At 40.8% G+C, this 71402-nt stretch overlaps 6 protein-coding genes across 7 annotated transcripts; 2 read left to right on the plus strand and 4 right to left on the minus strand.

Annotated features, from left to right (window-relative positions):
• Positions 1-14256: 14256 nt before the first annotated feature.
• LOC148900725 (protein phosphatase 1 regulatory subunit 3E) lies at positions 14257-17717 on the minus strand. Its single transcript, XM_088992640.1, has one exon. The coding sequence runs from the start codon at positions 17327-17329 to the stop codon at positions 16406-16408; it is 924 nt and encodes a 307-aa protein (XP_088848766.1). The 5' UTR covers positions 17330-17717; the 3' UTR covers positions 14257-16405.
• A 197-nt stretch (positions 17718-17914) lies between these two features.
• Positions 17915-25874, plus strand: lg03h16orf46 (linkage group 03 C16orf46 homolog). 2 transcript variants are annotated; one of them, XM_088992641.1, is made up of 4 exons: positions 17915-18123; positions 20588-20671; positions 24264-24443; positions 24531-25874. In XM_088992641.1, exons 2-4 carry the CDS (start codon positions 20600-20602, stop codon positions 24966-24968), a joined length of 690 nt encoding a protein of 229 aa, XP_088848767.1. In that variant the 5' UTR covers positions 17915-18123; positions 20588-20599; the 3' UTR covers positions 24969-25874. The 2 variants fall into 2 exon arrangements, with proteins under 2 accessions (XP_088848767.1, XP_088848768.1); XM_088992642.1 differs by lacking the exon at positions 17915-18123 and having other exon boundaries at positions 20395-20671.
• A 123-nt stretch (positions 25875-25997) lies between these two features.
• On the minus strand, positions 25998-36422 carry atmin (ATM interactor). The gene is made up of 4 exons (XM_088992643.1): positions 36176-36422; positions 30879-31004; positions 30422-30621; positions 25998-30342 (listed from the first exon to the last, which is right to left on the minus strand). Exons 1-4 carry the CDS (start codon positions 36407-36409, stop codon positions 28563-28565), a joined length of 2340 nt encoding a protein of 779 aa, XP_088848769.1. The 5' UTR covers positions 36410-36422; the 3' UTR covers positions 25998-28562.
• Positions 36423-36809: 387 nt separating this feature from the next.
• Positions 36810-40335, minus strand: cenpn (centromere protein N). Its single transcript, XM_088991322.1, has 10 exons — positions 40053-40335; positions 39718-39763; positions 39583-39642; positions 39339-39412; positions 39066-39239; positions 38897-38998; positions 38698-38752; positions 38470-38579; positions 37718-37841; positions 36810-37146 (listed from the first exon to the last, which is right to left on the minus strand). Exons 1-10 carry the CDS (start codon positions 40221-40223, stop codon positions 37061-37063), a joined length of 1002 nt encoding a protein of 333 aa, XP_088847448.1. The 5' UTR covers positions 40224-40335; the 3' UTR covers positions 36810-37060.
• A 596-nt stretch (positions 40336-40931) lies between these two features.
• cmc2 (C-X9-C motif containing 2) lies at positions 40932-42845 on the plus strand. The gene is made up of 4 exons (XM_088992645.1): positions 40932-41018; positions 41484-41592; positions 41672-41743; positions 41827-42845. Exons 2-4 carry the CDS (start codon positions 41512-41514, stop codon positions 41908-41910), a joined length of 237 nt encoding a protein of 78 aa, XP_088848771.1. The 5' UTR covers positions 40932-41018; positions 41484-41511; the 3' UTR covers positions 41911-42845.
• Positions 42846-44409: 1564 nt separating this feature from the next.
• On the minus strand, positions 44410-57991 carry LOC148900730 (chromodomain Y-like protein 2). Its single transcript, XM_088992644.1, has 8 exons — positions 57904-57991; positions 57593-57792; positions 50474-51047; positions 47332-47549; positions 46990-47162; positions 45827-46037; positions 45598-45741; positions 44410-45516 (listed from the first exon to the last, which is right to left on the minus strand). Exons 2-8 carry the CDS (start codon positions 57614-57616, stop codon positions 45358-45360), a joined length of 1503 nt encoding a protein of 500 aa, XP_088848770.1. The 5' UTR covers positions 57617-57792; positions 57904-57991; the 3' UTR covers positions 44410-45357.
• Positions 57992-71402: the final 13411 nt, after the last annotated feature.

The following is a 71402-nucleotide window of genomic DNA, read 5'->3' on the forward strand; positions in this document are numbered from 1 at the left end:
TAGATGGACGGATGGCTGGATGGATGGATGATAGGAATGGGTGAGATGGATGGATGCATATGGATGGCTGGATTTGGGTGGTGGAAGAATGGATGGATTGATTTGAGTGGATGGATGGATGGATGGATGGATGGATGGATGGATGGATGGATGGATGGATGGATGGATGGATGGATGGATGGATGGATGGATGGATGGATGGATGGCTGCATAAGAATGAGTGGATTTGGGTGGTGGATGGATGGATGGAAATGGGTGGGATGGATGGATGGACGAATGGATGACTTCCCTTAAAATATGTAAGATGTATTTACTCTATGCGTTCCTTCCCAGATGCATGGAACGAAAAACCACATGAGCTGCATTTTAAGAGGCCAGTAGCAGGTCAAACACACAGTACATCACATTTGCATGCGGGAGATTGTATATGTGTACGGTAAAGCGCATGTTTATCATGATGCTTCACCTCAGGTCTCCCACAGCTTCCCAGCAGCTTCCCGAGGATGAAAGCGAGTGAAACTCCAGACTAGTGGGGCTCCACAGCCAATTAGGATTGTTTATTTAGCCAGCCGCTGCCGCTGAGCATAACAGGAGCACAAAGCCAACCACACTAGCCTGCAGGGGCAACCTCTTCTCTTTTTCCACTCTTTTCAACTCGTTTTGGCGCAACCCCTTCACTTCCTTCTTTCCAGCCCTTCTTCCTCTTTGCCCAACTGTGACTACCTTCCAGTTTATATAACAATTGTGCCCATGATAAGCCACAGTCAAAGTGCTGAGGTTGGGCTCATGCACTGTTTTTCCTCTGGACAAATGTCTTGGTTGTGGTCAGGCCACACAGTCGACCGGCTACTATTATCCAATCCTCCATTGTTGGACTGATAATATGAAAGCCCTGTGGTTTTGGTGACTCATTTCTGACCAGTAAAAGCCATCAAGTCTTTTTTGGTGTTGATTTAAGCGAGTTACTTCCATGCATCTTGGCCCATAATCGCAAAAACCAAAATGTGAAAATAAACAAACAGGTGGTTGCAAGTTCTTGTTGTCTGTTATTGACATATCTGTTATTGACATAAAACAAAAGGCTTAGTCAAACATGGCCACCCTGCACCACTTTGCCAGTGTCCGAGTTTACTTTTTTTCTTGTGGGTGTCTTGGCAGCCATTCATCAACATCCTCGCCTTCATCCATCACCACGAAAGTGGCCTTGCATCTCTTATTCCCTTCTTTTCACTGCATTTCCCTCCTCCTCTCTCACCGTGTTCTTATCATATTTTCTCCTCCTTCTTCAAGGCAGCCCAGTCATGACGGATTGGCTTGATAACTGATGTTTGAGCACGGCTTAATTGACATGCACACACTTGGGTGTAATTACGATGGAGCTGGAGCGTTAGGATCATCATTGGCATGGTCACATAGGTGAAGACTTTTTTTTAATAAGTCAAGTCTCAAATCTTCCATGACAGTTGATTTGAACATAAGGCTTCTGTATGAAAGTGGTGAGACAAAATTAGAGACAAAAAGGACCACAAATCTCATGTCCCACGTAAATCCACTTCAATTCCAAGCCGTGGCAGTTCCACATACGCATCGACGCTCTTTTCTTCTCATCATGGGCTGATATCTTTCCCCTGAATAAAGTGGGGCTGTGAAAATGCTGCCCATTACAGGCGCAAAAGAATTACAATCACTCCAGAGCTTTTGTGACACAGTTAAGGACCTAAGGGAAATAAAAACAAAAACGAAAACAATTATGTGAACTTGTGAAAGTACAAACATGAGAATCAGCAACTTTTGGAAACATTTGGTGATTGGAATGTGCAAGGCATATATGAATGGATAAGTCAAAGAAAGCGACATTTGCGAGGGTTCAAATGAGGCACACACTCAGAACAACTCAGTTGGACAATAAAGGTCTGTTTCACAGACTCGTTTGACAAGTGCCTGTGGTTTGGCCTCCGCGGTGACTACGGTCAATGTGTGTGTCTCAGTCGTCCCGAATCATTCAGCAGCCATAGGAGAACTTGAGCAAGGCATGCAGAGGCAACATCGTACTTTTGCTACTGACATTTCGATGGTGATTCAACATGGAGGCTTCTATGAACAAAAGCATTGTAATGGAACTACTTGACTATGTCATCTGTTTAAAAACTTCTATGAAACTCAAACATTTCCTACGTGATTATTACTTCCTGCGAGTTGTAGTGCATTCACACAGAGCCACGGTTCTGTAAATGACGACAAAGGGAGACCAAGCAAACCACAGAGTACTTCCACAGTCCAGCCGATTCCAGAGGAAAAACCCTCATTGTAATGAAAATAAATATCTGATTGCATGCATTCAGTTGGAATTCAATGTCTCAAAAATTATTTCAACAGCTTGATGAGGCCCATTTAGCGGCTCTTAAGAGACAGTCGCACCACATGTAAAAACTCATCAAATTTGCCTCCGGGCTGGTGCCAGAAGCAGATCATTGGGATACATTTGGATGACGATCTTAAGGAGAAGTGCAATGAACAATGAATGGGAGGAACTAAGTCAGACATGTCAGGAGGTGAGGGCAAGCTGACAAACACTCCTCATGTGGTAACTTTTTTTTTGCAAAGTCTTTCCAACCACAAGGATGGCCATCAACTTCTTGTTTTTCACCAAAAGACACGGGAACGCTTCCATGAGCAACTACAGTCCAACAAAGTAATGCATTACAGCTGCTGGGAAAATTGACTTATTTGTCCTAATATATGATGGAGAGGTCTTATTTTTTTTTGGTGAATGATAAAGTGTATACAGTCTGTTGAGGTCACACACATTTGCACATATTTAGAAAAATCTACCATGAAGTTTTGATCTATTGTTTGCGGTCGTTTAAGCATCGTGCATACAGTAGATGTGGATTTTGATTGACAGGTCACATAACCTGCGGATTTAACGTGTTTCAAATTATCGACTGTTCTTTTTGCGGGAAAATAGTACGTGTAGCAAAGAGACATATTTGGAGAATGAGAGCAGATTCTTCAAGGATGAAAATGTACATATTGGGATGAGCTCAGAATTAAAAATGTGACATTGAATGATGGTAAGGGAGTTTTAATCTGACAGCATTTGATATTCATCACGCATCATGGATTTGGTAATGGAGCGGTCAAGATCAGTCTTGATCAGTCTGGAGCACTTTGTGGGGAAATAGGGTGGACTTAGGCACTCATCTCTTAACTGTCTTATCCCTGGAAGATATAAAACAGATTTATTGTCAAGACAAGTCAATACCAAGATATTGTAAGCTTCCAGGACACCATTGTAAATGTCATGTTATTTCTTTTTAATTATTCAAAAGAAACAAATAATTTCATTCTACTCAGATATGTAGCTCGGAAAAAAACTGTGTATTCATCACACCTTATTTAGAGTTATCCAAACATTGTCAGTCTGAACATGGTCATTCTAAGCGACTATAGCTTTTTTCAACAATAATTTAGATAATATCAACACATGCTTCGTGATCTGGACTATTGAAACGCATGCTAGCGACCACAAGTTCTGTCATAAAAAATGGCTGGTCTACCCTATATCAAATAAAAATTTAGCCTTGTCGAGTGGGTCCTAAAATTTGTGAAGCTCTTCCCAGTGAAATGTTTTCTTACATCAAACAGAGGCAGGCACTAAGGATATTTGGGGGCCTCTTTTCCACATAAGGCTTCATTTCTGTGTTCTGGGTTGGTTGATAGACAAAAGCGTCACGGACGATCAATCATCCTCGTCTTGTTCACTCAGTGTTGAAAAACTGGACTCTGGACTGTATCTGGCATCATGTGGTCTAGTCTCAGTCTGTCTCTCTGACTTACTGTCAGGTTGGCAGAGCTGTTGGTCGACTCGGGGCTGACAGGGCTATTGTTTTCATTTCCCTTCCATTCAACATAGCCTTGGGAGTAAAGAGAAAAAGTTAGGAAGGAGAGGCAAGATGAGGGGTGAGGTGTACACCCACTTGGTGGCGTTGTGGGGTGCCTAGCGCTACTAGACAAACTGTGTGTTTATCATAACAAGCACTGATTGCCTGAGGAAACTTGGCAGAATACATAGCAGAGTCATCTGTAGACCCTTTTACACTTTAACAGTCACAACCAACACCGGAAGTCATGTTTGTGTCAAAGGTGCAAAATGTACTCTGAGAAGTCTAATGGAGACAGTGACGTCCCAACATTTGCAAACGGAAAATAAGTCTTGTTGTTGTAATTGTTGTGGATTCTGTGTGAATTGATTAAAATACCATTTCAGTGGCGCCTTTTCACTACAATACCCGCACATTCTTCAGGTTGAAATAAAGGTTGGCCTTAGTCCAACACATACAGTAGGCCCTCATTAGCCGTGCACACAATGTCCCTCGCCAAAAGTAAGTGGGGAAGGGTTAGAGATTATAACGAGGGTCCCCCCCAGTAATTTAGAGACCTGATGTAGTTGCTTTCACTTTAGCAGCAATACATTCTTGCCACTCTGCTGCCATCAAGTGCACGAAAATATGAATTACATAACAATGTGTCAGGTTTATATTGTACCTACAGGAGTTTGTTTGTTGTTGACTTAGACCTGTCAACTTGTTCGTTTTGCCCCTATACGTTTGTTTTTTCATCATTTCAAATGATGTACAGCGTTCTACAACTCTTATACAGGATAAAAAAATAATTGTGAACTTATTTTACAAAGACATTTTTGGCTAAAATCTAGTTCGCCTCAACTGCTGGTAGCCAACGACAATGCTGCTGCCGATCGCTACTATTGTCACGGCAAACCAGCAAAAGTCATCCATCGTAAATATATTTTTTATCGCTGTGTACGGTTGGATTGATAAAAGCATAATGCGCGCATGCGCGCTAAACTCTTCATTTCCGCTTGTATGAGCGTTTTTTATAATGTACGGGGAATTGTGATCATTTATAAGGGCAACAATTAGGCAGGGTTGACAGGTATGTTATTGTGTTCTAAACCAAGCAAGGGCCACTTAAAAAGAAAAATGCTTGTCTCTCCACAAAACTGTACCACCATCATGGCTGGGGTCAGGTTTAGGGTTGGAGTCCCAATTGTCACATAGGAGGCCCAATTGTTCATCAAAAACTATGGGAGCGGTTTTATTCTTCACATCATTGAGAACTATGGGTAACATGCAGTTTGAAAATCGTCACTTCACTGAAACTTTTAAAAATAAATGTAAGTTATTAATTAAATAGAATTTATCAATATTGAACAAATAGATGACTAATTCAAATGGGCAGTCCCTCAAAACATCTACCTTGGGAATATTTTTTTCTCTCCAATAAATGACATATCAAAACGTCACTCGCATTCAATAGAGAAACAAATGAGTTGAGGTTTCTGTCTGAAGGGAAAATGTTGACGACATTCACCACGACATATCCTCAGGCATACTTGGCTGAACAAGAGACCAGATGGGCCGTTAGAGTGCGAAAGGAGAAGTCTGACAGATGGTGGCACTGATGACATCCCTGATGACAGGACCCAAGAGGCAGGGGCCCAAATGGCCATGTCTTTCTGGCAGCATGCACATATTTGGGCTTTTGATTTGCTTGGTCTCCTAACCTGTGGAGCATCTGCCCAGATGGGAATTTAGATCGTAAGGGGGAAAAACAATTGAAAACGATGGATGGATGAATTTAGGTGGATGGATGGGTTGGTAGATGTTTTTAGATAAAGGCACTAAAATGTGGCATTTGCTGCGTAATGGTGGATACATTTCCATGATTGTCAGATGAATAATGAATTAAACCGTAATTGTGTTCAATGTAAAATAGAATTGAATAGGCACAGTGGACAAGTGGTTAGTATGCTGTCCTCACAGTGCAAAGATTTCAGGTTTAATTCTGTCTCTGATTTCCATTTTTCATGGGCCATATGCAATGAAAATATCAGGTGTCAATTGTAGACAAATTGTGAATTGTCTTCCGGAGATGTGTGATTCGTCCACAAAGCCGTCATTTATATACTTATGATAGATCGGAAGCAGTAAAGTAAAAACATGCTGTAGTATTTTAAGTCGCACGGGGGCAGCAAAGTCAGTTTTAAATATGTTGGAAGCAGAGAGATGGAATCAGGTGCCATATCATTCTACATTGAACTCAATGAGGTAGCACTTTCTTCCACCCAATGCAGTCCTGGCGCACATATGTATCAATGACTTACTAATCAAAATAGGGGTGGTTTCTCTTTGCACCTGCGTACACTATACTGTACTGATATAGATCAATACGGAAGTGGAAGAAAATAAACAGCACATTTGTGTTGGTGATCCGTCATCCCAAAGAAATGGAACAAAATACTTGATGAGGGTACTATCCAGAAAATGAGTCGCACAGCACATCCAATCACACTCCATGTTACCAACCACTGTCAATAGGAGAATCTTTGAGAGGCATGAGAGTGCTTTGGGATGTAGTCCAGATGCACAGAGGTGTGTGAGAGTGCAGCAGCATCATTATTTGATGAGACCTGTTGTGAGATGTCTGCTCTCGGATGCAACAAGCCTTCTGGAGACAAAGCCCCCAGACTGATGAATTGAGTCAAGATATCATAACGCAGAAAACGAGGAGGGTGGAGGGGGTAGCCGCAATCTTGCATGAAAAATCACGTGCGTGCAAACTCTCATCATCAGCGCATGAGTGCTGTCGTGCCTGACTCATTTCACACTTCACTTGGCGGAGGACACAGACATTAAACAACCTGACAAATGTGGTCGACGGTCACGTTTTGCTGAATCATTCACATGCACGGCCTGGCTTTTGAACAGCAGACTGTTTTTTTTTTCGCAGAGGAGGGAGGGGGTGGTATATAATGACATCACTGCCTATGAAAAAAGACCAATGGTGGCCCTTGGAGGGTCTGCGATGAAGAGGAAGGGGTGATAGGGCGCCTCAGATGGAGCTGACTTGGAGCCACAGCAGGAGTCAGGAGAACGAAATCAGACATATTGGGGAGAAACTGAAAAACGGAATCTTCTTTCTTTGCATCATAGTGTGGAGACGTTCTCAACAGCACTTGCTTGAAGTTGCTTCTCTCTAATCCACCCAAAAAAATATGTTTTTCATATAGCTTGTTAAAAGACTTACCCTATTTCCCGGTGTATGAGGCTCACCGGAGTATAAGGCGTACCCCCAATTAATTGTGTATTTTCAAACATTTTCTACATATAAGGTGCACCTTCAATGAATGAAAAATAGGTTCCAAATATTATATTAAGATATAAATGTTTCCCAAAAACAGTATAAGGCACACACATTACAGTAGTGACTGGAGTTACACAATACTTCTACGGAGGAAATGGAGTCGGTGGGTGCTGACAGTAGTTGTGAGACCTGTTGTGCATGGCTCAATACAACTTCACATATAAGCCGCACCTGTGTATAAGGCGCAGGGTCATCTTTTGAAAAAGAATAAGGCTGTTGGGTGTGCCTTATACACCAGAAAATACGATACTCGGGAAATTGTATGTCCAGTTATGGGAATTTGCATTTTTCAAAAAAAAAAATGTGAAGACTGTCAGTATAATGTGGTAGTAGTCTATGAACAAAACGATCCATGAAGAAAAACAACAATCCACGCTTTGTGGGCACATTTTGTGGTTCTAAATTGATTTGCAAGAAACCAATACAACCAATCATAGAAAGAAGTTGTAACTGGAGAGGTGTCAAACATGCGGGTAATTAACCAAGCTATGGTGACAACCTTTCACAATGAGGCAAATCTCATTGAAGTTATAATTTTCCAAGTATGATTGACTTTATTCTTGAAGTGACCACACCACATTGTAACACAAAGCATTGTGAATATAAAAGTACGATGAAGAGGATCAAAGCGTCCTTTTCACCAGTGGATCAGGGACATCATGGTGGAATGTGGACGCCTGCTACAAGCTAAATGTTGAAAGCAAAGACGAAGTTGTAGCATCCATTGGCAAAAAGAGATATTCTCACTTCTCCTGTCCCACATAAATCCTCTTCAATTCTAAGGTGCGACAGTTCCACATACGCATCGGCGCTCTTAGCTGACGCTCTTTTCTTCTCATGGCGAGCTCCTCAAGTCATGCATCCATCCAGCCGCAGACTATTGAGGGTAATATAAAAGCATTTCCATTAGTATTATTGAGAAATACCAACCAAACTGGAGGTTTTGTAAAAACTGCAGAGGTTCAACTGTATTTAAATCATTTAATGGGTCCAAGGTGACCGCATGCGGATCCTCCGTCCATTAAGAGCTTTCACCTGAGAGAAACTCATCACAACAGCTCAATATATTGTGACATCTAATATTTTAAAAGGCTTAAAAGAAAGGTTCAGTCAATATTATATCATCCTCTGGGACATAGCCCTTGGCTCTGGTCCCGTCATATATTTTCCGATGTGCAGTTGTTTGCTTCTGCGTCTTTTTTCTAAGTCCTGATAGGTCTAATGGAAACAGTGCTGTCATGCTGATATTTTGGGTTTTGGTACAATTCAAAATTTGAAGTAGTCCTCCTACTCTCACTGGGATAAAGCAAGTTTGCTGTGACTACACTTTGCTGGGCTTGTTTTCAACCCCCCTGCACTCAATCATTTATTCGAACAAAATATCATCACTGACATTTTACATCTACTTTTCAATAGCTATGTGACCAAGACAAAATAAACACCACTAAAGACGTTCCAGCATTACTGGTGAATTGTCAGACAAATATTCACAGTTCAGAGCAATGCAATTGTCAACTTTGAAAACCTTTTTAAATCTCCATTTGAATAACTAGTCCGAGCAATTTCATGTTCTTTTGTTGTTCATTCAAGGTCAATGAACCAGTATGGTTGAATGGTCCATTCTATAATTTGGTTCACATACTGAGGGACAACCAAACTGAAGGGCACCTAGGGATCAAGAGAAGGCTTGTTTCACTTCATATGCCGGAGTATGATGAAGAGGATACCAGCCCAAATAGAGAGAAAACAAACCATGTGTATTGGCTGTGTTACTTAAGTGTAAAATTCTTGTTGACTGTTCCAACCTTTTCCCCCCATTTGATATAAGGGTATACCGGGTACTTTGATTCGACAGTATTTAAAAATAGCCAAAGATAAGTACAGGCAAACTGCAAGAACTCAATTGTCCTTAATACAAAGGAATCAGAAGTAAATTTCTGCCATTAGCACAAAAATGGAAAGCAGAGGTCGATAGTCGGTTTCCAAGTTGATTTACATAATTGGAACAAAAGTAGAAAAGTAGAAGTACAGCAAAACAAGCCAAACTGCCAGTGTCACATCCTGATTGGCTTCAGGTGTGCGCCCCTCCCCTACCTGCTCCTCCAGGCTCACGCACCTGATCCCAATCCACTGATTGTGCCTTCTGGCGATAAAAGTTAGGCTCGGTATTCGCCGGTGTATTTCCGCATTCCATGCCCTTGTCGCCTCACAGTACGCAGGTTGGTCCCCCTCTGCAGTCGTTGCCTCGCTTTTCCTTTTCGCCACTTTATTTTTGTTCCCTGCGTGTCTCAGTAAAGCCTCTTTTGAACCTATTCCTGTCTCCATTGAGTATTTTGGATTCAGCTCTCCTTTTTGTCCGACGAGATCTGTTGCCACACCTTGTTCGGACGTGACAGCCAGTAAAGTAATTTGGGAATCTGCATACTGTAACAACATACACACTTAAAATAATCAAAATGCTTTGATAAATAGCATCATCCTTTTTTTATAATTGCAGGGGAAAAAGCGGAATGGAAGTCGTATAGAATCAAATTGTAGTTTCTCATTTCTCTGTACACCATTTATGACAAATGCAATGAAACACCTCATGTAGACAGATTTTAACATTTTTGGAAAACACCAAGAAAAGACAAGACGATATTGCTCAAATCCTTTCAATATGACCAAACTCTAAAATAGTCCTAAACTTTAGTTTATTTTTGTGAGAACTGAGGACACACTGCGCAAAATGCTTACATACGCCGCATCTCTCAAAATCGTATTCATGTCACCATTGCTGTAGAAGCAAAGGTCCAGTTTCACACTCATTCTCAAGGCTACAGTATTCGAGTCAGGGCTGTATAAAAACAGTATAATGACTTATCATATTTGAACCTATCAATGGACGCGGGGCCAGAAAAAAAAAATATACAAAGGGGCTAATAAGATGAGCCAGAATGCCGATCGCATTAAGTGGAGAACTCATGATCTCTCACCACATGGTCACTGTGTGTACACACTCGGATACGACCTCTTGCATAACATTTTTTTTTGCACCTGTTTCTAAGTTATGAGGCTCCTGCTGTCTATGTTTCGCCATTTAAGGCAAAAAACAGAGGGGTATTAAAAGACAGGGTGAAGGAAATTGCGATCGGATTAGAGCACCTCTTGCGATGGTGGAAATGCTCCGAATGTGTTCTGCAATAAAGCCTTCATTGCAGTGTCGGAATGCCATTTAGCCTGAAAGGAAAATGGCTGCACAAAGAGTGAGAGAGGTAGGCTTGTAAACAACAACAATGAATGAGAAGGAAAATTGGGTGCAAGTAAATAACGGGAGAAAGTAACATCTAATTTATTCCGGACCATTAGAGGCCATGATGGGGTGAGAAAGTCAGGGAAAGGATATACATAATTTATGAATGGGGAAAGAATGTGTAATATTGCACCTTTTGTTTAATTCATAAGTTTTTGGAGTGCAACAACTCCCTCTGTGCTTATATGAAACAGAACCTTGGGGTTTTATTACATTTGGGCAGTCAAAGCATCCCAACAGCATACAAAACAAGTGTGGCAAAGGTTATAATTTCCGGCGCTACACAAAACCATTGAAAGTCCAGCTTGATTTCTAGCTAATTGTATTTGTCTGTTGATTTGAGTTCACGGATCACAGAAAATACAAACAAAGAAATGTTAATCTATTCCTGGGAAGGTCATCAAGGCTCTCCAAGCAAATCTTCCAAAACAAGTCCTGAAGTCACACGAAGCCTCTATTCATAAATTGTCTGACTTACTGCACATTGTTTTTGGATATTACAAGGATGTTCATAGATCGCTAAATATTGACAGAAGCTTCACTTACATTTCCTTCTCACTTGTAGGGGACAGAAGCAGTGATCTGAACAATAACCTGCTCCTGTTTTTTTATGCAACGGTCATTCTTTTAAGGTAAATACACAAACTCAATCACGCCATTCACGAATTTATTCGGGAATTGAAAATTTGACATCGAGCACCATTCCCAAATTTGTTCGGGTTTTGTAAAAAAAAAAATCATGCTTGGGTGCCGATAAAGCGCTGGCCATGGCCTCTGACAATGTTTTTCCCTTCCACAAGGGGCAATATTTCCCCTTTTTCCATGTTAGCGCTTTATTCCAGCTTCAGCTGTTGTTAAAGCATTCTCTCTACCAATATGTATGCATTGCATTGTATTTTGGACAGCCGCCTCCATTTCAATCTCAGATAATTCCAGATCCATATAAATTAGAAATTAACCCTTTTTCTGATGAAAGAAGATAATTATTTTTAATACTAATTTAATTAAGATTTGGTATGCAGCACTGAATGTTTATTGTCCTTTAACTCAAAATTCTGTGGGTCCGGCAATTTGAATGACAATGACAAAAACCCTGGCAGTGGAGTGGACACATTTTTGCACATCTGGCAGTGAATGAGTGAAATGGACATCCTTTATCATATCTTGGAAAGCAATATTTCATTGCCCGGAATGAGTATTTTCTTACCAGAAAAAAAATGTTATACAAATTGGATCATCTGGATATTTTCCAAAAGAAATAGTGAAGATGTTTGCTTAAAGACAGGAGAGTCAAGTCCAGCTGATCCATCGGGCTGATCCCGATTGCTCATGATAATTAGAAAAGAAAAAATACAATAGGGTAGGATGGACTTATTTGAGGATGGGTTTGAAATAAACATGGCACCAGTAAAGTGTACTTACCTGAGTTAACAAGTACTGCAGTGCTAAAAACACCATCATCCATCTGGCCAATGCACAACTACCGTCTTGAAGGATTGAGGCTAAAGTGAGTTATATCATGCAAATAAAGAATGTGTATTATTTTTGCAGCTAAAGATATAAAAAGGAGGAAAATTCAGATTCATGCAAGACTTCATTTTTTTGGTAGATCTCTCTCATGGGAATTTGGCATAAGAGAAATGTAAAAAAGAAAATCTCTCTTCTCAGGTTATAAAAGATTCATTTACAACATAATCATTGAGGTTCAGTGCTCATAGCGGCAACGAAGAGGCTGCCGCTGCCGAAGCAAGGCACAGATTCACAGGATGCCTCATGAATCATTTTGAGTGAAATTGCCTGCTCATGTGCGCATCAACTTGGAGAACGACATTAAAATTGAAGGAAATATCCAAGAACAGAAAGGCTGTGGAGGTTTGGACGTCACACAGCTTTGCACTTGCAGGCATATAATGGCGGATCCCTCAGGGAGAGAACGGCCCAGGAACCACAAATAGAGGTTATGTATGCAGATGTTACCCAGCTGCATCGTGACATTGCTTTCCACGATATGCTTTTATATCCGACAACATACTGAGAGCTGTTTCGGTGTCTGACTGGCCATGCAGCAAAGATATTGGATGTGTTTTCGGAAATGGATGAATATGGTGTTATTCTCCAAAACAAATGTAGAACAAATGCCAGGAAAAAAACATTGTTTTTGTTTTCATGACAAGTTAGCCCAGAATAATGGTACAGTATGTGTCCCCCCCTGAAAACAGTTCCGTGAAAATATATCATTACACAAATATTCATACTTTACAAAATTCAAAATGTTTGACATTTTCAAAAAGAAATCTGAAAGAGATATTGGTGTATTCCGTCAGTGTTGCATTTGAAATACACAGTTGGACTCAACTTCAATCTTGACAAATACGTATTCAGTGATGGTGCAGAAACATGTACGTTTTTGATAAACATCCCCTTGAGACCTTATCCAAATATTTGCTTTTAAGCCCCAGAGCACAATTGCATAAACATTTGGATTCGTTTCCAAAAGATGCGGTCGGTATGTTGATGAATGGGTGCCTCGATTAAGGAGATTTTTTTTCCCAGATACAAGCCATCACTTTTTTTTTTTACTATTTGAACGACGCAGTCAAGTCATCGCGCATAAAAATGCTTTTTGGTTCAGATGCTTTCCAGCATCACATGATGACAGAATAATCACGGTAACGTTTTGCTATCTATTCCAAGTTCCAAGTTTTGTTATCTATTCCAAGATGATACCAAGGTGATCATCTATTCCTTTTTCAGATGTCTAAGTGCCACAATATGATTGACTGCTAAAATGTACTCCTGCATCTTAGTCCAACAACCTCAAATAAAAATAGGAAGGAAGCATCAGTCCTCCTTCAATCCCAACGACATGTCTGCAGCCATGTTGCCAATTCCAGAGCCGATGCGTATGTGGAACTATCACGGCTTGGAATTGAAGCGGATTTATGTGGAACAATCTCTTTTTGTCAATGGATTGGATTTACCTTTATTAGTCTCGCAGTTGAGAAATTTACATTTCACAGCAGAAAAGTTATGAAAGGTAGATGAAAGGAATGAAAAAAGTAGAAAAACAAAATGGATGCTATAGCTTTGTTTGCTTTCAAAACTTAGCTTGTATCAGACGTGCACATTCTTCTTTTCCTTTCTAGAGGTCGCCACCGCAAATCAGTGTCCTCCATCTTCAGAGGTTTGATTCGCATGTTTGTTTTGCCAAGCTTTTACATCGGATGCCGTTCCTGACACAACCCTCTGTATTTATCCGGGCTTGGGACCGGCACAATAAGACACTGGATTGTGACCACTTGTGGCTACAGAACAAGCAACGCTATGAACTCTCTGATCCACTGGTGAAAAGGAGGCTTTCATCCTCAACTGCTTCATGTCATAGTGTTTGCCTTGTACTCAAACATCATAACGTAAATGGGGAAAGTCGTTAAGATAGCACAATTGTCCATATTTTATGTTCCTGTTGTTTATTATTTTGCTTTGTGTTGACCATTATGTGAAGCGCTTTGTTACAGCTGCATTTGTTGTGAAACCGCTATATAAATTAGGATGCACTGTATCGTATTATTCCGAGTCGATAAGGGACCAGCACGAGGTTTTGAAAAACAAGGAGCTCAAAAGACCAGATAGCATCCTATTTATGTTCACAGCTCTGCAGTTCGCAAATCACAAAATATATCAGCGCACAACAATTATGACAATACAGAACAGAGTGACTATCAAAAGGATTTGTTTCAACAGTTTATTTAGCATTTAATAAAATAGTGGTCCTATGGTTAAACTCACAGAAAAATAAAGTTTTTTTATTTTTTATTTTGTATGCATGCGAACATTATTAACATTCAGAGGGTACAAGTTAAGACAAAACAGATGTCAGAACATTGAAATGGAAAATAATCACTGACATAAAGTTCTATATTTGACCCAAAACATGAAGGCATTTACTCAAGGAGAGAACGCAGCAATGAATCAGGAAGAAGACCATATTGCAAAAGGTATTTTCACAAGAAAAGCTATTTTCAGCTGTATACGTAGTCAAACTCCGTCTCTTTCCTCATTCCTCCCTCAAAGTGCAATAAAGTGAACTCGCCCAGAAACAACTACAATCACAAGTCGTTCATATTCATCTCCATTGACCAAAGTGCTTTCTTGCGCTCATCACGAGATACGTTTCCAACCATTGACAATCACACTTTCTTCAAACAACCACTTACAAGCTACCATCTCTTTCATATTGTGAAACTATTGAAACAGTAAGGCAGTGTACACTTGCGAAAGGTGAAACTGGTCCAACTGAGATCTAGTACAATGTTAATTTCATTTTCCCTAATAAGTTTTCCTTTTAATTATTTCAATATTTGGTGTGCTTTCATGTTGTGTTTGTATGTTGGAACATCACAGGACAAAACTGAACCAGTTGCATCTTTTAAAATAATAATTTGTTTTTGTGATGTTTTATACACACATAACCAGTAATATGAACACATCCAATGAGACATTTGACGACACAGTACATTTATAGATACAGACCTATCACTAGCAGTTAGCTCCGATGAGAAGCCCGATATAAACAGCTAAATGCAAATCTGAATCTGACACAATAGCCCTTCATTAAGGATGCATGAATCACAGCTGGCAAGCAGTTTATCACCAATTTGAATCAAATATAAACAGAAGAAATCTTTTTTTTTTTTTTTCATTTTATTTGCACTACTAAAAGTATGTTAGTGCTCGTGCTGCTATCCAGACATTCCTTTTCTAAACTCAACCTGCTTTCCTGTTCAGACCAAACAATGCCCAAATCTAGTTATCCAACTAATTAACCAGCAGCTGAGCTTAGACGCTACATATGGGCAAATGTCAACTCAGGACAACAAACAATATTGTTTTTTTGTTTGTTTCCAATACAGAGTAGGTGTGTCACGGACTAAACATTGCAAAAGCTAAGTGCTTACTGGAAAACTTTTTTTAAAGTGCACATTAGCCAGATTGCATCATTAAATGCATAGATCCCTTTTGAGACTTCTGTAATGTAAACAAAGCGATGTTCATATTGCAGCCAGAGAGAGAAATCAGAAGTGCTTTCACTTATACTGACAACTATGATAGCTTCACAGACCAAATATGAGCAACACCAAAACCAATACAGTAAGAGTTCAATTTGGAATACAACTAATACAAGTGAATACGCTTGTTTGAGAACATTCAAGGAATGCCAAATTTCTCACTGGCACAAAACGAGTCCGGTTTTGGGGGTAATTGAACTGCTACAACATGAATCTCTGAAAATATGATGAGTGAGCAAAATTAGAACTATCAATGTCCTGCTTCTCATACCATCCTTTACAAAGGCATTTCATGGCATCACATAATAGACGGGTGAGCAAGCTAGAATATTTCAACTTTGGAAGATACTGTGACTTATATAAACCCTCATTAACCCCAAGGGACACTTCCAAGGCAGCGAAATCACATTGTCGTTCAGCCTGCCACTGTTGCAATTAAAAAAAAAAGAAGCAATACACAAACCGACACCTCACCAGCCCAATTAACGTTGCTGCATCTCCTGCAAAGAGCAACGATGCCCGATGTTGGAATGGCCCTGCACGATTTTCCCCTCATCACGTGTTTCTACGTTACATAATGTGGACGTGCCCTCCCAAAGGGCACCGAGCTGTTCAGAGCCCTGACATCAAGGCAAATTACCACTCACCGGGCACCTCATATGCTCCTTCAAACTGTATTTGATAGTGCCCCTCCCCCTTTCACACTTAGCCTAATAACAATAGAAATAAACGCCCATTTATACACGTTAGTCATTTTAAAAAGGTGCCCGGGGTTGAACGTACGCTCAATTAACGCACGTTGTATGGCTGAATGATCTTATATAAAGTGAATCCATCCGTTCTCCCATTCCTTTGGCGGAGACAATTTGAACCGATGACGGCGTACTTTGTAGTTTTCCCCGTCGTTATTATCCCAAAATTCCTCGCCGTCGACCTTGTATTTGATGGCGAACTGCAGCGTCCCCCCGTTCTCCATATAAGTGGGCATGACCACCTTGAATGAGAACTGATCGGTGTCCCCGTCGCTCGAGTGGGGCACGTAGGACGCCAAACTGTCCATGAAGGTGATCCAGTTGTTGAGGGAGTAGCGTAAGGAGACGCTCTTCTCGAAGGCCACGTTCAAGACGCGCACAAAGCCGGACAGGCTGAAGTCGTCCGTCTCCACGCTTTCCAGCAGCACTTTCACCTCCCGCACTTTCTGTTCGAAACCGGGCAGGGTGCCCGGGGTGGTGAACTGCAGCTCCATGAATACAGACTGGGTGAGGGCTCGGGGGAATTTCGTACTTGCCATGTAATTTAAGTCCGTGGTTTTGGGCAACTTGGCCAAAATCCGCTCCGGGACGTCCGGCTCGTCCGAATCGTCGAAGTGTTTCACAGAGATGAGCTCCAGACCCAAGGAGTCCGCGAAGCGCACCTTTTTCTGACTTGTCGGACTTCTGCTGCGGGAGATTTCCAACTTGGCCCTCTCCGTCGGAGTAGGAAGGGACTTGCACCTCCGGCGCAAGCTGGGACTCTGCGGAGGCTTCAGGAAAGTCTCCCTGCCGCGCGGCCTCTCGTCCACGACAGGGCTCTCGACGGGCTCGCAGGTGCCGTTCATGATGTCAAAATCGTCCCCATCGTCGAGACGAGGGTTCGCCGCAGCCAGGCTGCCAAAGAGTCCGGCGATGCAGCTGTAGTTTCTGGGCAGGCAAGTCTTCGGGGGCAGCATGTCCAAAGTTGGTCGCGCGCGCTCCGCTTCCATACAACGCTGCAGCCCCTGCACTGCAGAGCCGAACACGGTGGTCGTGTGGAAGGAAACCAGCGACTGGGGAAACCGAACCGTCAGGTGGTAGTATCCCACTCGCGGATTGGCGCCGTGGTCGCGTCACTTGGACTTGTGAATTCGGGACCAATTGACGTTGGTGTTGCTGAGCGCCGTTTGCTTCATCAGTTCGACCGCTTTCAATTCGTGAAGAGACGAATGATAAGAAAACGCTTCAGACTTGATATTCCCGAAATTCTAAGCTTAATTCCATTGGGTAAAGACCGCCCACTCGCGTGACATTGTTTTTTATGACGTCAAAACATTCCGCGACTTCACTGTGAGGCGTACGTGCAGATAGGAACGTTGCCTCGCTTGGCACAAGATGGTTCCCACTTGGAGGATAGAATAACAATACACATTGAACCTGATATGGGGTACATTTATCGTGAGCCCCATAAAAGCTTTCGGTTGTGCGACTCTGCTCCTAAAATATAAAACAAATGTCATTGAATCGGCTCTGCAAGGCAGTGCTGCAGGAGGGGACCCTCCCACCCGCCCATTTCTTTGCGTCACAGTCTGCAAACGAGGTGTTGCCATGGTGACAACTGAGCGCACCGTCAAGGATTCACACTTCGCCGCGCAGTGGCCTCAAAGTAAAACAACTTGCTCTGGAAATACCGTTTTTTTTTTGTAAATTAAGACATTCCTACGAGAGCATTGGGAATAGAAGCCTTTTTTGACAACGTAACTCCAACCCACAAGGTTTTTGAACTAGTGCAGGCCTTCGGAAGGTGAAGTTACTATGTTTTTTATTGTTTCCTATGATGTAAAGTATTGGATTGGATTGGTTTGGATTTGCCTTTATTAGTCTCGCAGTGGAGAAATTTACATTTCACAGCAGCAAAGTTATGAAAGAAATGAAAGTAGAAAAGCAAAATACAGTATGATAATGTCCACGAATTTGTAAAATTATTAACCCAACCAAGACTGAAGTTCAGTCCACGATAAAAGTAGCAATGCTTAAAATACACTATTATTCAAAAATCAACAGTCATGGTTGGTATTGATAAAAAAAAATAGCTTGAGCAGTGCCGAGCCGTGCATGTCACTCCTAGGCCTTCAGTAGTGCTACATCTAAATCACTCCACAGCTGCGAGGTGATTTACTACACGTCCACTAGAGGATGTCATTGGCCACAAAATAACTTTTGACTTGAAGAAACTTAAAAAATACTGTCATTAAACTGTTAAAAATTTTACTATGAATGTGTGGATTCATAAAATGCAATATTATTTGCCATTTTTGCCAGCTTCAGAGCTGTCCAACCTTTCTTAATGATGTCCATCTATTCTTGAAAATGGCTTTAACAGTATATATGCACCCAAACCGATTTTTTTCTCCTTCAGCCATTGTGGGCTGACAAAACCGTGATTAAATAAACATAAAAAATGCTCGCAGATAGTGTGCAAGCTCTGGCCTGTATGCACTTATTATCATTGGCTAGTGATTAGCCAATCCTGCGGCTAGCCAATTAGAATTTGTGAATAAGAATTAATGGACAATATAATTCACATTAGTCTGTGATTAGATATTTTGAGGGCAGCAGAGAAAGCCTTGCAGGCGCTGATAGCCCGCCACTGGCTTTCAGGATATTTACTATTGACACCATTTAATCTGATTTTGTGCATAGAATACTTACCCTCCCCACCCCTTTCAATTGTGCTGCTGTAATTGCAAATTTCCCTGATTCTTCTTGAATAAGCAACATAGAACAGCATGTCATGTCATCCATGGCCTAAACATATCCACCATGTCATATCTGTTGCAAATGTCTTTAATTTTCCAGAAAATACGTTGTGTCCTCTTATCTTCACGTAAACATTCAAGTGAAATCATCCCCACACCTGGGGATGGAAACATTAATATCTATCCATTTATTAATCTGCTGATCCTCAAAAGGGTCACTGGTGTGCTGAAGCCCATTCCAGCTGTCTTGGGACAGCAGATCGGATCCACCTTAAACAAGCTGCCAGCCAACTGCATGGCACATATAAACAAACAACCATTCTTGCTCACCATCACACTTATTGACTATTCAGAGCATTCAGTCAACCTATTATGCATGTTTTTGGGATGTTGGAGGAAACCAGATAAAATGCACAGGCACGGGATAACATACACTCCACAAATGAAGGCCTGGGCCAGATTCAAACACGATGACCTTTACGATATGAAGCAGAGATGATCACCAGCCAACTACCGTGTTGTCTTTGTTGTGTGGTATACATTGTCCTCTAAAATAAAATAAAACATTTTAAGCAGAGGCTAGTATTCATTGTGACTTCATGTCACAGCATACAATCTGCTATTGACTCCTTATTTTTCACCTGAAAACCATTTAAGCTCGTTGTCTTTGGCTTGCTAAGTAGCTTTCTATCTATTTGTTTTACTAATTTATCAGTTACTTCAGGGTTGCGTGAACGCTGGCGCGTGTGGCTGCCGCTACTCACCCACAGAAAAACCTATCCTCCCCCCAACCTGAGAGCAGGGACCTATCATCGCAGAGTCCGGCCCCGCCATGTCTGGACAGTAGGGAAATGTATTATTTATTAGGGATACACACACACACACACACACACACACACACACACACACACACACACACACACATACATACTTATATATATATATATATATATATACACATGACTGAGATATATATATACACACACACATACATATATATGTATATACATATATATACACACACACACATACATATATATGTATATACATATATATACACACACACACATATATATATATATATATATATATATATACACACACACACATGACTGATATATATATATATATATATACATATATATATATATATATATATATATATATATATATATATATATATATATATATATATATATATATATACACGGCCTAAACTAACAGTAAGACTTTAGTTTGCTGACGTTTCTTGGATAAGAAGCGAAACGTCCGACACCTTCAAAGAAGTACAGATGACGGCTGAAGAAACCTTTTCATCGATGGACCACTCCTGTACGACAGAGCTTACACAGACGTTTTGAATATAAAACTTATTTTTTTCCATAAAAAAGGCACAATGATCATTGATGTGTATGTAAGCTTTAGCACATAGATATAGGATACAGTATATAGGTCTGGGATTGAAATAGCAAAATGATGTGATGTAACTAATTTTAACTTATTTCACAGTGGGACAAATTCATGGACCTACCGAGCCACGGGGGATCAACAAGAACCCCAAGGGGTTGCAGAAGAAAGTTATCGAGACACTTGGTAGGTTAATTTATAAATATTAAAATACAGTAAAGTCTCGTTATATCGATATTCAAGGGAGCCCGAAAAAATATCGATATATCCGACCCTGTTTGCATGTCATTTTCTCAGTGCGTGCATAGAAATAGTATCGATATAACCGGGACTATCGATATATCCGATATCGATATAACGAGACTTTACTGTATATAACATAAATACGTCTGAGTAGGCTTTCAGTCATACAGGAGTAGTTCATTGATGAAAAGGTTTCTTCAGCAGTCATCTGTACTTCTGTGACAGTGTCGGATGTTTCGATCCTCATCCGAAGGGCTCCGTCAGCACACTAAAGTTGTGCTGGTAACTGGCCAGAAGTACAGATGACGGTTGAAGAAACCTTTTCATCAACAGAAAATATATTTTTGATGTATCGAACATGTTTCTGTAACGACAGTATTGGTTGCTTCGTCACGTCTTGTGATGCTCCTGTGGCATGTATTCTTCAGTTGTTTTACGCCATCAGACACATAATAGTTGTTAAAACATGCAAAGAAAACAAAACCTCTTTCAGACAATATACAATGAACAAGAACCTTAAAAACAGTTTTAATTTCAGTCACAGTATGAATCTTGTCACACTTGGTGGGTGTGGCATTTCAGTGACAAAGCATCAAATTGTGATGTAGGTATCTTCAAGTCAGATCAACCTTGTATCATCCCACTTTGAAAAAGGGTTCCAGCTGTATCGTGACCATTCCTGTTACACTTATAAGGCTGTCAAAACCACATCAAGCATTCCAGCTCCATGTGTATTGCAATGATGGGTTAAAAGAGACGTCGCTATGGTAGCAGTTAAAGGAGTGGAAAAGTTCCACAACATGAAACATTCAACAGACCGCTAAGGCGCTGGCCCGGAAGGAAGATAAATGCCTAGGAAGAAAAGGAGTCAATAAAAACCATTTGGAGAAGGGTGAGCTTCTTTGACAGTGTGAGGCCTCAGTTAGAATACAGCTCTCAGTTAGAATATTCCTTTAAATGGGATGAATGTGGACTCCATGTGTCACTTGCCCTTGACTGCGTTATCTTTCAAGACACTAATCCACTTTTCTCAAGTGTTGAGTGCACACCTAAGATCTTGTTTCGCACACAACCATTCTGAAACAACTGACATTCCATTCGTTGTCGTTTTGATTTTTATATCTTCTCTGTCTGCTCTCTCATTTGTTCCGCTTACCTCTTGAGCTTCCAACTTTACTCGCGCTCATCTACCTCAACTTCAGCTGCTGCTATGCAGCTTCTGCCAGGTTTGAATATTCCCTCTCAGCTGTGATCACTCCTGTGTTTGAGAATGAGGAACACATTATCAGTCAAACAAAATGGATTTTTTTTTTATGAACAATGACTAGCGATAGTTTGGTCACTTAGAAAAATAAATACAACCCCTTTTAATAATAAACTCCTTTTACAACCAATCATGGCACCCACATGTTTTCAATTTGTTCATCAGTAGAATGTTCCAAACAGGTGTTTCATTAGCATTCTTCACCTTTCTCAGTATTGTTTGCCACTTGTCCTAATCTTTTTGGACGGCCATAATATACACAAATAATATATGGTACTGGTAGAACAATTGCATGATCTTTGGGTTGAATTGTAGAAGGTGCAATTAAACTACATATGCACCTGTTGCACTTTATACAAAGAGGCAACACAGTCAGCTTGTTACACAAGCCCAGATTTCACACTGATTATGTCAATTTGCGAGTAAAACTGAGAGATCTTCATTTTTTTCTAGTCATGCTTGGTGTGATTTTTTTAGTTTGGTAGTATAATTTGCAATGAGGGTTTTTGTAATGTCAAAAAGAGGTGATCTGGCTCAATAAATGTTAGAGAACATAGTTACACTTCTCCAAATGACAATGATAAAATTCAAATGTATTTTGTGCTGTAAGTACTATGAATTAAAATTGGGAACGTTATGTTGGAATGTAATAAATTCAGTTCAAATGTTGAGAAATTGTGCTGTTAATCAAAAATGCAGGAGAGAAACCAATTGTTCGGAGTGAGACAAGCTTTCGAAACAAGTCGATGCATTTTTTAAATGCAACCTTATTAGCATTATTCGTGTTGATTGGGATGAAAAAAATCATTAATCATTCAAAGCATTAAATACTTCTTTCAAATATAAACTTGTCCACTCACCTGCGTGTGAACGAAAAAATGCACATCCAAACGACATGATCATGGTGTCACTTCTACACAGTACAGATATTCTATCGAAAACACTTATGGCCAAAATAAATATCCTTCGCGATGGGAAACATTTCCAAAGGTTTTGGAACTGATTTAACAAACAGCAGCAAACGTTTAAAGCCATTCACAAGAGTTTTGTCATGCGGCTTTATCTTCCGGCCACGCCATATTTGGCGACGAGAGCCCGACAGTTTGCCAATTTTACGTAACGTTGAAAGCAGGTCCACGTCATCACGGCTGTTGTCACCCATGAACGATTGCTTGTACGTATACATCGGCGGCATTCACTTCTTCGCAACATGAAGTGGAGATGCTAAATAACGACTGCAACAGTTTTATTAAATAATGTTCAAGGTGTATGTGTCTATGAATGGTAACCGCACAGACTCGGGCGTGCTTATCATCTGAATGTTCACGTGAGCTGCAAATTAAAAACGTCACGTGTTTTGTTGTAATATTAAAATGAGTGAATTTTAATGCATTGAATACGCAGTGGCGATAACTGGAAAATAACAAATCTGCATTAAAGTTTCATTCAATGGTAATGTCATTATTAGAGGAAATGCTTGGGACAACCTCTTAGAAAAAAATAGACATATTTTGTCTTCTTCAGAAAAATGGGGAACAAACCCATCTAATTTTATTCAGCTCAAACACCAATGGTGCGCGGTTTATGTACAGTAATTCTAATCTATTTTGCCGTTTGTTACAATTGTTTTAAACACTGCAGCACCCGCAAAAAAACACTTAAATATTGATGAGTAGGTATACCTTAAATACTAATCAAAATGTATTCTTTTGAAAGGTGCTTATAAATGAAATGTATTATTATATTCTAACAGAACTAGCTAGCTGCTATGCTAACTGGTACAGAACAAACTTACATATACGTTCACATGCAATTTAAAAAAGACTAAACATGTTTTACAACAGTAATGACTTAAAGGGCACAATTGCTACCAATTATGATGTGGATCAAACTTTTACATAGGAGACAACAAATACAAAAAAGTGTTTTTAGAAAGCATGTTTACTAAATCTACATACTTTATCTTACACAGCTACAATTTATACTAATAGTAACATGTACCTGCATTTCTACATGGATTATTTAAAATTTTACGGGGCTACTTAAACTGAAACAATCGTCATGTGTTATGTGCAATTATGTATTAGCAATGTGTAGTCTTGACAATGACAGTTGAAGGATTTAAAGATAGCATGAAATAATGCCAAATGATGCCAACCTTCAAGTTGTTTGAGTAGGTTTTATCCATGCATGTTTGACATTTTATTGAAAATCGGATGTATTTATATGATAAATGACCACTGTATTTTTATTCTCCCCAACGAAAAAAAGAATCCCACAGCAATGGATGGATCAGACGAAGAAAATCCTGATCAGGAAGATGCTGTTGAGGAGCAGCTATACAAAGCACAAAGGATGCATGTCGATGTCCTGCTTGAGATGAGTGAGGAGGCCTTCTTAAAAGAAATGGATCCACACGAGTATCATTGCTACTGTGGTTGGGAAGAAGCTGTAAGTGCATTTCTATGATTAAGCGATTGCTCCAGACCAGATAACTTTGATGACGGTCATAGAAAATGTTTTTTTGTTTTATGGCAGGTGCGAGGCTGGGACAGAGTTGCTCCAGTGAGTTGCATTCTACTTCCTCAAAAGAAAGACAAGAAACCAAAGCCGCGTAAGGACACAATAGACAATCCACCATCCACACATGCAGAGACAATTCATGGAGACACATTAACCATGAGTGGAGAGCAATGTAATGAGCCCCAGTCAAGCCCTCATTACTCGAAAAAATCCACAAGCCAGAAGGCCATAACAGAGCCAGATTGCCCAGAATGGCATGCGCTGGATGGCGCAGAGGAAGAATTGTCACATCTGCTTCATGAAGAGAGGTTGCATGTCGGTGGGATTCCTTTGCACCTACAACATTTAACCACAAACATTACAAAGGGTAGGGCACCCAAACCCATGAAACGCCAAACTAAAAGCAAAGTTGTTCCCATTACAAACTTCACATTTTTGCCTCCAATAAAATGATGGGCCAGCCACAGTTCAGCTTTATATGCCATGAAAGAAAAACAGGATTATGAAAACTGTTGCAGTTTTTTATAAAGAATCGTGGACCTCCAAATCAAACCAAAGATGAAGTCAGCAACTTTTTCCCCCAAAAGGGTTCATGTGCCAATGTTTCTGAGCTTTCTACTTTCCAAAATGCATGTGATAAAATGTCGAGACAGATTTGGAATGACAATTTTCAGTACCAATGTGTCCTGTCGATACCGCCCATGCAATTAAAATATGGAGACTGATTTGGGATTGTTGTTAACAGTTTCTTAACTAACAGATGTCGAATTGAATGGATGGTCTTGTCAAAAGCTTAATGCAATGGCTTCTTTTTCTTCAAAGATTTAGCCTGTTGACACAAAAATTTCAAATGTACAGATATATTCTTAACATGAGTAGATCACTCAAGATCTACATCATCATCATGATCATGGCTTGGGTAACCCGTGATAAGAAGAAAGGAGCGTCAGCGCGCCGATGCGTATGTGGAACTGTTGCGGCTTGGAATTGAAGCAGATTTATGTGGAACAGGAGATGTGAGACAATCTCTTTTCGTCAATGGATGCTACAGCTGCGTGTTTGCTTTCAACATTAAGCTTATAGTCGACGTGCACATTCCACCATGATGTCCCTGATCCACTGGTGGAAAGACGCTTTGATCCTCTCCTCTTTCATCTAGAACTGCTTCATGTCATCACAAAGAGGGTACAGCAAGTCCTGAAGAATGAATGTCTTTCTGTGTCTTTGTTTTGTCATATTGTCTCTATGCTGTCATATTGTTTGTTATTTAGTTTTTTTTTTGTTATTTTGACTTCAAGACGGCGCCGCGAGAGTGGCTGCCTTTCCAACAGCACATGTATTTTGTTTTTCTACTTTCATTCCTTTCATCACTTTGCTGCTGTGAAATGTAAATTTCTCCACTGTGAGACTAATAAAGGCGGATCCAATCCAATCCCCTCAAGTTTACTCGCATGAGAAAATTAACACAAATAAGGTTCCAGCAGTTTATTGGGAACATCTGTCATCAATCTGCAACATTTAAACCAAGGCAACGTATAATTTTGGTTACACTAAACAGAAAGCATTTTATGCGTTGAAAAGGCATGCGATCTAAGGAAGGAAATGCTTTGTAATTGAGAAAAAGGCATCTACATGAAGCAAAAGATCACAACAAATATTCTTGCAATTCTCAAAGAAACAAACTGAGCACTGAGACAATGTTGACTTGAATCTGTCCAGAATGATGAACACAGTACACCTTCGTCAAAATGTTTAAATGTTTAAATGTGAAGAAAATGGACCATGTTGTACGTATCAGCCTCTGCCACCATGTAAATAAGGACAGCATCAAAAATTGTTTTCAGGACAGGAAAGCGCAATATCATATTTTCAAGTGACACGAGTCTTTCAACAGAAACGACGACGAACATGTGACCATAATAAAAAAATATAACCATGCATGTCATGATCTTTCCAAAAAGCTTATTTACGCTAAGTAACAGAACAGAAAAATATTTTAGGTTAAGGCATCAAAAGGTCAAATCAATTAAATGTAACCTCTCTGTTTCCCCATGTAGGGCTTTAGCTGCTTGGTGTGCCAATTTGAGGTAACTTAATTGGTGGTCACTCAGTGCCAACCCCCCGCCCCCCCCCAAAAAAAAAAAAAAAAAAAAAAATACACATTTTTAAGAACTCAGTAACTCAACTTAAAAAACCCTCAGTAATTCAGGATTATAGGAACAGAATGGAGAATTCTCTTCAAAAAAGACATGCATTAACTTTGTGCCGAAATAGCAGCCAATGTTAATCAACTGTGCTTCTGTGCAGTCATCTAATGTGGTGGATCCAAAGTGATATGTCAGCGTGCACAAATGAACAAGTCAAGAGAAAAGACAGGCTCATATGACAATTTCCATAAAATAGATCACATCCTTTCGATCAAAAGATGTGTTACAAATGCTGACTTTTTTTAGTGCAACTGATGTCTCACAACACTTGTTCAATTATGTGCTAACCATTCTATTGATGAACCAGTGGCAATTAGCAGAATATGTGAAGCTTTACTGCTTATTAACACATTTGATACAGCTGATAAACTCTAGTGGCATCGTGGACAAACTAGGGCCTGTATGCAGCCCATTGGTGTTTTTAATCCGGTCTGCCAAGATTGGTACACAATTAGTTTGATGTAAATGATTGCATTGTTTTGGACTTGTAATGACAGGCATTTCAACGGCAGAGGGTCAAGTCACTTGATGTTGCAGAGCACAGGAAGGGAAGAGGGAGAAAGAGGTGGCGAGGGAGAGATCTTAGAGATCTACCACCTACACAAGGATGCATTAAACTTTCTATGGCTATATTACATTAACGATTGATTCATAAAAACGAAAGTTCCTAGGATCCAGAAGCCAGACGGAAGACCGCCGTAGCACAAACTCAAGCAAGCCACGTGAGATTCTCAAATAACTGTGTCCGCACCGCTATTTTCTATCACAAGATACAACATTGCGAACTGAAAATGACTATTGTAGTGAGTTTTACTAGAATTGCGACCGTTTTGTTATATTTACGTCCTGTAGATTACGGGATCCAAACAAAGGGGAAGGTAATGACCGCAGAAGATAAAGTGAGGTTACAAAGTACTAAACATTGAAGGAGGCGATTCTTGCTCAGTTCAATCCAGGCAATGTCCATGCTCAGAGGGAATTGCTTGCGACTCAACTGAGAGTTGAGAATGAACATTTCTTGGAGCGATTGGACCGTTTTCGTGCTGAAAACCTTGCGCAAACTACAAAAAGTCTTTTGCTGGTAGCAAATAGTCCTGTTTTATACTATATTTTGATCATATACCTGTATTGTATACTGCATTTTTTGTGTTATAAACACGTTTTGGGCGATATATTACTGCACTTTTTTGCATGTGTTGTCACATGTGTATGTTGGATGTCCATACAGGACAAATATGGTAGTTGTTTCACTGTTCTCATTAAAAAAGTATGGAAAGACTTGAATGCTTTTGTTCTATGGATGTTTGGTATGGACTGTCGACATATGCAGTCTTGTTATGGCCCAGCGGTCAAATTATAGAAGTCAATGTGGACCCCAAGCTAAAAGGTTTGCCCACCCCTGCTCATTTTGTTTCATTTTTGTAGTTTGTTTGTTACCCAGTTACTGGTGCGAATTCAGCTATTTGGAACATTTGCGGATGTAAAAACTTTGTAACAGGTATTACTCTACGGTATTCAGGACAAACACCCAAAAATATTACACTGGCTAACAGTAAAGTAAGAAACAATCTTTCAGACAAGACGCATTGTTACATATACGTATGTGCAAATAAATATTTGTCAGAAGCTGACACATCCTGCCTTTTAAGCTAATAAAGTGCACAGAGCAGTCAAATATTGACCTGGAAACGCTCTTGACTCTTAGCGGAATGATTCAAAGACATTTCCAGACGTCATCCACCTTCATTGCTGCGCCCACTTGAGCACGCCATTTTTCCAACGATAGCGGCAAACGCGGGAAGCGTATCAGAAAGATCAGGCTGCGTCAGACAGAATAACTTCAACTGTTTGGTTTCTCGGGCTGTTGAAAAAGAGTGCAAAGCTCCTGGCATGTCTGCGTCTCCACAGAGTTGAAATGGGAATCCACGTTCCACAGTAAGTCGGCCGACAAGAAATCGCCCACGACTGTTTGCGTTTCGATACTTGTGAGGAAGAGGTTTCGGAAGGCTTCTGCCTGGCTGGTCTGCGTCTCAGTGCTGTTCGAGAGCCTCCCGTGCTCCCCCTGACCGGCAAGGGTTTGAACGGGGAGGCAGGGAGTCAACGAATGCAGGTCAGTCTGTGTTTCTGTGTCGGAGGACTCGGTGCTCATTGAAAAGCTTGGATTGCGCAGAATGCTACTCAGTGGCATGTTGCTTCCAGCGCTCAGAAGGAAGTTGAGGTCAGTTTGAGTCTGAGTATCAAAGAGCTCCAAGTCACTGGCTTGGCTTCGACCCGGTCCTTCGCTTTCGTCCAGTTCATCCATCAGAAAGAAATCGGTCTGGGTTTGGCTGTCTAAGGACTCCAAGGGTGTGGAACTGTTCAGGCCCCCCAGATCGCTTTCCTCCGTCTGTGTCTGAATATGTACAGAGCTGAGAAACTCTTCAAAATCAAAGTCAATGGCACCCTGTTGCTCCTGAATGGGAGCCAGATTAGACACGCAGCCAGGTGCAGAGGCGGTGGTGGTCAGTGCCTGATGATGGCCTGACATGCTGTAAGAGAGAATCTGTTCCAGGTCATTTAGTAAGGTCATGGTTTGGGTTTGGTTGTCTGCAACGCTGTTTGAGGTCAGCAAATCTGTTTGAGCCCCGAAACACAGACAGTCTGCTGCCTTTGCAGACTCGTACATGTTGCTTCCTACAGCTGCTAGATTCTCATCAGCGTTCAACACAGTCTGGGTGGAAACACTGAGTGCATCACTGCTGAAAAGATCAGGGCACATGATGACCTGATCCCGAGTATTGTCGTTGGATCGCGGAATCGTGAAGCAGGTCTGCGTCTGTCTAGTTTGACTTAAAGCCGCAGTTGAGGAAAAAGATGGATAAATACTTTGGTTTGATGATTGGCTGTCAGTCTGAGCACCTATTGAGGAAGTGGGTCGAACCCGGCTGTTGAACGTCTGGGTTTGAACACTGACTGGCAGGAGAATCTGGGCACTCACGCTGATGTCAGTCTGGGAGCAGGATGACATAGAGGAGTCCCCCACAGAACACAATCCGATCCCCTCCATGACCCCCATAGGTAGTTTAGATAAGTAGGACTTGTCGGTTTGAATGTTGGTCGAGGTGCTCCTCCCTCGCTGTGCTCTCAGGATGCCACCCGAGTCATGCGTAACCAGACTGTCAAATCCGACCTGCACCCCTGTGCTGATGGGCCCCAGGCAGGAGCGAGAAGTAGGCATACTATCCTGGAAACCTAAGCTCTCAGCATCCAGCTGAGGTACCACGGCTCCGGAGGACTGTGGCAGAAGGTGAAGGGTGCTCACGGAGCCCTGGTTGTTAACCGCCAGCACCACGGACCGAAGTGTGCCGCTTTCTGTAGATGGAAGGAGGACTGGAAGATGGGCCAGTTGCATTACAGGCACACTGACCAATGCCATGTTGGGTTTGGGTAGAAGCTGCTTGTGGAAGCTCTTGTGTCCACCAGATATCTGACCGGCAGAGTCTGGACTTTGGACGACGTCCGAAGATGAAGAATCCTCGATTAACTCATGAGTAGAAGGAATAATCATAGAGTCGGTGATCTTAACCTTTTCAGAACGAGTGGAGAGTTTCTCCATCTTGCGCTTTTTTACGGGTGGAATTCTGGAATTAAAACAGAATTAACTACAGAAGAACTTTCATTCAAATTAGCGACAGTTACAATGGCAGAATGAATGCATACCTGTGCTCAGTAGGAATCTCGTGTCCTGTCCTGAAGATGTGCGACAAAAGTGCAGCACGGCTGGCATAGGGGCAGCCACACGTACACTGGTAAGTCTTTCCACAGTCCTCTGCGTGTCTCTTGAGGTCCCATTCGGTACTGTAGCCGTTGTTGCATTTGGAGCACTTGTGTTTCTTCTCTGCGTGCATCTTCATAAAGTGCTGGGAAACCATGAACCAATATGTTTACAAAACAACTGAGATGACATATTAAGGCCCACTGAATGCATGAAAATTTATTGATGGAATAATTTCAAGAGGGATGCGACTTGCACATGATATATTTGCGTTGGCTGGCCTGCGTAAGATATCTATTTTCTTGGCGTGTCCACTACATTCAATGAAAAGCAGTACTTTTGGTGTTTCAATCAAGTAAAAATATGCTTTCATTGGCAGCTGTAGACTTTGTGACGTCTTACTTGTTTCACCAGGGAAAATTGGGAGAAGGGTCTTCCAGGCCCCCTGGGACAACCTTCAATGGGACAGCAGTAAAGCTTTTTGGATGCCTTCATGTCCTTTCTCACGGTTGGGTTGACAATACCATCCTGGGGGAGACAGAGAACACACACATTTTTACTTCTCTTACTGGTCACTTACTGGTGTCAAAGTCAAGGCCTGGGGGCAAAATATGGTCCGCCACATCACTTCGTTCGGCCCACGAAAGCAAATCAAGCATGTCAAGTGCCATGATGCTTGCTAAAGACTGAACCGAAATTTCAAATTGTCCCATGTAAACCACAATAACAGTCATTATTTTTTTGCTTCACATTTGAAAACTAGTTTTTCATTAATTCGTTGTGCGCTTTGCATACAATATGTTGAGAAGATTAAACATTCTAATGGCTTCAACAAATTCATAACGGCCCCCGAGAGGAAACCGTAACTACAATGTGGCCCACAGCAATAAATGAGTTGACACCCTTGTCTTACATGGATAGCGATTCCCTAAGAAGCTTGCAGCAAGCGTGCCCTGTGATTATTTACTGCTTTAAAGACATTGTGCGACCAAGCGTATAACGCTTTCAAATTAACCGATGGCGGCAGATTGTCAATGTGACTTGAATTCGTTTGGGGGTGGGAGCTTTGGGGGATCATCGCATTAATTCACATGAAAGAGACTATAGACCAAGAATGTAATTCAACCAAGCCAGAATCTTCACCAAAGCTTCACAAACCAAATTTGAATCGGCATCACATCGTACAATATCCCACGTTTAAGCTTCAGATCGCATTCGTATAAATAAATGATATATACAATAAATGTGTCTTTAACTTTTGCCTGAAAATATAGCCGTAACAGGAAATAACATTCTTGTTTGAGTTTCAACAATCATCTCAGTAATCTACTGTTATGATTGTTCTTGTGACATTTCACAGAGTGGATATTGTGCATATCTGAAAACAACACTTTCTTAATATCTATTCATCCAATATCGAACGACTTTAACCCCATCAGGGACGCGGGTATACTTGAACATATCCCAGTTGTCTTTGGGCAGTAGGCGGGGTACACCCTAAACTGGTGGCCAGCCAATCACAGGCTACACAGACAACAACCATTCACACTCACAATTAGACGAGGGATAATTTAGAGCAGAGGTTCTTAACCTGAGTTCGATCGAACCCCAGGGGTTCGGTGAGTCAGTCTCAGGGGTTCGGTGGATCTTCCGCCGCAGAAGTCCACCCTTCAGTCTAGTCTGCAGTTAGTAGGCACAGTCATTGGAAGAAGGATTCGGTGAATGAGCATGTGAAACTGGTGGGGTTTGGTGCCTCCAACAAGATTAAGAACCACTGGCTTAACCCCAGTCCACACTGTAGCACCTTATAATGTGGTTTGCCTTATATTTTGAAAACTTTTATATATTTAAATATTATACTTGGAACTTTTTTCATTCATTGAAGGTGTGCCTTATAGCCCGGTACGCCTTATGCACAGGGAAATAGTGTGAAATCAGCCTACTGTGTATGCTTTTGGATGTGCGAGGAAAACTGGAAAAAGACGCTGTGGTATCACCTCATGGAGACGCTGATTAAAAAGGATAACTTTACAGAGGAAGGCCAGAACCCATTTTCAAACCGTGACCTCTGTACTATGAGGTGAACATGCTAACCAATCAAGACACCCATTCACTACTGCTCCATCATGATTTAAATTCTATTTTTTTACTTTTAAGTCACATACAACTGAACAATTGTAGTGAAAAAGTTTGTGCAACTCAAGCCATAGTATTATGATGCACGGGTTAAACAATTAATTAAATGATTCTTGTGCAATATTTATTCCCTTATAGCTAGTTACAACAGAATGGATTTTGTTCTCAAGGTGTACAATAAACTATTAAGCGTTTTTTCTAACCCCTCTCTTGAAAATAATTTTGAAAAAGTGTGATTTTCACATGATGCTGCAAACAAAATAGGATAATTTCTTAACTTGCCTGCAGAATTTCTTGAGTTCAGCGATGGTATGCTATGAATACATACGATTAATTTGAGCTGAAGCAAACCAATGGAAAATAAGGTAATGTTGCAGTGCAGAAATAAGTGGCAACGTGACTAAATCTAACCTGGCTGGGACACCAAGATTATCGAGCAGTTGCAGTGAGAAAAGGGCTGGCGAGATGAATTCACAAAAGCTGCAATGAGAAATAATATAATTTAATACAATGTATCAGAAAATGTTTGAATCTTGATAAATATACATCAGCATTTATCTTTCTAAGCCAGCTCAGAATAGTAATAAGCAGAACAATGAAGTACTATTTCATGAAATGGCATAACATATAACAATCCATAATCAGAAATCATGGCTGCCCGCGAGGAGCTTTCTGCTCAATTGAACAGGCACACATTGGACACTAACTACATTTGTGGATTCATAAAGATGAGATTGTTATTTTAAAAAAAATGGGTACCCTGGCTCAATAAAGGCTGCATATATCACTAAAGTAGATGGAAGAGGTGACCAACATGGTGACCCTGAAGGATGACATCAAGTCAAATTTAACTCATTCACTGCCAGACATACAAAAATGTGTTCACTCCTGTGCCAGGGTTTTTCTCATTGTCACTCGAATTCCATCACCCAAAGAATATTGAGTTTTAGCACTACATAAACATTTAATGCAGTGCAAGAAACCTTAGACTATCTTCTTTCATCAGAAAAAAGCGTTTATTCCTTAATTATATAGTTCTGGGATTATACGAACTTGAAATGGAGGTGGCTATCCAAATTACAATGCAATCCATCCATATTGGTTTACACATTGCTTTAACAACAGCTGAAGCTGGAACAAAGCACTAACATGGAAAACAGAAAAATGTGGCCCCTTGTGGAAGGGAAAAACATGGTCAGAGGCCATGGCCAACGCTTTATCGGCACCGAATCACGAGAAAACAAAACCCAAACAAATTCGGGAATGGCACTCTGTCATATTTTAAATTCCCGAATTAATATGTGAATGAATGAATAGCCATTATTCACGTAAACGTTCAAGGGCGTCACATTCCCAAAACCAACAAACATTAAAGACATCCCCTGGCAGCACTTGAGGGGAAAGACAGCATTATATTATACCTAACCTCCCTGTTAAATCATTGTTGAGAAAAAGTGCTGGAAATTATCAACATTTTCAGCGTCTTCACTCAACACTTAACTGTATTTATAAAGCACCTTCAAAACAACCACAGCTGCAGACCAAGTGCATAAAATAAACATCAAACGACTGGCCTGATTGCCCTATTTGCTCTGGTATCACCTCATCAGCATAACTAAGGCTTAAGTATGATGATAACTAAGGCTTAGTGTCTCATCAGCATAACTAAGGCTTAGTGACGCTGATAACTAAGGCTTAGTGTCTCCATGAGGTGATACCATAGCAAATAGGGCAATCAGGCCAGCCGTCAATCAGGACAATAGAGGTAATCAGTGGAGCCGCAGGGAGTAGTCCTCAGCTCTCCCCAACCTGAGAGCAGGGAGCAATCATAGCAGAGTCCAGCACCGCCACGTCTGGACAGTAGGGATATATATATATATATATATATATATATATATATATATATATATATATATATATATATATATATATATATATATAGGGCCGAAACTACCAGCAAGACTTTAGTTCGCTGAAGAAGCATCTTGGATAAGAAGCGAAACGTCCGACACCTTCAAAGTACATATGACGGTTGAAGAAACCTTTTCATCGATGGACGACTCCTGTACGACTGAGAGCCTACACAGACATCACACATCAATCTTCTTTTCCTTTCGGCTTTTCCCTTCAGGGGTCGCCACAGCGAATCAGTGTCCTCCATCTATAACCCAGTTTTGTGCATCTTCTTCTCTCACGCCAGCTACCTTCATGTCCTCTTTGACAACATCCATAAACCTCCTCTTTGGTATTCCTCTCAGTCTCCTGTCTGGCAGTTCAAGGCTCAGCATCCTTCTCCCGATATAGTCACTCTCTCTCCTCGGAACATGTCCAAACCACGTCAGTCTGGCCTCTCTGACTTTGTCTCCAAAGCCTCTAATATGAGTTGTCCCTCCGATATACTCATTCCTGATCCTATCCAACCTGGTCACTCCCAAAGAAAACCTCAATATCTTCATCTCTGCTACTTCCAGCTGAAGATGGACGTCACACATCACACATCAATAACAGACAAAAAAACCACAAGTATAAATAATAAAAACATAATTAAAGGTCATTTGGGCAATCTATATGAATGAATGGTCAACCCACTAGGATGTAACTTCTTTGTATGTTGTATGTCGATGTAACATTTCATATTAAATGAGTACCTACGAAATAATGTTCAGTTTAAAAAGATTAGTGACAGTAAGATCAGAGCATTGTCATCAAATGGTGAGTATAGTTTTTGCTTTTTTTAACGTTGCTGTGCCGATTACCATTTTGTGTTTGGGAGCCTTTTACTGAGCGAGTTGCTTGTCCTGTAGCCACAAAGGGACATAAGTCTTCTTGTGCCGGTCCCAAGCCCGGATAAATACAGAGGGTTGTGTCAGGAAGGGCATCCAACGTAAAAGCTTGGCCAAAACAAACATGCGGATCAAACCTCTAAAGATGGAGGACACTGATTTGCTGTGGCGACCCCTTGAAGGGAAAAGCCGAAAGGAAAATAAGAAGTGAACCCCAATGATCACAATTGCAAAACGGCATACACTCGAAATATTTATTGACTATAATCTCAATGCCTCCTTGATGTTGAGAAGGGCAAAGCACCCATATCCAGCGAGTCAGTTTAAATAAAGAGCTTTGGCATGTTGCAGAACAAGTCATCCTTCGCATGCTCAAATCTCATTCATGGTGGACTCTGACTCACTACCTCCTACGAAAGAGCCTCGACGCGTGGGTCGCCACTTTGACCGCCTGCACATTGGTTGACAATGAAAAACGCCTTTGAATGACGAAGAAAGGACTCGAGAAATCATCAAGGGATTACAAAGCAGGGACCAAGCCCACGTGAAGCACATCGTCACTTGATGAGAGAAAGCAACATAAGCATCAGCGAGCTTGAGTTTTGCATGTCCGAACTGAATCACGCCATCACTTAAGGATCACTACATTACAGTTATACGGCGAAGTTAAGGAGGGGTGACTTGCGTTTTTGATTGCACCGTTTTCAGGGTTGCAATCTAAGTTAGCCTGGTTCGCATGCTACCCCTGAGAACGTTTCGGTGGTTTCTTAGCCATTTTACCTTCACTCTGTGCGACTTTACAAGATGCATGTTCAATGCAGGTGTGTTGGGAAGGATCTTGCCACATCCTTCAACGGTGCACAGGATATTGGTCCTCACTTCTTTGGTCAGCTCCAGTATAGAAGGTTTTATTATCTCTCGAGACTGCGACACGAGTTCCTCATGAGAACCCAGGGTGTCTTTGACGTTGCTATCCTCGTTCCTTGCCTTGTGGCTCGCCGAAAAGGCAGCCATGTTTCTGTGTTGACAGGAACTCCAGAGTCAACGTAACGATTGAATGGGCTGTGACTTAACGTCCCTAAGTTTTGACTGACAACCCGCTCAACCAATGTGTGACGAGAACGAGACACGCGATGCAACATCTTTTTGGCTACCACCGGCAACATGATTTTCACAATAAAAGCATTCACTGAATGAAGTACAGTACGTACTCAATTGTGTAATGGAACATACGGACTTAAAAAAGAATGCTACCAGGACAAATACAGAATAAAGTAAAAATAATTAAATACCTGGAAAATATACCTACTGACTCAGCAGGGGCCACCAACCTTTTTGAAAATGAGTTAAATACATAAAACACAAAAATGTCATACAATATAACATTTTGAGTTATAGTGCAAGGAGAGTGGTTCAGTTTTGAAGTTTATTGAGTTCAATCTAGGCAACATACTGTCATTTAAAAAACATCAACAAAATAAAACAGCATTTTATATTTGTCAATATAAAATAAATGAAATTAAATTGAAATTAAAAACATTAAGGTGTAATCATTGAAACCATGACACACTGAAAGATAACTAGCCAAAAGCCAATTTCTGTGAATGTGGATTAACAGAAACAAAAATGTCAATTAACATTTTGATTCATTTGTGAGGAAGGTGCTCAGACTTTGTCTGTGATGACAAAATAATTTCTTCCTCTTCGAGGGATGGATGAAAGCAGGGGGGTTACAGGAGTGGAAGCAATTCCTGTAAGTATATCAACACATTATATGCATTACCAAATATAAAACCATACTGTAAAAACTAAAATAAAACCAACATTTAAGATCTCAAATCAAGGGAAACTATTTGGAATCCTTATCTGCAAACACATTTGTATTCTAAGGCAGTTTTTGTCTTTCGGGGTTGGTTGGGTTCTCATTTCAAATTTCCCCCCTGTTCATTAAAGCCTAGTTTTTGCAGTCCTACAGACTACACCTGTGACACTAACATGAGGCATTTTTCTATCATTAACTGGTTCAACACACAACAAATGTCAATGTCTGTTGCATAAGTATAATGCAATGTACATGTAAAATGTGTCAATGTTTGTGATATCAACAAGAATATTGTTTCAGTCAAACTCAATCATCCTGTACACAATGAGTTGAATGACAATTAGATAAATCAATTACAAAAAATAAAGTGCCCTAAAATGTTGGGTCTCATTTCATTACATAACAAAACCCTTGCATTTAAAAGGAGTGTGTATACTTTTTGTATCTCCTGTAAATGTATTCCTAAATATTTTGATATGTGACCAACAAAGTGCTGTTACCTGAAGAAGCGCAGTGTCGCAATGACTCCAACAGATTCGTGCTTGCAAATGTGATGACACAATTGAATGGTTTGTCTCGTTCTGCAATGATCTGGTTTGGTGGGTCTTTAAACTTGGTCTCCAGCTGCCAACAAGTGAATACCTCACAATTTATATTCACTGAAGGATCTATCTATGCGATACTTAAGAATTGACAAAACAAACTTGGTTATTAACAGTTGAGGTGTGACATTTCAGAGGATGATCAAAGTCTGGAATCATTTCACGCTTCAAAAAAGAAGCGCAGTGTACGTTTTGTGAGAATGAATTGTAATCCCTCCGCACAAAGACCCAAAATAGCTGCCGTGTTTTCAATCACCGTATTGAACAAATATAACACAAGAACATATTTGCACACAGCCGGCCATTTTTCACAAGTGACACAATCAACACACAGTCGAGAATGGTTAGCCAGTTAACAGAAGAGACACAGAGCCCGGTTTTCACTGAACATACTAGGCCTGGCCTTTTAAAGTCACAATCACAGACACATTCATGTAGAATTTGACAATTGCAGCACCGAGTGGACAAAAATAACACTTACACCTAATATCCATGCAGTATTGGTAGAGTATTATGAATAAAGCTCACATATAAACAATAACAAAAACACAAGGTTTCATCTTAACAAATTTTGTCTGTTGTTGGGCTGGTCTAAAATAGGAAATGAGTGACTGAACAGTATTTCAAAATACAAGGAACATTTTGATTACCTTGTAAACTACAGACTGGAGCTGGGGTAACTTGCCGCCACCAAACGCTTCACAAGCCATCTGAAGGCGGTTTGCTTTAGCCTCAGCTTGTTCTCGCTCTAAGTTGGGGACTGTGGAATGAAAGATAGTATAGTACATTGTGAATACTCAATTTAATTAAACAAAAAAACAACAACTAAACATCATTATGATGTGAGAAAATGGTTAATATGACATGATTGTACATACGTGTGGCTACTTGATTCCTTTCTACAAGAGGGCTGTAATACTTTGCAGGGAACACCTGCACAACAAAGCAGAGTATTAGGAATTACATTTCAGTAAAGTACTTTTATTTTCTTACTTGATTCCTGTCAGCAAAGTGCAAGAGTCACAAATGGATGACGGTGCTTTTTAGTGTTTGCACTCGATAATGGACTTACAGTACCTGTTCATACTGCTGCATCAGCAGATCCCGAATTGATGAAAAATTTCGTCCACTGAGGTGAGCATCTTTAATAGCCTGATGTCGGGTGGCTATAATCATTGCCTAAAAGTTAAAGTTGTATTTTTAGACAAAAGCAAGTCACCATGTCATTGTCGCTCCTTATTCCTACCTGGGACAACTGTGGCTTCTGCTTGGATGTCAATCTAGTCACAAACACAAAAGGAGTTTGAAGATAGTGAACAACATAAGTTGGTCTCATGTTGTTTGGCGGAGAGCAGCTGTTGCCCCATGCAATGCGGATCCAGACCGCCTCATCTGTATTCTTCTTCATCTTGACAGACACCTTAGAAGCCAAATATAAAGATAATGTGAAACACTGAAATTATTCAGTGTAAAGGAACCTCAAAATAACAAAAGTCTTCAACGGTATTGTATGACTTACATGTCTTACGAGCTCGTTGAGGTGTGATTTGAATTGTTCCTTGAACTGCATCAACTCAACAGACGGAGCATCGGCTTGACAGAGTGAAAAGAGAGATGACGAAATATGGATCAGCACCAAAACTAATGTATCGTGTTGTATGGCTTCATGTGTCCTTATGTATTGCCATATGTATTGAATGTGAATATGAGTTATATAGTGCACGATGAAAACCTAACAAATTATTTTCAGACAAAACATTTACATTCAGGGTCCACGAGTTGGAATGTTTGCCATATCCCCTGGTTTGGATGGTCAATTACATCTGTAAATTGAACAAAACAGATCACAAAGGGCAAAGAAATTAAGTGTGATGAACGTGAATGTAAAAATGAATTACATAGCATCTCTAACTCCGTTATATGACGAACAGTCAATCCGTTTTCCTGCAAGAGAGGGAGCAAAATTGCAGTCAGTGACTCACAACACGTTATAAATTAGCTGCAGTACGTTTAACTGACCATTCATTTTTCCCACAAGAAAATTAAATGAAACTTTATTGCAAGTTAAATTTGTATTATACAAATACAAGATGAAAAGTTTCAACACAAGATACGTTTCAAACCTAAATATTTAGTGACACCAGATCAGTAACTTTTGACATTGCTAATATAAATTATTTGAGTAAATCGTGAGTAGATACGTTACTATAAAGGCATGTGAAGCAGCGTGTACCTCACTATAGGCGATCAGTTCGTCCGCCAACGCCCATTTCGTTTGCGTAAAATCGATGTTTTGCCGCTGAGCCGCAGTCAAACGGCCCCACTTCTCCACCGTCACTTTTAGAATTTGAGTCGGTATCCGTCGAACAAGCTGACGCAACAATGACTTCATCTGGTCTGCCATTAGTGTTTAATAAACAGTGTTCGACTGATGAATATATAAAAAACAATCCGATGGAAACGTAGATTCGCACTGATAGAAGTAACCCGTCTAGTCTGAAACAAAACACCCGCCTTGGTGAAGTCAACAAACGGACCAATCGAATAACTGCAAAAATGCTTCAGAGGATTGGTATATACCATATAGCGCCTCCTGTTGAATTGGAGTAGTTCAAGAAAAAAAAACATGGCGGGACTGTAAAATGAAACAATTTAAAATGTTAACTAGTTAATCATATATGGCAGCTCTCGTTGTGAATTGGTTTGCAGTCAAGAAACGATACATAGCACTTGACTTCTGCGGTTAACTCCTTTAAATTCTGAACTTGGTAGCACATTGCGCGTGACAAGGGCGATTGGTGAAGAGGTGGGTGGAAGTCAAGTTACTTTTCGAAAGCTACTGTCTTGATGGGCGAAGTTTACGACCGGCAGTAACGTTTTGAGCACTCCTAAAGATCATAAACGCAAGATAATTTCAATTTCTCTTTCTCGGGGCCGGTGCCACTTTTTCGGAATCGAAAACGTATTAGACGGAATTCTCTTGGAAGCCCTGCAGAGCTTCGACACCAAATGCCCCGCCTTTTGAAAAAAAAATACACAACAACATCGCACCCCATTGGTCAGTGGATGAAACATTGCTTTCCTATTGGTTGTTACTGATTGTCATTCAAGAGTTCGTCCTTTAGTTGCGTAAACTGTCATGTCTCCTCGCCGTTTAACGATTTACGTCCAAGTTAATACAGTATAACGGCGTAACAAGGTAATGTATGGATTTGTCGTCGCCCGTGTTGCTAATAAAAAGAAAAAACGCAAAGGGACAATACAAGCAATACGTTTGTCAAGTGTGCAATTTAAGTGTGCTTATGCTGCCGCGGAGTTCTTAGCTTAGCGGCCTTAGCCACACCACTTGTGGTAAACTGACAGTCCCCCACCGGAAAGGGTTCGTTGTAGTATTCTAGGTTCTTATTATACTTTGATGTGATTGAAGATGAATATAAACATATTTTATCTTACTCTTGACTATGTACAGGTAAGTGTCGAAATGATCCGCCATCTCAATGACATCACAGGAGGGAGAGGGATGGGGAGGCATGAGTATCCTTCATGTCACATTAGACAGAGTATTTGATGTCTATTCCCACATTTAACGTAGTTATACCATCGTAATTGATTGCTCTAATCAAATAATTTAACTGGGCGTGGTTGTTGTGGCTTCTCTGCACAGTGTTTACACAGTACGACCTTAATTCAGCATGCATTCTGACCTGTCGCCCCACCTGCACACAGATGAGTGTAATGATCTCATAAAGCGTCTGAAGCAGTGCCATTCTGAGGTATGTCCGACCCCCACAAATGACCGACCCCTTGCTGTTCCGTATAACACATCTAGAAACTGATTTTGTCTGCCCCCAGCATAATGTCCTTAAATTCTTTGGGACGTGTAACGATATTGATCGTGCCATGCGTCACTGCCTTAAGAATGAGGTGAAGGTCACATTTACGTGTGTAAAATGAGAAGAATTTTGGCGTGGCCCACTCACAGCTTTTTTTCCATTGTCATTTGGCAGAGACTGGAAAAGCGCGAGCGCAGCAAACAGCATGCACAAGCCATGAAAAAGAGGTTGAAAGAAGGACCCAGGGAGCAGCTTTGAAAGACAGTTATAGTTATACTCCCAAATTTGTGTCCATTTGAGACACCGAACTAAGCCTGTATTGCTGTTTTGCTGCATCTTCCGTGGATTGAAATCATCAACCCTCCTCTGTTCAAATGCCGCGTTTTTATTATGTACAAAAATGAGACCAAGGAAAAAAAATGAAATATTTTCCACCCTTAATGGTGTCTATAAACAGGAAAACTTGACATCTTTTCAAACATAAAAATCAAGCACTGACATATTTTGGTGTAACAAGTGTGCACTCTTGTAGAGATCTTGTATTTATGAAGGACAGAAGTAATTTAATTCTGAAACAGCCGACGCCCAATTAGGTTTATTCTTTAACTTTAACTTGTTCTATTTCACAAAAACCTGGCAAGTATATACTTTATATATGCAATGAGGGTGCTGAAATCATAACTTTGATGGAGGTTGGCGTGTGACTTACCGTTTGCCATTATATGCCAAGCAGTGACAAATCCCAAGATTGTAGACAGTGATGTACAGGCGTACGAGGAACATTCTCGTTCCAACAAGCACAACAAGCATTAAGTGCATTATTACATGCGAAATGGTAGATAAATAAGGCACTAATCACGCATATCTTTATCTTTATTCCATGGAAGTACAGTTTTATTTATTTTTTGGGGGGGCTGGGGCATGTCTTCATATCGTTCATTTGCAATGATCTTGTATAAATTTGCTCAAAAATCTCAATAAAGACAACTTGAAATCTGAAATAATTGACACACCTTCACAAATGAGTGTTCATCTCAACGGTAAACGTGATATAAGTGGAGTTGTACATTCCAGTCAGATCGAAAATGAATAATATCCTGACTCCTAAGTCGTCTAGGCAATTTTCAAACATCTGTTTACTTTATTCACTGCCATTCACAAATTTATTCCGGAATTAAAAATATGATGTAGAGCACCATTTTGGAATTTGTGTTTTTTTTTTCATGTTTGGGTGCAGATAAAGCACTGGCCATGGCCTCTGACAATGTTTTTTCCTTTCCGCAAGGGGCAGCATTGTCCTTTGTTCCATGTTAGCGCTTTGTTCCAGCTTCAGCTGTTGTTAAAGCCCTATATAAACCAATATGTATGTATTGCATTGTATTTTGGACAGCTGCTCTCATTTCAAGCCCATTAAACTCCAGACCCATATAATTTAGGAATTAACTTTTTTTCTGATGAAAGAATAGAGTCTAAGGTTTCTTACGCTGCATTGAATGTTTATGTAGTTCTAAAACTCTATACTGTGGATCCTGGAATTCGAGTGAGAATGACAAAAACCCTGGCACTGGAGTAGATACATTTTTGCACATCTGGCAGTGAATGAGTGAATATATTTCATTTGAAAGAATCGATGGTTACTTCAAGTCTGGGGGACTCAAGCAAAGCGCACCTTTTCTTGAATAAATAGAAAAATAAACATCCATACATACAACTCATACATTGAAAATGCTACTATGTAGGTATAAAATATACCCAGAAAAAAACAGGCCAAACTTTAAAAGTATTTACAGTATCTCACATGCAACATGGCAGTCTACATGTTCTAGAACTATATTACTGCATTTTATTTTATTGTTCCACAAAATAGTTACCTTACATATTTTTGGTAAAACAAAATAAATCCGAAACATGACAAATATCAAAATAGATCTTTTCAGTCAACACTTGCCCATACACAAATCTAAAGCAGCAACATTGATCGCTGACCATTAGTCATAGCGCAATTTGATCACAAAAAAAGTCAATAAATATGACTAGTGATAAATACGACAATTGTACTTTCATCATCTGTTTCATTCCTCCATTTACACCTGGAAGCCAGAAGATGTGGATGTGTTTCCTTCCCAGAAAGAAATGGTATCCAACGCAAATCCTTCAAATGTTGAATTTACACTTCAGGTTGTGTATTCATTCTAACTCATTTCATTTAAAGACACTCTTCAACACAATAATTCACTAGACTTACAGTGTTTTCGACGTCCATCTCATGAACAGAACAAGAACGAAAAATAAACAGAAGAACATGAAAATTGGAGAGCAGGTCGAGGTTGAAAATATCTTTGGTTTATGGCGCCTACAGTTTCGAGAGGGATGTACATGCACACGGTTTTTACCTTTTGGGGCGAAAGTTGTCACTGGAGGTGCTCACGTGTAGGATACTCATGTTTATGTTGCACATTTGGCACCCGAAACGAGTAGTTGGTGTTTTTATATTAAAAAAGCTGAACAAATTGCTTGTTTTGGAGGAACATTGACAGTACAACCTTGACTATTATTTTTTAAACTTTTTTTTCCCCTTAAATGCTAATGGTTCCGGGTTACAACTCATCCTATATATGTGGAAAAAGCACCGTACTTGAGTGATCCGAGCTGATTGATGTGAGCCGTCGTTGTTGTTTTGACTCGCGACAATTTGAGGTACGAGCACAATGGTGGCAGTGAATACTCATTTCACAACCATCGGTTATTCAAAAAAAAGAGGCTTTAAGTTATTTAATGCTTCTCCCAGTTGAAGTTTAACTAAACATAAAACAGAAGATGGTGCATTGAATTGGGAAAGAGATTCACGGTATTTCACGGTAAAATCAAAGCATTGTCATCAAATGGTGAGTATAGTTTTTGCTGTGCCGATGACCATTTTGTGTTAGGGAGCCTTTTACTTAGCGAGTTGCATGTTCTGTAGCCACAAAGGGACATACGTCTTCTTGTGCCGGTCCCAAGCCCGGATAAATACAGAGGGTTGTGTCAGGAAGGGCATCCAACCTAAAAGCTTTGCCAAAACAAACATGCGGATCAAACCCCTAAAGATGGAGGACACTGATTTGCTGTGGCGACCCCTTGAAGGGAAAAGCCGAAAGGAAAAGAGGAAGTCATAACAAAATGGCCCTCTTAGGAAAACCATAATTACGAGGTGGCCAGGTCCAAAAATGGTTTTGGCACCTTTGTTTTGCTGGAACCAATTACTTGACAATAAGAATGTCTCCTGTAAGTCGCCTCAGTGTAATGTATAAGCTGCGTTTAAATAAACAGTGTCTACATGCCAACTTTGGTTTTTACTTGAAAACATTTGGCAACTCCAATAAAGTTGTTATCCCCATAATTTCACTTTGCATTAAAATAAATGTTTACATATGCATTCATATATATAATCACTTTGTTATTTGCAATCAAATACACCCCACTCCCCCCAAATCCGCATTCATTCTCACGTCGTTTCAGAAACACGCTGTACTTCCTTTGAGTACCCTGTTCATATGAAACTAAAGAATTTACGAACGGAGACTAAACCTCTGGACGGTCCATTTTCAAAATGTCTTTTTAAAATCCAGATCGAGATGTACTTGGTGGAAGCAAACCCAATGCCTCACTTATTTTTCTGCTTTTGCGTGGAAACAAATGTCGCTAAGTTGCTTATTTAGATTGAGGTTATTTCTCACACGTTTTGTTGTGTAGGTCGCTGAAAAGCGCCTCCAGTCCTTTGGTGGAACACCACAGCTGCTTTAGCATCTGACACTCCTTCTCATTTACTTCCTCCAGAACATGTAGTAGGATGCTCCTCACCAAGCATTTGGATTCTTCTAGAACCTATTGTGCAAAAAACTGGAGGTTTGTTTGTCAGGTTATTTTCCCAAGAGGACAAATACCTTGTGACCATGTGTCACACACCACAGCATTGCACGACGCCATCTCCTTCACACGGAGCATCACTTCCTGATTAAATGTGGTTGGCCAGAACACCTGTGACACCAGACCTCGATTGCACGCTTCTTGCGCTGTCAGCTTTCGACCACAGAACAGCATCTCATTGGCCTGCCATTTGGACAAGAAAATAAGTCATATTTGAGGGAGTAAACATGAATGAGACTCGGACTATTGGCATTTGCTTGGGACTCACCAAAGCCACACCAAGGATTTGGGGGAAAGTATAAGAAGAACAGCCAGATGGGGTGAGGTGGAGGGCCGCACAAGGTGTCTGGAACCAGGCTCTCTCACTGACCCACACCACGTCACAAAGAGGCAAGATAGAAGCCCCCAAGCCCAGGGCGGGCCCATTGATTGCCACCACAATAGGCTTTTTAAAGCGTATGAATGCCAATACAAAGTCCCTGGATGAGATGAAGAGTGGTAAACCTTGAGGACATATTTACACAACAATGTGAATCTTAATTGAGCCATCTACATTCCACCCCCTTGCCAACTGCGACAACTTTTGAGAAATTGACTGACTGAAAAATACAATGAACAAGAACTAGTTTCTTCCGCGGGGTGTCTCGTGGTCATCCCCAAATAGAGGGTGAAGAGCAGTCATTCGGGAGAGACTCGTAGTGGATCTGGTGGTACTCTTATCAAGAGGAGCTAGCTGAGGTGGCTCTGGCAGCCATTGAGGCTGCCTTTCTTTTGCCTCCCTAGAGACAGTACTCTGCCTCACTGAAGGGGAGTACGAGAGAACACAAGTTCACATTACTGCCGGTCTTCAAAACAGACCTAGCTCGCTGCAAGTCTAAAATTAAGTGCACGGCTATTGTCCATTCTTTAAAAAAAAAAAAATCACCTTCGGGAAAGCCTTCAAGATCAAACAATAAAACAAGAAGAAGAAAAAAATCCAAGACTGGATGAATAAAATGGGATTTAGTTATAGTAAAAGGCCAACATCAGAGATTACAAATAAGGTTCTCTTTCTGTGTCTGCCCTTCTCAAACCGAAACAGGCGACTAATTGACATGAAAATACATCACTGTGTTTTGTAATATAAATTTGTAAATAGACTCTCACAGCCGTGCCTCACAAGCCATGATGCTCACTCACCGCACATCAGCGTTTGGAAACAACAATGGTTGTTATTGTTTTATAGACCTAAACCTTCCAAATGTGCCTAACGTAATGAATTTCTCAGAGCAGTGAATAGAGATTAAATGATCGGGTTGAATAAGTATATTTGCGGGCAAGTATTAACATCATTCTCGACTCTTCTTGTTGACAAAAATAGCATCCTGTAAATAGCTCGGAGTCAAAGAGCAAGTGAGAAGTCCAGGGGATGTAGGAGTGCTTTCAACTTACCTTACAGCATCTGCAATGCGACTGCTCTCTTTCCTGCGGTCGGTGGACAGACGACCGATGAGGTATGATGGCTCTATTCCACTGCAGAATATCGTCCCCACAGAGCTGAGTAGTAACAGCTTACTATCATCGGCCGCTGCATTACCCAGAGCCCGACACACCTCCTTCATGATCTAAAAACGAACGCAAGGACTGTTGTGACGTATAAACCCACAAGACAACAAATAGGCCTACAAAAAAAAAAGTTTGGTAGTTTGGTAAAAGGCGAATAAGAAAGAAAAACAAATGTCAACACACGATTCAAAAAGAATACTAAGGCATTGGAGTCAATGTCGTTCCTACCTCTGGTGTCAGAGCGTTGTTATCTGTCGTTTGGCTGGAGAGGAGAACATGCGTGAAACCGTCCTCCTTCCGGACCACGATGTCCCGAAATCGACAGTTGCTCTCGTTCTGTCGCACGTTGTACCTTAGCCGCTTGTCAAACACGTAGCATTTCTCCTCCGCCAGCTTTCGTTTTACTGAGCTGTGAAGACGCATCTTGCCATTAGCCAGAGGGGAACCTGAAAGAGGGAGGATGGTAAAACAGGTTAACTTAGTCATGTAAGCATACAACATTAAATTGGGGAGGGTCGGGATTACTTATTTTAACACAGTAAAACTAATGTGTGTAGACTTTGCAGAAGTTTTAGGTGGATACATATATTTTTTTGCGACTGAATAATCAAAATTGGCATTATGGGGCCAAGCGGTCAATACTCATTGTCAAAATGTCCTGGGTTGCAATATTGACCCCATCCTGTTCGCATGATCACCCAGCGCAAGTGTTGTTATACTTTGGATTCGATAATGTAACATATCAACTGTAAATCTTTTTCTTCTTTTCCTTTGGGCTTTTCCCTTCAGGTGTCGCCACAGAGAATCAGTGTCCTCCATCTAACCCTGTTCGGTGCATCCTCTTCTCTCACACCAGCTACCATCACATCCTATTTGACACCTTCACTGAGGCCTTCCTTTCGGTCTCCTACCTGACAGTTCCAGGCTCAGCATCCTTCTGCCAATACAGTCACTCTTTCTCCTCTGGACATGTCCAACCAAACCATCTCAGTCTGGCCTCTCTGATTTTTCTCTCCAAAACCTCTAATATGAGTTGTCCCTTTGTTAAACTCATTCCTGATCCTATCCAACCTGGTCACTCCCAAAGAAAACATTAACATCTTCATCTCTACTGCCTCCACACTCCACTATGCTTCCTGTCTTTTCTTCAGTGCTGGTCTCACCACCGTTTTATGCACCTTTCCTTTCATCTTAGCTGAAACTCACATATCACACCTGACATTTTTCTCCAGCCTGCCTGTACGCGCTTCTTCACCTCTTTTCCACTCTCCATTGCTCTGGAAAGTTGACCCCACTCTTGTACTTGGGGAGGATTAAAGGCTTTCTGATTCTGATTCTGTCATTCCCACAGATATATTCCATCTTGCTGCGACTGACCTTCATTCTTCTCCCTTCCAGGGCAAACCTCCACCTCTCTAGTTTCTCTTACACCTGCTCCCTGCTCTTGCTACAGATCATAATGTCATCTGCAAACATCATCATCCAAGGAGATTCCTGTCGAATATCGTCTGTCAGCCTGTCCTTCACCATAGCGAATAAGAAGGGGCTCAGAGCTTACCGCTGATGGAGTCCCACCTCCACCTTGAATTCTTCCGTCACACCGACAGCATAAATATCTACTGTAAATAACGCAAGTATATTTTAATTGTATTCAAAGAGCCTATACAAATCCTTGTACTGAAAAATGAAACACAAACATTACTGTATTGTTCTATATGTGTTAATATGCTGCTTTGCAATGTCTGATTGTGGTAGAATGTAATTCTTAGTCAATCACACAAATTCTATTCTTTCAACAGCCACTGAAACATTCTGTTTTCAAAGGCATCATAAAACAAAGTTGTATCACCAGCGCCGACTCTTGCTGGAACATTGCAAATGTCAAACAAGAATTCTGCGGTTTGCTAAACATTCACAATCCGTTTCTGGATGTACCATGGAAGTACCTGTGCACAATTAGAAACACTCTTATTACCCTGAACATTCACAGGAGTGAGAAGAACTCAGCGAGGTGAGTGGAGGAGTCTTTCGAGGATTAGGAGATTAACATCAATAATAGCTGTCTGTAGTGGTCGCCACCATCTTATATATGCAGCGGAGCCTTCTTAAAGGTGGGTGACTTCTGATGAAAACCTGCATACCTAATGGAAATAAGTGGTGTGGTGCAGAAAACGAGTTCGGGATAGGTAGGTTGGATTGATTATAAAAGAAGCCATCAATTGGAGGTGCTTGATCCTTTCACTTGGACTCTGTAATTGAGGTCATGTGACCATTTGAATGGAGGGGACTATTTAAACAAGCTAACCAATAGAAATGCTGTGGTGAGGTAAAGCCCCCTCTCATTAACCACACTGTATGGTATTGAACAGGAAAGATACTCATGCTGGACATGGAGCAACTGTAGCTGGTGTAGATGAATGAACGCTCATTTAATGGTTTGCAATCGATTTTAGGCATTTGAATCGCCTGTGTTCAAGTGGAGATGACATTATGAAATGGATATAAATGATTAACCAGAGCTGGTGTGGGCTCTGGACTGTGGCCACATTCGAAGGTGTTATCCACTTCTGCAGGAAAGAACCATGGTAGGAACTTTATCTAATGGGGTTTAAGTCTGCGCGCCACTGTTCAAATACCATTTTTGTGATTTTAAAAGAACAAGGCCCCAGTTTAACCCAGAGAAAATTCACCCTGGTTCATGATGCTGCCACCATCATGCTTCCCTTGTATACAGTAGTGTTGTTCTGGTCATGAGCAGTGATGAGTTTGCACAAAACATTTAGAATAATGTCCTAATAGTTACACGTTGGTTCCATTGGACCAAAGCAACATTCCTAAATACATTGTATTTGGGATATTTTAAGTGAAACATGGCATTTGAATATAAGCCTCAAGACTTTTCTATGTATCCACTATAAGCTTTATGCTAGATCCCGCTATACAACCGCGAGGAAGTTTTTTTTGTGTTTGTCAATTATTTCTGTGTTTGTCAAATATGTATTTATTTTGATGCCAAATCGCTGAATTTTATTCATACATATTTTTTTGCCACACCACAAATAAATTAGTGTGGCATAAGGCATTTAAGATATGTTGAAGGCAAAGGACAACAGAAAACAAGATAATTAGGATTAGGTTAAAGAGAGCAAAATTGGATCACATCAGGCTTTATCCAATTATTTACGATCGGGTTCATTTAAAAGATTTAGCTGTAAAACGTTTTGGGAATAATTTTCAATGAAAACTAAAGTCATAATTTCATCAATATCCTGTTTGCAGATTCATTCAAAACTCAACATCCGCCACTGGTATCCAAGTAAATATTTCCCAACAACTATTTACCATGCTGATTCATTTGTAAAAATCTTACCCAATTCAGTCGTATCTATTTTATCCAGGCCTCCATCCACTCTGTCTGAGGACGCTGTGTGTGAGCTTGTCGCTGACCCAAAATTGTGTGGTTGCACACATCCATTTCGGTGCCCATTATCAGCCTCCCTCACTTGGGCCAAGAGGGGAGGGGTATCTATCGGAAGGGTTCGAAACGTCATAGCTTTGCCCATTTTGTCCTGAAGCGGAGCATGCTTTCCTGGTCCGAGGCCAACATTCCCCAGTTTATGAACATGTCCCGACCCTCGACTTCCAATCTGTAGAATAGTTCCTCCTTGCACAGCTGTCCCACTATTGCTTTTCTTCTTTCGTGCTTCAGACCGAGCCCTGGGGTTTTCTGTGCCTGGCGCGTGGCCATTGCTCGTACTTTTGGGAATTCTGGGCTGTTTGTGCGGATGTAGTCGCATGCTGTTGAAGCGATCAATGAACTCCTCGCAATGCAGGAGGTGGCTCTCCGGCTCCCAAGTGTCCTCTTTGCTTCCATAGCCCTTCCACCTGATTAGATACTCCCACTTTCCCTTCTTATTCCGCCTCCTGTCTACAATATGTTCCACCTAAAAAATGCAGAGAGGGAGAGACAATAAGATTGCACTTCTGTGTCTTAAATGTACTTGAATACAGCTACACATGCATACAGTGACAAGTCAAGTTATGTGACATGTCAAGTTATGTGACAAGTCAAGTATGTTCATGATAGACGGAAGATAAAATACCAAAGTGGAGCTGAGACATGTTACTACAGTATGGAAAAAGTGAAACAATGACATTTGAGGGTGAGGTTGTTGTGTTTCCGCCCACATTTATGGTTATTGTTTAGACTATTATGCCAAATGCCTGTCCAGGCCGTCACAAGAAAAACAGTTTTAACTTATATGCGCAATCAGCGTGAGCAATATAAGCCACAAGTAAGGTGTCAGTGTTGAGGGAGCAGGAAGAGTAAGAGTTCGAGGAGGCCAATTACGCAGATGTGGAAGAAGCAAGAGGGAGAGGCAGAGGAGGAACCAGAGGAAGAAATTATATTACTGAATGACATCAAACCTCCAGTAGCGGATGATAAAATTAACCATCAAAAAGTGTCACAGCAAATTGACATTGCGTGTGCATCTTGTAAGAAAGCAAAAATCAGAAGCATTTTTCATTCTTCCAATCATATTGTACATGATGTATAGTGGGCTTACTCATATCAGCTTGTCTTAATTGTTAGATACAAATACACCATTTTTATGAATGTTTGAAGAGTTAAGAGAGACTAATCAGTTTTTCAGGATGACAATGACATTTTGATGAAAGTTTTTCTTATTTGTGAAGTATTTTGCAAAATAACCAATAGTTATAAAAAAGAGTTGATCCACCAAAAAAAAAAAAAAAATGCTGGATGAAGATGAAGTTATCAGATTTGAAAAGTTAGGGTTTTTTTTTTCTCTAATTTGGGTCCACCTCCTTTACGCAAGAGCTCCCATAGCCTTGAGTCGCACCAAAAAGACGCGCAGGAAGTTTGGCAAATACAGGCAGTCCTGGTGGGTTCTAAAATGAAAGCGACATGTGCACAGTGCGGTCAGCTGACCTCTTTAGTCGGCTGTTTTTCACTCTTTGATGCTCCAAGTTCAAAGCATCTTTAATTGCTGTTGCAGTCAAGCCTCAACAGCAGCTTCGTTGTAATGGATCCCTCCCTTCTTTTGTGAGAAGAATAAATGATACAAAGATATGAGGTGCAGGAAATTTCATCTTATCGTTGGAGGCTCATTGTACTCTGGCTGTAATATAAACAACAAATGTAACAGGTAATCAGATGTCAACACCGTTGGGATGGGAATTAAATACAGTAAAGTCTCGTTATATCGATATTCTCAGGAGTCTGAAAAAATATCGATATAACCGGACTATCGATATCCGATCATGCGACATGTAAATTTTCTCCTTGCGTTCATAGAAATAGTATCGTAATAAGCAGTACTATCGATATAACCGATATCGATATAACGAGACTTTACTGTATATATACACTTTTAATTATAGGCTGGGACAGGGCTGCGACAGGAGTGGGTATGGCATGGGATGGGATTGAGAAACCACTCCCGTGTCACCATCTCATGCAGATGCTCAGAGATCACAAAATACATTAAAAAGAACTGCAAGATCTCTATTTGCGGATGATGTAAAGTTGCAGGATGGATGCAGGATTCTTTCACATATATATGTGAAAGAAGGTATGCTCTGTAAAATAAGCCAAATGCATTGTGCCAGTACTCAGCTATGCAGCTGCAAACATCCTCAAAGCTTGTCCATACCGCACGGTAAAGAGGGGATTATCTGCACACAAAATTGGAATACAACGCACCTCCGCTATTTGGGACTAGGGCACAAAAACCACAGAAACTGATGTCAATTGAAATGCATTAGATAAACAAAAATAATCAAAATAAATCTTAAAAAGACTGACAATCCTCCACTGTTTCTGGACTTGTCTTGAAGTGTCATCATCTATTTTGAACAAAATATTCATTTCTTGTCTGAGCATCACCAAATACTGTTTATTGATTTCAATTTAACCACATGCACTTGAAGTTAACCATCAAGCGGTGGCAATGAAGTCTACAGTATGGTCTCAAGAACACAACATGTTTCTGGTTGCATCCGACCAACACTTTTCGGAAAAACATAAAAAAATGTCCCTCTTGACCTCCTAAAGTGCAGCAAGATCAAACTCATTTATACCATACGACAATCAAGCTATTTGCATTTTTTAACAGTTGGAAAATTTCAAATATTAATTAAATGTGACCTTCCAAGAGACTATCCGGTTTATATTCAATGTTCATGCTCAGACAGAAATTCATCCGTGGTTGCAAAAACATAATGTGGAACTTTTGACTTTGGCTCCTCAATACCTGCTTCTCATACATCAGGGTATGTGTCAGTGCTACAGCCAGATAAACCTTATCTACGGCACCATGCAAACTGCATCTAGAATCCTGGTTCTGACAAGGGCGGCATGTTTAACCAGTGTCATTTAAAACATTTCCATGACTCATGTTTCTTTATCATATGAAGTGCATCTTGCTTTTTCATCACTATGATGACACAGAACTACCACTATTGAAAGACAGTTGGAGGCATACAAAGTACAAAGGCTAACCGAGCAATTTCTTTGGACTTTTGAAATGGTTCACAGCGAAGCAGGACAATAGTAGAAGTGTGTACCTGTCCCTCGGCACAGTACAAGTTAGAGTAAGTGGTGGTGATGTCTTTTCCATGCGCCCAAAAGTACACGTATACCAAAAGCATTGGACTAAGTAGGGAATGACTGCTGTGACTTATCCCAACAATTTTGTAATAATTCATTATAATTAAGGTTCAGATGACCAGAAAACCAAACCCTGACAGCAAAATCAGTTGAGAACTGTGATAAGGCCCGTGGAGATATTTGACCAGGATCATGCATTGATTTGCTTTTACTCCCAAAGAATCAGACTCAGTAAAGCTGCCTACTAACATGTATGGAAATTTAATTGAAGCTTGGTTTGTTTATTTCAATGGATTTAATGATTCAAGATGAGCTGGCAAGCACGGCTGGGGAGAGGTAAGTTCCTCTGACCCGGTGGTCTAGTCCCTGATAGGCAGATGATAATTGGAACGAATGGAATTCTCAGGAATGTCAGTTTGAGTCTATTCCAGCCAAAACTTCATCATCGACATTATTCTTCCATGTAACATTTTTGAAACTTTCACATGGTCCTTGACACTGCATTTTCTTGCAGTCATCCATACAAATACTGCTTGAGAAATGCAGTAGCTCCTCAAGAGCCATCAGGTGAAGTGTTAGAATTTGCACATAACCATGAACTCCCTACATTCATATATACAGTGCTGACAATTTTTTAAGGAATTTATATCTGGATTGGCCACACAAGCATGGACATGCAAACTCCTCAGAACAAAACCCCCAAAGTCTGGTGATTAAGGGTGTTGTGGGGGAGCGGCACTCATCACAATACCCCCAGGGCTGTGTAATACTTAATGTCAGAAAAGTCAATTCAATGCATTCGCCTGTTATTTAATGACCGAGTTCTGTCTGAATTTCCACCGGAACAACTGTATTTTCCGGTGTATAAGGTGCACCGAAAAGCCTTTCTTCAAAAGAGGATCCTGCGCCTGATACGCAGGGGCGCCTTATATGTGAAGTAATATCCACAACCACAACAGGTCTCGGAACTACTGTCAACCGACTTCATTTACCCCTGTAGAAGAAATAGTACAAAACCCTAGCCTCTACTTGTAGCGCCTTATATTTGGAAAACGTTTTGATATTTATATATATTTGGAGAACTATTTTCACTTATTGATGGTGCGCCTTATATATGGAAACAGTTCACAATACACCATTCATTGGGGGTGCGCCTTATACTCCGGTGCACCTTATGCACCTGAAAATATGGTACTTTTAATTAAATTACTCGCTGAAATGTAAATTACAGCTAGTGCTCCATCTTCCTTTGAAAGCAAATTATACCACATTCTTCTTTTGAATATATGTACACTTTCCACCCCCTCAAACTACACTGATTGAGAAAAACGCTAATATCCACATTCATAGTATTTATCCTGTTTTTACTTTCTGCAGTGGTCAAAGGGCAGGAGTTTATGAATTCATGGTGATGGAAATTTGGCCTATTTGACATCCAAAGGTTTTTGTGATAAAATGGTGAAATTTCTTCCGGGGTGGCATGGGGGCGTGGGGTGATATGATCGAGACGTTTTAATTCTGCCCAGCAACAGGTGGCCAAGCAAACGTAAAAACAAAAACAAAGAAAATGCAATGCAACACAATGGTGTTGCTACAGATGTCTAACTATTTTTGTGATTAAATTTCATGAACCATGAACAATGTAACCAATATGAAATCTGAAATGTTATTGTAGCATACTCAAAAAAAATGGAAAAACACCAATCAGGAGAACCCCTTTTTAAGAGGCCAAAAAATGTGTTCCCAAGCCGTAAAAAGTCAATTGAGGCCTGTCACCCATGGTCATGAGCCTTGAAAGATATTATGATGTAAAGTGGTGCCTTAAGATAAGTTGTTTTTTTTATTTTTATTTTTGTGTAACTGCTCGGAACATAAAACAGTCCCAGGAGTTCGATGGAGCCTTTGCCACGGTCGGTAAAATCTCATCTTATTTTCCGTACCGCTTATTCATTAGGGTCGCGGGGGTTGCTGGAGCCTATCTCAGCTGTCTTCGGACACGGGGCGGGGGACACCCTGAATTGGTTGCAGCCAATCGCAGGGCAAACAAAGACATACACCAGTCACTCTCACACTCACACCTAGGGACAATTTGGAGTGGTCAATCTGCCCGCCATGCATGTTTTTGGAGTGTGGGAGGAAACCGGAGGACCCGGAGAAAACCCACGCGGGTCTGGGGTGAACATACAAACTCCACACAGGGAGGCCAGACCGGGACGCGAACCGGCGACCTCTGCACTGTAAAGCCGGTGTGTTAACCACTCGACTACCGGGCCGCCCGGTCGGTAATATATGCAACTCAATAGTTAATTATGACATGCCCACTTGTCCACCATTGGCTTCAAACGGTCACATTACATTGCTTTGGCCAATCAGTGCTGTGCAAAGTTTAGTTAGCATTGTAATAAACGTGAGTATTGACAGTACCCTGTACGAAAAAAAGTGTACTTATCTCTTGAAAATTTATTTAATTTTTGTTTTTATTATTTTTGTATCATAAATTTGGACCAAGCCTGACATTTTGAATCGTGTAATGTGTTTGCATTAAGCGAAGTGGATTTTCTCAAAGCTATGTCGTTGTTCTTACAACGTGTCTCTTCTTTTCCTTTCGGCTTTTCCCTTCAAGGAGTCACCACAGCAAATCAGTGTCCTCCATCTATAGAGGTTTGATCCGCATGTTTGTTTTGGCCAAGCTTTTACGTCGGATGCCCTTACTGACACAACCCTCTGTATTTATCCAGGCTTGGGACCGGCACAAGAATACTTGTGTCCCTTTGTGGCTACAGAACAAGTAACTCGCTCAGCAAAAGGCTTCCAAACACAAAATGGTCATCGGCACAGCAAAAACTATACTCACCATTTGATGACAATGCTTTGATCTTAGTGTGAAATGGGTATCTCTTTCCCAATTCAATGCACCATCTTCTGTTTTATGTTTAGTTTGACAGTAAACTTCAAATGGGAGTGACATTAAATAACTTAAAGCCTCGTTTTTTGAATAACTGATGTATGTAATGAGTATTCACTGCCACCATTGTGCGTGTACCTCAAAAAGTCGCAAGTCAAAACAACAAACGACGGCTCACATCAACCAGCTTGGGTCACTCAAGTACAGTGCTTTTTCCACATAGAATGAGTCGTTATCTGGAACCATGAGCATTTGAGGAAAAAAGTTAAAAAAATAATATTCAAGGTTCGACTGTCAATGTTCCAAGAAAACAAACAATTTGTTCAGCTTTTTTAATATAAAAAAATCAATGACTTGTTTCGGGCGCCAAAGGTGTGCTCTCAAGCAATAAAAAAGGCAACTTTGAAGGGAACATAAACATGAGTATCCTACACGTGAGCACATCCAGTGACAACTTTCGCCCCAAAAGGTAAAACCGTGTGCATGTACATCCCTCTCGAAACTGTAGGCGCCATTAACCAAAGATATTTTCGACCTCGACCCGATTTAAAAAAAAAAAAAAATGAGTGAACTGCAGAAGCGAATGATTTGTTACTGCGATGATGAGCAGCTCATTCCCGGCATGTGGGCGCACCTCCGCGACCATCCCTCCCGTCCGCGGCCGTTCAGCATGTCCGCTGTCACTTCACCAGCACTTTCAACTAGGTGACACCCAGAGCACTTCGGCATGTCCAATACACGCCAGTTGTTCGCAACAACCGTCATAAAATGTACAAAACAGTGTCACGAGCGACATGAAGTCGAGTAAATCTTGAGTTTCGTCTCTTTAAAGGGCTCAGGACGCCGCTTTTTTTACACACACACACTATCCGACGCCCTCCCCTTACTTCCTAATTCCTATATTCGTCAAAAATGACAGTGAATATGGCGTGGACCTGGCTTTAACCTACCTCATAAAGGTCTCCCGAAGCCATAGTGGCGTGCTGGCACCGCGAAGCGTTGTTCTTGCCTGCCCTGTGGGCTTTTTTTGGAGGCTCTTTGGACGGGGAATTAGCGAGCAGCCTTGTTATTGCGAGCGATGGGCAGTCAGCACGCAGATCAGCAGACAGTGTCAATCGAGCCCGGCGCTTGGCGATGGATCGTTCAACCGCTTGAAACAAACAATCAGCGCCCGGCCCTTGTTTACTCAGCGCAAAAACAGAACCTAAAATGAATTTTTTTCAAGGCGAGGATGGCCGATGATTGTGCACCTCCTCCTCACCTGACTGGAGGCACAGCGAGGTGTCTTGTAACGACGCTGAGCCACGTCGAGATCCACTCCACCTGTTCACAAGACCTGATTTAGGAACACGCGTCCTAAATTACACCTCAATACGGTCCTTTTACGATCACAACATTTACGTCAAATGATTCATGAGACGAGCATTAAAGCTATCACTAAACTGCTTTAAATCAGGCTCTTGTTGCAAACAACTGATGACATGATGCAATTCGTTTTTTGTCGGACAAAAATCAAGTGATTAAACATAATTCGTAACTACACTTGCACAATTTAATACAATCCAATACAAGAAAACCATCACTTTGATACAAATGCTAAATATTGATTTAAATTTGATATTGATATTATTGATATTGAAATGTCAATGTAAATTTCTCCACTGCGAAACTAATAAAGGCAAATCCAAAAATTACCAGTACACAAGTTACTGTACTGTTGCTGTGCTTTGCAGTCATGATACATAGTTTGTTTAAAGGAATAATTACAAAAAAATATATAATTGTTAAAATATCTTTCAAAGCAGAATTATATGAAATAGGACTTGTGCACTTGTGCAACCTCGGCTATACGTCATTCACAATTGCTTTTTCTTGTTTCTTTTCCGCTCTAAGCATTAATCAGTTGATGGTTCTCGCTGTACACATTAGGATGTTGAGCGGTGTCACCAAAGCTGCTTGCTTCCATTTTATTAGTAACAAGTCAAGGAAGCAAGACATGACCCTCTTCGAGTGAAAGGCAAACATCTTTGCTCCTCTGCGGGGAGCTAAGTTTGGCCTGGGTTGTTAGCAGTAGTTAAGTAGTGTAGGAGATTTTTATGCCACACAACATGAGTTTTTTGCAATCAACTAATCAGTAAACTAATGTTCTGTCTCATGTTGTACAGTGAGTTTGAATTAGCCAAGTGTTTTGGGATGACAGTTTGTGGCATATTTCTGATTTAATATCTTAACATATGAGGGAGCTATTTTCAGCAAAGCTTGATTCATACTGGCGCATGTATGTGCGTGTGTATGTATGTGTGTGTGTGAGGGGGGCTGAATTCACAGTACAGAGGTCGTAAGTTCAAACCTCCCTGTATGGAGCTTGTATGTTCTCTCCGTATTCTGCGTCTTCAGTCCTACGTGTCAACTCCCATATTCCAAAAACATTGAACACTCCAAATTGTCCCTAGGTGTGAGTTTGGGTGAGAATGATTGTTCGTTTCCTTGTGCCCTACGATTGGTTGGTGACCGGTTCCGGGTCTGCCACGCTTCCCACCGAAGACAGTTGGGATAGGCTCCAGCACCCCTCACAACCTTGGTGATGATAGAGCAGTCCGGATCATGAATGCATGAATGTAAAAGTTTTTTCCATGCTGCTCTGTTGGATGCCAAATAAGATTACAGTACTGTATTTTCTGGTATATAAGACACACCCAAAAGCCTTGATTTTCTTCAAAAGATGACCCTGCGCCATATACGCAGGTGCACCTTATACAGTATGTGAAGTAATATTGAGCCACAACAGGTTTCGCAACTACTTTCAGCAGCCACCGACTCCCGCCCTGTAGACGAAGTAGTGCGTAACAACCTCTACTGTAGTGCCTTATAATGTGATGTGCCTCATATTTGAAAAAAACTTGTATCTGTATGTATATATTATGTTTGGAAAACTTCTTTCATTACTTGAAGGTGCGCCTTATAGTCTGGTGATCCTTAATAATAATGACAGACATTTCAAGGCCAGGAGGCATAGTTACTTCAAGTTGCATATCAAACATAGGGAAGGGGAGAAGAAGAGAGAGAGAGAGATGGTGGAAGAAATCTTATTTACCACTCTGTCAACCGGGAATATCCGAACCAGGTTGAAAAAATATATATGCATTCACATTTTGATGACTACATTACATTAAAGAACAACCGACGCTTCAGAACAAGTTGTGTCCATAATTTGTAAAATCGCTTCAAATGACTTCTACTGAGTGTATTTTACAAAGATTCCACCGCATGTAGCTTTATTTTACGTTTTAGGACTCGCACTGAATATTCCGGAAGTCTTGTTTTTGAGTTGGTGACGAGTCCTGACGTCACGTCGCGGAAGGAACGCTCCGGACCGAGAAAGGACACACAATGCATTTTGCAGTACTTTGTTTCGTCTGAAAACTTCATTTTGATCCGTGTTGATGGCGAAATTAGAAGGAAAACACATCAATAACACGATGGTGAATCGTTGTGTGTTGCACCAAGACAACTATTTGATATTCGCTGACACAAATTCCACGCAAACAAATCAACAGAGCTCTGGCGCCATCTTCTGCATCAGTCTTGATGCCTCAAAATGACCCAGAAGAACGTCTTAAATCGATTGCAAACATTTATGCTTTCCTCTTCAGAAATATTTGAATCATATTCATAACTGGATGCGTAACAAGAAAGCATCTTCTCCGAATCTGAAGCCATTGTCTTGCCGTGACGTCACGAACTGGGGGCGTGACTTTCTGAAAATGCCCAATTTGCAGCTCATTTTTTTGCTGATTTAGCACACAGACATTTTTATTGTTTTTTTGCATTTGACTAAAAATATCAGCCTGCGTATTTTGGGTATGTTAGATGCTATAAAATGTTTTTCTGATCTCAGTTAGGAAACAAAAAAATGGTGTCGGTTGTCCTTTAACGATTGATTAATAACAACAAATGTTCTGGATGCCATACGGAAGCCCGCAGTATCGGCAACTGAAGAAACTCCCTCTGCATATGACAGAAAAATTGTGTCGGCCCCCTTAGTTTGTATTGTTTGATCCAAAATGGTGATATGCAAGTGACTTTTTTACAATGAGCCAGTGACGTGCGGTGAGGTTCATAGCTGGTTAGGCACTGACATCATCACAGTCAGATTCACTAACATATGAACTCTATCGAATATCTTATTCACCATTTGATTGGCAACAGTTATCGTGTTTCGTTTACAATGTCATGTCAGCATTCATTATAGACACAATCTGTAGCATAGAAAAAATACATTAAAAAAACGTTATTATCGTTTTACCTTTACTTATAAATGAAGTTCATGTGCCGCTCCTTCTGAAGAAAGGCATCGGTAGCTTCTTTGGAGAAGCCTTCCTTATCTTTCTTCAGTTTTAAAAGTCTCTCTGTCTCAATGGAGATAACTGCCAGTGAAGAAAGTCGTCCTTGATCAGTCCTGTTCCGACTGTATATTTTCAGTCTTTTCAATGCTCAGAATGACCGGTCCACTGATGCTGTAATAGGTGGAACAGTCAGCACGAGCTGGGGCAACTTTTTCGCCTCAGGAATAGTTTCAATGAGATCCTTCTGGGCCGAAAAGCTGAGAAGCTGTCCAGGAGATTTACATCCATCCCTCACCGTTTGTGAGCTAGACAGTCCAACGGGATTCGCCTTTAGCTTCACAAAGTCAAAGGACCTGGCATATTTTGACAGGCTCTGCAGTTTCGCTGTTCAATTCTAATGACATCACCAATTGCTTCGATTAAATCGTTCTGTATTCTGTTTGACAGGCCAGAAAATACAGTGGATGTCTCCAAATGTCTCGCTAGCCTGACATCTTTCTCAGCGAAAGCATGTCATAGTTCAACAGAGTTGCCACGATTAGCAGAGCCTTTACTTTCATCATTTCCACGAAATGCCAGCTGTTGTTTGTCAAGGAAGCAGGTGGCTTTGATGAGATCTTTTAAAATCTCTCGGTTCTCCTTTACCTTAGCATTGTGGATGCTGATGTTGAGTCTTCGCTGTTCATCCAAAACCAAGTCGATCCTGGACATCCCGAATGTTTTTAGCGCAATTTGACTTTGAATGTGTGCGGTTGACCGCTTATGTTTGATGAGGCTTCGTTGTAAAGATTTCAGGTCACAATATCCCATTTGAGTCCAGACATTGTCACAAGTTGAGAACAGAGGGCAGGAAAAGCAGAAAAGGTGGTTTCTTGCTGGACATCCGCACAGCCAGCCTTTTCGTGTGTACTAGTCCATCTTCTGTCCCGTTGTCTAAAGCAAATCTTTTGCTCCGGTGTTGGTCTTCCTTTAATTATTATAGCCTGCTTCGATTGAAAGTCCAGTTTAGAAAATTCTTTCAATTTAGATATGTAATCCTCCATTCTGAAAATAATAATAATAATAATAATAATAATAATAATAATAATAATAATAATAATAATAATAATAATACAGTAAAGTCTCGTTATATCGATATCGGATATATCGATAGTCCCGGTTATATCGATACTATTTCTATGCACGCACGGAGAAAATTACATGCAAACAGGGTCGGATATATCGATAGTCCCGGTTATATCGATATTTTTTCGGACTCCCTTGAATATCGATATAACGAGACTTTACTGTAATAATAATAATAATAATAATAATAATAATAATAATAATAATAATAATAATAATAATAATAATAATAATAATAATACATTACATTTTAAGCGCTTTTCACTAGATTACTATACACTACTAAAGAAAACTATTACACTTACTCATCTCCTTTTGTAGTAAATAGCTATAACTGTTAAATTTGTCAATGTTTTTTTTTTATTTTATACACTTGTGCTCTATTTTACAGTTTTTGGTCAATGTAGCACTTTGTTGCTTGTGTTGTAGCACATGTATGTTTTAACGTACTTGGACGTTCATACAGGACATATACTGTACCATAGTTGTTTCACTGTTCTCATTAATAAAATTATGTTAATATCTTAATGGTTTTGTTCTGTTGTTGATTGATATGGACTGAAAAAAGCAAACAGTTTTTATATGTTCATATCTGGTGCTAATCCGGTCCGCCTGTCGAAGTTTACAAATGAATGTGGCCCCGCAGCCAAAAGGTTTGCCCATCCCTATTAGTTTTTTCCCCGTGATGTTACAATTTATTTCACTAGGTGGCGATATTGTATAATGAAATATTGGAATCAAAGTCCCCGCTGGACTTTCAGCTCAAATACCGTCCACGATTGATAAGAGCGAGGGGACACGCAGTTGCCCTGTAATTATTTAGAAATTAAATGTATTATTATTATTATTATTATTATTATTATTATTATTATTATTATTATTATTATTATTATTGACATGCAAGAGACACACAGACAAGCAGATTCACCACAGAGACACATTGACTTGTTCAATGGATGTTTGTGGTGTTCAGCCTTATTTAGAACGCAATGGTTATAACCTACAATAAAATTTAACAATTCACAGCCTTTCAGACGTTCCACATCTGGCCCCAATTAATGTAATCAAAAGAAATATTCAAAATAGATAGGAAGTGATAAATTCTCAACACCGTTCGAGGATGAGGCCAAGGCAAACTTGATGTCCAGCAGAGGGCACACAAACATTGTATATGATGAGATCTCTCAAACTCACACAATTCCACGCCACATTGTCCCGACGAAATACAGTACTGTACTCTGCTCATCACTTTCTTTTTAGCAGAATATATATATTTTTATTGTTATTAATCAACATTCTGTGGTCTTAACAGACCAATTGCCCCGTTGCATCTCTGAAAGTGTGACCCGAATAGTAATAGGTGATTATTGTCCAATAAAAAAAAGAACCTTGTGAGTTTGTCTGGAGTTCAAATTGCCACATGGAGCACATTTTAAAGGTGCAAGTACAGATGAATAATTCAGCTAAAATTAGTGTGTCAACAGTGACTTCCTCCAGTGCAATGATCTTCTGACATTGAGGAGGGCTGTGGTGAGACTGACACCTCCCTCATGTTTAAATTGGCCTTTTCTAAGCAACACACACAGTCATAAGTGTTTTCTGACTTGTTTTGTCATTTGAGACCATTTCAGTGTTCTAAGTCAATTAAAATTGTGACAATTCTGTAAATCTTCAAGGCCAAAACAGATTCATGAACTAACATGCACACATACAGTAAACACCGTATTTTCCAGTCCATTAAGGTGCACTCAAAAGCCTTCATTTTCTTCCAAAGATGACCCTGCGCCTTATACGCCGGTGTGCCGTTTATGCAAAGTAACATTGAGCCACAACAGGTCTCGCAACTAATGTCAGCAGCCACCGACTCCATACCTCCCGTAGAAGAAATAATGCGTAACCCCAGCCTTGACTGGAGCAACTTATAATGGTTGTGCTTAATAAATGGAAAACATTGATAGATTTATGTACTATACATATTTGGGGAAAAAAAATATTCATTGAACGTGTGCCTTATAGTCCTGTATGCCTTATTGGAAAAAGTTTGAAAATACACTGTTCATTTTGGGTGCGTCTTATTCACCGGAAAAAAAAAACGGTATATGCTATAAACATACACATATATGCATGGGCGCGCACGCACACATGTACATTCACACACGCACACGCAAGCACACACACACACACACACACACACACACACACACACACACACACACACACACACACACACACACACACACACACACACACACACACACACACTCTCTCTCTCTCTCTCTCTCTTGGCAGTCCATCGAAGTCAAAGATGACGTCGCTTCCATTGCTTTGTGGGGTATTGGACAGTGGTTATCGGTGCTGGCGTTGATGCAACTGTAAGTGACTATGAAGCCCGATTCTGGAGCCACAAATCCTGCCACATTCAGGACATGTGAGGCCAGGACCGGGCTGGCGAGGCGGTACTGAAGCAGCACAGAGGTGTCTTTGCTCGCGCCGCACGATCCTCCTCTGGGTGCGTTTGTTTTCAAGTTGTGTCACCCCTTCGTGGCATAAGGAACGCCACAGTGGCCCGTTAGCTGCAGCAGACTCCAGGTCGCTGGGCTTGATGTTGCATTTCTTTAGAGTCTGTTTAAGCTGGTCTTTGTATCGCAGCTTAGGACCACCAGGCTTCCTATTCGCTGACAGGAGTTGTCCATAAAGCACCTGCCGAGGCAAGCGGCAGCTAGGCATCCGGATGACATGTCCAACCCACCGGAGTTGCCTCTTTGCCAGTATAGCCTCGATACTAGTGGAGGCGGTGCGTTGAAGGATGTCGGTGTGTGGGACACGATCCTGCCAGGTGATGCAAAGGATTCGTTGGAGGCACCTGATGTGGAATGCATCAAGGCGTCTCACATGGCGTCGATAGATGGTCCAGGCTTCTGCGCCATATAGCAGCGTGGACACACACACTGCTTGGTAGACTGCGACTTTTGTTGGGGTTCTTAAGTGGTTGTTTTCGAACACACGAGTACGCAATCTGCCAAAAGCTTTGGAGGCTTGATGGATGCGGGCCTGGACGCCGTCGTCAATTAGACAGGAGGGTGTTAGAATGCTGCCGAGGTAGCTGAATTGTTGGACAACCTTGAGGGGTGTGCCACTGAGGGTGAACGCTGGGGTAGGAGAACTCTCTTTTGCCATGACCTCCGTTTTGGTTACATTGATCACGAGACCGAGTGATCGGTAGACGGAGGACATGGTATCAAGGGCATGTTGCATGGCAGCTGGGCTGTGGGCCAACAGAGCACAATCATCTGCATACTGTAGCTCGTGGATGTCACTGATCAGGGTCTTGGTCTTGGCCTGTAGGCGTCTGATGTTGAACAGGCTACCATCCAGGCGGAATTGGATTTGTACGCCGCCACCTTCCTGGATGGATTTATGGAAGAGGAGCGTAGCTGCCATCAGGAACAGGTTGAATATAGCAGGGGCCAGTACACAGCCCTGCTTCACCCCGACTTCCACAGGGAACGGGGAAGATTGCTGGCCACCAACAAGTACAGTTGCTTGCATGCCGCTGTGGAACTGTTTTAGGATGCCGAGAAATTTGGAGGGAACGCCAAATTTCTGCAGTATGGTCCAGAGAATGTCACGGTTAACTGTGTCAAATGCCTTTGTAAGGTCGATGAAGGTGATATAGAGGTCCTTGTTTTCTTCCTTGCATTTCTCCTGAACTTGGCGCGCAGCGAAGATCATGTCCAGAGTGCTTCGATCCTTCCTGAAACCGCATTGTGTCTCTGGGAGGATGTCTTCGGTAATGTGCGATGTAAGACGGAACAGCATTACTTTTGCAAGAATCTTGCCAGCAACAGAAAGTAGGGAGATGCCACGGCTGTTGCCACAGACTGACTTGTCCCCCCCCCCCCACACACACAAACACACACACCTGTGGGTGGAGAGGCTCGTAAATGAAGGCCTCATAATACAAAGTAAAACACACGACCATTCTACCACCACAGCGTGTAATGTGTGGTACAGATGTATGGAAAAAGTGTCAGCTATCTTGATGTATCACCCAGCAGTATTGATGCTTGTGATAAAGACACGCAATAAGGTCACGTAGCAGGAGATTTGGTCCACGAGTGTATCCAGTGATCAGTCAGTTGGTTGACAAATGACAAGTCTTGTGGGGGCGGGCAGAAATGTGAAATAAAACACAGAGTATGAGAATAGGAAGCAGCTCGAGGATTAGGACCTGCCCCCAGAGAAGAAGCCGGCCTGTCGCATTTCCTGATTACAACCAATAAGTCTCAATTTCACACAACAGCACCAACTACTCATTCGGGGCAGTGTCTGTGTTATAGAGCTTGCAGGAGAGATTGAATTGGTCGGGTTTATGTCCCACTGGGTGTGTAAGACCTCTTGCACTTGTATAGGCTTTACAGTTTACATCCACTTATTTTGTATGTACTGTCAGTGTAACAGCATATTTTTGGAAAAAGTTACTTCGCTAAAGTTTGGGGTGAAAAAAAATGTAGTTTTTATTCTTGCTGTGTTGTCAAAGTGTCTCAAAAGAAAATTTTCGAGTTTTTCTTTACTTTAAGACTGGAGCAACAAGAAGAGAACCATCCACATCGGGCACAGGTCTCCCGAACATACTCTTTTTAATTTCTCCATTTGACTTTAAGAAAAATAGTTTTGTGTTACATTGCATGTACAGTTGCTTTCCGATTAGGAAAAAAAAGTGTTGTATGTTATCAATTAATATACAGTGATACCTCGGTTCTCCACTATAATCCGTTCCAGAACCCTGTTCGAAAAGCGATTTGTTCGAACACCGAAACCATTTGACCAAAGTGAACAAGGATGTTGTTAGTTACGTCCTAATTTTTCGCTTGGGTTTTCCCGTTAAATGTAAGATAGAGTATAAAAAAGTGGAAGAGCTGGACCAAGTACGAAGAAAAAACGTATCACTTTCATACGGAATGAGAGGATTACTTTTTTTCACGATGACATTTTCAAGTGCGGTAGTCTCGTCTGCCAGTTATCAGAGTGAACTCAGGTAATGGCAAACAATTGACATAATTATGTTGTGTTGTGCAACATATGCTGATATACATCAACATAAATTGCAATAGTCTTCACTATATTTCTCAATAAATATAATGAGTAGATCATTTTGACTTGGGTCATTTCAAAAGTAGCTCCCTTGCTGAAGTGTGAGCACCCCTGCCCTAGCCAGATCAGACACTCGCACACCTCCTTCATATATTCTTCTTAAATGCAATAGTTGTACGCACTACTTTTATTTTTTCACTTGTAGCAGCACTTACTTTCTTTGGAGGCATGATTAGGGGCTAAAACTCTTCGTACACCTATATTAAACGCGAGAGCAAAACACAGCACGTCCGCAAGCGACAACAGTTGGTCACGAAGTGAGCGATACACCCGTACGCCGCTCAGCATCCCACCCTCGCGTACGCACTCACGCGTCGTAACGGCGTTTGAACTCTGATTGTTGTTCGAACTACGAAGCAAGAATTTCTCGAATATTTTGTTCGGACTCCGATTTGTTCGAACTGTGAGTCGTTCGAAAACCGAGGTTCCACAGTAATTGCTTTGATATGAACTTCAATGTACTTCACATTGTTTTCAGGTTACAAATCAAAACGTTTTTTTATTGACAAAGATTTTTTTACATCCATCCATTTTTTAATCGGTTTTATTGTATTATTTTTTTCATTTTTATTTTAACAGTAGTTGAATGGTAGTCTGCCTCACAGTGCGGAGGCTCAAGGTACAATTCCACAATGCATTTTGTTCGTCTCTGTGTGCCCTGCAATTGGTTGGAAACTGGTTCAGGGTGTCCCCTGAGGAAGCCTGAAGACAAATGGGATAGGCTCCAGCATGCCTGTGACCCTTGTGAGGATAAGCAAATTAGAAAATGGATGGATGGATGGATGAAAGTTTTCTGTTTGATTTCACTGGAACATTTTCCATGGTACGTACATTCAATATTAAGCAGTCTTTTCTTGGTAAAATCTAGATTTTTTAAAACTATATTATACTGTATATATTTAGATATGTTTTATATGTTTTATATTTTTGTGAGCACAGCCTGTGTCACTATTATTGATTAGGTACAACAACCATTCTGTCTTAAATATTTACCTCAGTTGGGTGCATGATGAGACCTTGGTTTATGATTTGTGCTCTTTTTGAAATACTGTACACCTCATTTTAATTCATCTCGAGAGGATGTTTAACTGCTGCCTCCACCCAATGCCCCCCACCTCCTGCCCCACAAAACCCCAAGTTTTATGCAGATAAGAGTGAATGCTTTCTCGACCCACTATTGGCGGTTGCCCAGTATGCAGGAGTTTATCTGGCACACTTGTCCCTCCCTCTATATTTCACTTCTGGTTGGGCTCTCTCTTACTGATAGCTTTATCACAGCGGAGGGGTCAGATGCTGACACAAGCATAAGGGCCGCTTAAATCGCTCTAAACAGCATCTATCATGGACACTATAAAATAAACTTCACAGCATGCACAATACAGCGGCCTCGTGCAAAGAAGTGCTCGTCTATCATCAGATTGCTTGACTTCACGAAGTCCATTTTTGATGATATGTACTGTATTGAGAAGTGGAGGGAACTGTTTTTATTTTTGTTGTTTTGTTTGCAAGCAGTCTTTATGAGTGATTCCTGACTGCAGAGTGCTTGGGAAACCACTCAATAAAGAAAGTAGTCTTCTTTGGAGGCGACCAAAATAAAATCAATACAAAATAGAAAATAAGAAAAAAATCTGAGATAAAGAGAAATGCTGCACCTTAGTAGACTATGACTTGTAGATATACCTTGTCAAGGACTGATCACTAATAAATTATACACATTCACAGATACAGTGAGACCTCAGCTTACGAACACCTTATCTTATGAACTTTTCGTTTTATGAACGTCAAATTTATGAAAATTAAACTTTGAAATACACACTACTTTTCGCGATACACACCCACCACGGCTGGCGGAGTGCTCTTCGGATCTGGCGGAGTGATCTTCGGATCTTCGGCGGAAGCACACGACCGAACAGCGCTCCAGCCGGCGCTACTTTTCACACCCGCTCTCTCTGAATTCACACGTCGATCGCCTCCGAGGAGCTTTTTGCAGATAATTTTACTATCATGGGACCGAAAAAACCCACCACAGGCTCGTGTTCAGCCGGAGAATACACAAAAAAATAAAATCACAGTCAAGGAGAAGGAGATCATTGAGAAACACGAACGAGGTGTGCGTTTGTGGCGTCACATGTGCACACCGCGGCTGTCATGTGAATCTCAGCCTGTCACATCTCTCACACTGTGTGTCATTTCCCTGAGAGTAACGTTCTCCACCATTGCCACCATCCTTCGCCTAAAAGCTTTACAGTGTAAAGCTTCAGCAACTTGTTGAAATGAAATGAAATTGAAGTGTCGCGAGCGGCGGCGCCGCCCCAGCTGTCAACTCGCACGTGACAATTTCGGCGTCATTAGTCACGTGAAAGCATCGACTAAATAACCCCTTTGTGTAAAGTTTACACAACACTGTAAAGCTTTTCGGCGAAGGATGGTGGCAATGGTGGAAATGAAGAATGTTACTCTCGGAAGTGACACACAGCGTGAGAGATGTGTCAGGCTGAGATTCACATGACAGCCGCGGTGTGCACATGTGACGCACACCTCGTTCGTGTTTCTCACATCGACTAAATAACACCTTTGTGTAAAGTTTACACGAAGGCGTTATTTAGTCGATGCTTTCACGTGACTAATGACGCGTCCGTCGAATCATCAAACTCACGCCTTTTGTTGTAATAAAATCTCTGACAGCACCTACGGGACTCGAAGTGGATACAGATGACATTGAGGAGCTTGTTGCTGACCATAATGAGGTCCTCAACACAGAGTATTTGATTTGTGCAGGCTTTTATTGAACAGTTCCATCCAGAAAAGGCTATGAGAATCATCAACATGATGAAAGATAATGTGATGCCTCAGTTTCGTAAGACCTTCCAAGTCAGAAAGCAACAGGTGTCAATTAAGAGCCATCAACGACCATCACAAATGTAAATAAAGTGACTTTATTATACAGTGCAGTGTATTTCTTTCATTACAATACAACAGCACATTTATTATACATAGAATATGGTATGTCGTGTGTAGTTTTAAGGCTTATTTAGTTGAAAAGTATATTTTATGGAAACCTGGGAACGGATTATTCCAATTTTAATGGTTTCCTATGCGAATTTTTTTTGTGATACACACTTTTTGGCTTACACACTCTGTCTGGGAACCAATTAAGTCCGTAAACTGAGGTCTCACTGTACCAAGCTTCTGCGTATGATGTAATGTTATAATTAAGATGAATATATTATTTACAGAGAACCTCCCTGATCCTCCCCAAAATTCAATTTTTTTTCCTTGACTCTCGTGCTTGTGCCTTGAACATAATATCATGGAAATCTATGAAGTAGATTCTGCAATTAAGTCATTCACTGCCAGACATGCAAAAATGTGTCCACTCCAGTACCTGGGTTTTTGTCGTTGTCACTTGAATTCCTGGACCCACAGAATATTGAGTTGTAGGACTACATAAACACTCAATACAGTGTTAAAAACCTTAGACTCTCTTCTTTCACCAGAAAAATGAGTTAATTTCTAAATTATATGGGTCTGAATTTATATGAGCTTGAAATGAGGGCGGCTGTCCAAAATTCAATGCAGTACATACAGATTGGTTTATATAGCGCTTTAACAACAGCTCAAAATGGAACATAGCACTGACATGGGCCAGGGGAAATTCTGTCCCCTTTTGGAAAAGAAAAAACATAGCCAGAGGCCATAGCCGGAGCTTTACCGGCACCCAAGCATGAAAAATCAAAACCAGAACAAATTCGGAAATGGCACTCTATGTGATATTTTCAATTCCTGAATAAATTCGTGAACGGCAATGAATGAGTTAAACTAAGAAAGAAAATATATTTTTTTCTTTTTTTATACGTTATCCAATATTGAAACAAATACACTTTTGTCTGTCAATTATATTGATGAAGTTACCAATTTACTGAATGAATGACTGGTTCAGACACATGGGGGTGTTCCCTAAGAGATATGTCTGTAATGGCTACGCAAGAGGCAAAAGAAGAAGAGCAGTGGTGTTGGATGGAATACATGATCTGGAAAAGAGCAATTATTGTCTAAATCCATCCCTTAATTTCTTTAAAAGCCAACTGAAAAGTCAGAGCAGTTCAATGCACATCCACTAAACTTAACACTCCAC

Source organism: Hippocampus bargibanti, linkage group LG03, assembly GCF_051943395.1.
Source record: "Hippocampus bargibanti isolate YZ-2025 linkage group LG03, ASM5194339v1, whole genome shotgun sequence".
Taxonomy (NCBI): Eukaryota; Metazoa; Chordata; class Actinopteri; order Syngnathiformes; family Syngnathidae; genus Hippocampus; species Hippocampus bargibanti.

Excerpts from the sequence above, each read along its gene's own strand:
- lg03h16orf46 (XM_088992641.1), top strand. The coding sequence starts at position 20,600 with ATGGACCTACCGAGCCACGGGGGATCAACAAGAACCCCAAGGGGTTGC. Across the intron at positions 20,672-24,263 it reads GAAAGTTATCGAGACACTTG|AATCCCACAGCAATGGATGG; the intron begins GTAGGTTAATTT and ends AACGAAAAAAAG. Across the intron at positions 24,444-24,530 it reads ACTGTGGTTGGGAAGAAGCT|GTGCGAGGCTGGGACAGAGT; the intron begins GTAAGTGCATTT and ends GTTTTATGGCAG.
- LOC148900725 (XM_088992640.1), bottom strand. The coding sequence starts at position 17,329 with ATGGAAGCGGAGCGCGCGCGACCAACTTTGGACATGCTGCCCCCGAAG.
- LOC148900730 (XM_088992644.1), bottom strand. The coding sequence starts at position 57,616 with ATGGCTTCGGGAGACCTTTATGAG. Across the intron at positions 47,550-50,473 it reads AATAGATACGACTGAATTGG|GTTCCCCTCTGGCTAATGGC; the intron begins GTAAGATTTTTA and ends TCCCTCTTTCAG. Across the intron at positions 46,038-46,989 it reads CGCATTGCAGATGCTGTAAG|GGACTTTGTATTGGCATTCA; the intron begins GTAAGTTGAAAG and ends CATCTCATCCAG.
- cmc2 (XM_088992645.1), top strand. The coding sequence starts at position 41,512 with ATGCATTCTGACCTGTCGCCCCACCTGCACACAGATGAGTGTAATGAT. Across the intron at positions 41,593-41,671 it reads TGAAGCAGTGCCATTCTGAG|CATAATGTCCTTAAATTCTT; the intron begins GTATGTCCGACC and ends GTCTGCCCCCAG. Across the intron at positions 41,744-41,826 it reads GTCACTGCCTTAAGAATGAG|AGACTGGAAAAGCGCGAGCG; the intron begins GTGAAGGTCACA and ends GTCATTTGGCAG.
- atmin (XM_088992643.1), bottom strand. The coding sequence starts at position 36,409 with ATGGCTGCCTTTTCGGCGAGCCACAAGGCAAGGAACGAGGATAGCAAC. Across the intron at positions 30,622-30,878 it reads AATTTTCCCTGGTGAAACAA|CACTTTATGAAGATGCACGC; the intron begins GTAAGACGTCAC and ends ATGGTTTCCCAG. Across the intron at positions 30,343-30,421 it reads GAGATTCCTACTGAGCACAG|AATTCCACCCGTAAAAAAGC; the intron begins GTATGCATTCAT and ends TTTTAATTCCAG.
- cenpn (XM_088991322.1), bottom strand. The coding sequence starts at position 40,223 with ATGGCAGACCAGATGAAGTCATTGTTGCGTCAGCTTGTTCGACGGATA. Across the intron at positions 39,764-40,052 it reads AACTGATCGCCTATAGTGAG|GAAAACGGATTGACTGTTCG; the intron begins GTACACGCTGCT and ends CCTCTCTTGCAG. Across the intron at positions 39,240-39,338 it reads TCAACGAGCTCGTAAGACAT|GTGTCTGTCAAGATGAAGAA; the intron begins GTAAGTCATACA and ends TTGGCTTCTAAG.